Genomic DNA, 72,089 nt, shown 5'->3' with positions numbered 1-72,089 from the left:
CCTGCTACATACAAATTCATCATCATCTTTGATTCAGCTTATGACAGTGGAATAATACCATGCTGGATGACTTGGTTACATTACTGTTGCAAATTTTCACATTCCAAAATCTGCTGCTCAGAGGCCTGAGTGCTGAGCTTGAGATGCAAGCTCCAGATGCAGTTGGCCAGCAGGACTCATCATAGCCAAGCAAGTGGGTAAGTAGGCAAGGATTAGACTGATCATAGAGATAGGATAGTGAGAGAAGCCGAAGATGGAGATTGGTTCCTGAGCTATAGATTATGGATGGCTGAAACTTTGTGAATGGTAGTATGGTGGATAGTAGGTGACTAACAAAGCTCCCTAAAATTCCTGAAGTCAAGACTGAAGTTATAGACAAAAAACTCTCTACAAATGTTTCTTATGGATATCCAGGAAGCAATTTTGAAAATTGGGTTAAGTAAAATTGAGTTGAAGGCAAATACTGAGTTTTATTGTGAGGAGACAAAGGGTAGGGATACTAGTGAGATCACCAAATGACACAGAATGACCAGGACACGTGTTGGCAAGCAACTACTCATTATATTTATAAATGACTTGCAAGAAGGGATAGAATGCCACAGACATAAAGATAAACATTACTATAGGAAAAATAGATGGAAACAATAAATTATGTAAGGATATTGGGCCTGATTTTATCCCCAAAGATAAAGGGAGATGCTGACCGTTGAATTCAATATTCCCATGAAGATCTAATGATCTCCTTAAAACACTTAACGTCTTTCCTTTTGTAAATTGCTATCAAGAATCAGCTGAAGGGAACATGTGACTTTCTGCAACGGTGATGTCATTAGCTAGGAAAGAAGCCAATCACATTAAAGAATTCTCACTGCCCATAAGGCGAGATCTTAAAAAGCATTTTGAAGCATTTCACAGCAAATGAAACTAAGATAAAGCATTAGCAAAGGATTCATAAGCTTAAGGCAGAAGTTGATTCATCACAACCAGTTTAATTCGTTTCATAAAGTGTGGAATTCTGTAATCAGTACCTGAGGAAATGAGAATCCATGTAACTATCTTTAAGCCAGAGATGACGTGCAGCAATAATTATGGTTCAGGGAATAATTAAAAATTCAAATAGATCTCATTCAAATAGGCTGCCAGTTTAATTTATAATGAAAGTTGAAATGTTTTGTTCATTCACAAATTGCCAGTGATTAAAATGGAGAAGGGCAGAACAGTTCACCAAGTGTTGAACCAGTGATTCACTCGTATAAGCTACACACACAGATTGCTAGAGGAACTCAGCAGGTCAGGTAACATCTATGGGGAAGAAAGTACAGTCAACATCTTTTTCCACAGATGCTCCTGACCAGCTGAGTTCCTCCAGCATTTTGTGTGTGTGTTGCCTGGATTTCCAGTATCTGCAGATTTTCTCTCGTTTGTCGCTATTAGAAGCTTTTGGATTTCCTGCGTGCAAGTAAATACTCAGAAGTTACTTCCATAGTTATTTCATTATTACAGTTGGTTCTGAAAGCCTCATTATTCTAGCCATCAGAAATATTCATTGAATTGATCAAGAAAATATCCTACTCCTTTGAATAGAATTATTGTTCTTTTTTTTAAATGTACAGAACAGCTGGAATGTAATGAAACACTGAGAAAATGGGGAGTTGCTAAAGAGATGCAGTTTGTTTACTCCACTGTTTAATTATACTGCACTGAGTCATAGAGGACTACAGCACAAAACAGGCCCATTGGCCCATCTAGTTGGTGCTAACCTGGCTGCCTTCTTGTCCCATTTACCTGCACTCAGACTGTAGCCCTTCATACTCCTCCCATTTCATGTATCAATCCAAACTTCTCTTAAATCTTACAATTAAACCCAGATCTACTACTTCTGCTGACAGTTTGCTCCACACTTGCACCACCCTCTCAATGAAGATCAGCTATGCACAGACCTATACATTTATATCAGTATTTCTCAGCCGTTTTCTTGTTGGAGGCCACTTGGCCAGCTTTCCGTCTGAAATCCATATTTTCTATGATCCCAGCTGTTTTGTCTATTTATTCCTGCTATGTAATCTTGAAATTAATTAGATATACCATACTGAGGTTTAAATAAATTAAATAAACTTTGTCCTTTTTCGAACAATAACAATGAAACACACTTTTCTGTAGAAGTTTAACATTTTAGAAGGAACTTTTGACATGACGTGAGCACAGTCACTTCTTTTTAAAATAAAGTTGAAGGTCCTACCTGCTTGGTAGAGCTGGGGAGATCCCAGATACTAATGCATTATTTTTACAAAGTCATAATTAACGTACACTAACAAGATGAATCCATCCTGTTGTTCTCCATATGTTTGCACATTGCAGATAATTTAAACTTAGAAACATAGAAAACCTACAGCACAATACAGGCTCTTTGGTCCACAAAGTTGTGCCGAACATGTCCCTACCTTAGAAATTACTAGGCTTACCCATAGCCCTCTATTTTTCTAAGCTCCATGTACCTATCCAAAAGTCTCTTAAAAGACCCTATCGTATCCGCCTCCATCACCGTTGCTGGCAGCCCATTCCATGCACTCACCACTCTCTGAGTAAAAAAACTTACCCCTGATATCTCCTCTGTACCTACTCCCGAGCACCTTAAACCTGTGTCCTCTTGTGGCAACCATTTCGGCCCTGGGAAAAAGCCTCTGACTATCCACACCATTATTTAGTAAAAAAATAAATGATTTTTTTTCTATTTATTTCGTTTAAAAAAAAAAATTATTCAGACATCATATCCTAATGAGATTTCTTTGCCTGCCTTTTCAGCACAAGATTTTCAGGATCAGTATCAGGTTTAATATCACTGGTATACATCATGAAATTAGTTGTTTCACAGCAGTAGTACAGTGCAATGCATAATAATTAAAAAGTTATAAATAACTGTAAGAAGTATATATTAAAAAGAAAATTAAATTCAATAAGTAGTGCAAAAAGAGCAGATAAAATAATGTAATGTTCATAGGTTTATTGTCCGTTCAGAAACCTGATGGCAGAGGGAAAGAAGCTGCTCCTGAAGAGAGAGAGAGAGAGAGAGTGTGTGTGTGTGTGTGTGAGAGAGAGAGAGAGAGAGAGTGTGTGTGTGTGAGAGAGAGAGAGAGTGTGAGTGAGTGAGTGAGTGGAGGGGGGGTGGGGGGTGGTCGGTCCTTAATGATGGATGGCATCTTTTTAAGATGTCCTGGTTGCTGGGAAGATGATTGCTCATGGTGGAACAGGCTGAGTTTACGACTTTCTGCAGCTTTGTCCAATCCTGTGCAGTGGTTCCTCCATACCAGACAGCAATGCAACCAGTTAGAATGCTCTCCACGGTCCATCTGTAGGAATTTGCAAGTGTCTTTGGTGACAGACCAAATCTTCTCAAACTGCAAATGAAATATAGCCTGTCGTGCTCTCGTGCCTTATTTGTAATTGCATCGATATGTTGGCCCCAGGATAGATCCTCAGAGATGTTGACACCCAGGAATTTGAAACTGCTCACCCTTTCCACTTCTGATCCCTCGATGAGGACTGGTGTGGGTTCCCTCGACTTCCCCTTCCTGAAGGCCATAATCAATTTTTGATCTTACTGCTGATGAGCGCAAGATTGTTGCTGCGACACCACTCAACCAGCTGATTTATCTTGCTCCAGTACGCCCCCTCATCACCATCTGAAATACTGCCAAAGTCATCAGCAAATTTATAAATGCCGTTTGAGCTATGCCTGACCAGACAGAGTTGGGTGTAGAGAGAGTAGAGAATTGGTCTAAGCACACATCCTTGTGGTGTGCCAGTGTCGATTGTTGTCGAGGAGGAGATGTTATTTCCAATCTGCACAGGTTGTGGTCTCCCAGTGAAGAAATCAAGGATCCAGTTCAATCTAGGAATAATATGAGGCAAACCTACAAGGGACAACTTTTAAATGCTCAGTCTGTTTTCACATTGCATTTTAGTTAGCTTTTGCTAAAAATCCAAATTGCAAAGTTAAGAATGGAACGGTAGTAAGATTTTGATGGCAAATTCAATGAAGTCCAGGTAGTCTGTTTTGAATTTAATCTTGACAGTTAAGGTCATGTTTTAAAATTGTAACTGTGGGCCCGAAACATCTGACAGCTAGAACAACAATTTGTCTAATATTTGCAACAGCAAGACCTACAACTGGGAATGAGTTACAAATCCACTGCTTTCCCTTCTGTGGATCAGAGGCAGAGTGGAAATATTCAAATTCTTAGAGAGTTGATTTTAGATTAGATTATATAATTTCACTTTGGAGGGCAAGGTTGATATCTTTGCAGTCATCAATAGTCAATCGACGTAAAGGTTACAAAGTTGCACAAAAAGTATCGTGCTCAACACATTCAACATCTTTAAGCTCTGATCTTCTCTGCCTTTTTCATATGCACTGGCTACACTTCCCTGCAGAGAGAAATTCAGATGACCAGGGTGATCAATTAATATGCCAGATTTGTAAACCTTGCAGGCCAGAGTTAATTCCAACAGTATTCCACCAAAGGAAATGTTTTTGAGACAGAAAGGCTTCAACCTCTTATCACAATTCATTCTCATTATCATAGGACAATGTTGTGTATTTAATATTTCAGTAACATTTGTGTAATATTGTAAATGTATTGTTTGATTAAGCATTCTTTATTATATAATTAATTGCAGGTTAGATGTAGATGTATATAAATGGCATACGTTATCATACCACCACGTCATTCAGTATGTACGTGCTTCACTAAATTGAAACGCAGTAAAAACTAAAATAAAGAATGAAGTAGACACACATCTTTCGGTTCCCTGTGTTTTTTTAAGATTAGTGTTATGTTTTGGAGTTACAAAACGTAACAGTGGTGACAAGTTAGTTTCAAAACAAAGCTGAGACAACTATCTACCTGTTGAAGCGCAGGGAGATGTTGGATTTAAACAAAACACAGCACGCTTTCTTCGCAAGTGGAGAGAAATGGTCAAGTAATAAACAAGCATGGCACAGGCTTCTTTGGGAGGAGGCAGAGACAGTTGAGTTTAAAAAAAGGCAGAAAATGGATGAAATTCATGGGTTCATAAACAGAAAGTACCAGGTGATAATAATAATAAATTAATAAAAGAGGAAATGGCTGGCTGCATTGGAAAGATGAGGCATTTGACTGCGCAAATGATAACTGGCTACTGTATATGGACCCAATTGAGCAGAATTTTAAAGCAAATGAAATAGCTAGTTTTACCAAGTGCATTGGGTGGAAAGAAATACATTTTGCTTAGGTATTTGACTGCTCCAACTAAACCAGCTGAAATAACTTATGTTAATATGATGAACATAATGCAGGAAAGTTTATTACCAAAACCACTGACAATTGCAGAACGCTTTAGACTTCATAAGTGAAAGCAAAAGGAAGGGGAGTCCATTTCAGCATAGAAGGCAGAATTGAAGAGGCAGTTTGAGCACTGTCAGTTCATTGATGGGCTAAATGATGCACTGAGAGATCATTCATTTTGTAGAATCTTACAAAAAACATTCAAAGAGTGGCTCCTAAATGAAGCACAATTCACATTTAAAAGAGCAGTTGAAATCGCCGTATCAATGGAAACAGCAGACGATATGCAGATGATCTGCAGTCAGAAATGAAAGTTAACTTGAACAAATTGCATCTTCTAAACAGAAATCTGCCTGGCCGAACGAATTGTGTTACCATTGTGGCAATGGCTCAGATATACCAGACCAATGCAGATTTAAAGGCAGAACTTGCAGAAAATGCAAAAAAGTAGGACACATACAAAGAGCATGGTGGACAGACAACATAAATAGACTGCACAGGGAAGAGTAAAGGATTATAAACTCAAGTGACAGTTTCAAAAAGAGCACTAATCTGCATGTTGTTGATGAAAATTCTGATAATGATGAGAATGACACAGGACTAAGCAGCCTTGAGATTTATCATGTGCAAACTAAGCAATATGGCTTACACCAGGAGTTAGTTCAAAAGTTCAAAGTATAATTTGTTATCAGAGTACATACATATTACCACATACAGCCCTGAGATTCTTTTTCTGTGGGCATACTTACCAAAACTATAGAACAGTAACTGGACACAGGATTTATAAACTGTAAACATTAGAAAGATTAAACCAAACACATTGTGCAAATTCAAATAATAAATAAATAATAAGATAAAAGAGCCCTCAAGTGAATGTAATTATCCCTTTTTGTTCAAGAGCCTGATGGTTGAGGGGTAGTAACTGTTCTTGAACCTGATGGTGTGAATCCTGAGGCACCTGTACCTGTTAACTGATGGTAGCAGCGAGAAAAGATCATGTCCTGGGTGGTGAGGAGCTTTGATGATGAACGCTGCTTTTCTATGGCAATGTTTCATGTAGATGTGAGGGCATTTTGTAGCAGTTCTTCACAAGAAATATATCTTTGTGAAAGGCCTTTAAGACCTAGAATGCAGAAACAATAAGCATTACAAAAATCGGTCAAGTCATCTAGATGTATTGCACAATAAACCTTTTCATTCCTTCAATCAACTGAGATTCATATCTGCAAAAATCAGCAATTCTGTGTGAAATTATGTCATTTACAAAGGAATGGCACTAATTTTCTTGCTGGGGGCATCACTCAAGACTGAATGGCAAACATCTACTACCGGAGGTATTATTAATTCACCACCTATTGTTCATGGTGATTTGCATCAGGCTGTGTAATGAGCCGGGAAATATGACTCATTTAACATACTAACAGTTGCCATTATTGCAGTTTGTGTAGCTTTTTCTGAGAGGCCACTGTATCTTACTTCATTGAAAATACTTCACCGACTTTTCTCCAAGTTCAGGTATTTGTCTGAAGGCAATGAATTGTTTTGAAAGATTCTGAAGCGTCAATGTTCAGAATCATGCAACACACAAAGGAGGAGGTGGTTAAGAAATTGGTTTAGGATATTCCTCTATCCCCTTGGAATAAACCCTTGCTTTAGACATGCAACTTTGTTATTTATTGATTGAAATACAGTATGGATTAGGCCCTTAAGAGACTACTAGACAGGTATATGGAGGAATTTAAGGTGAAGGGTTATATGGGGGGGGGGCAGGGTTTAAGGGTCGGCACAACATTGTGGGCTGATGGCCTGTACTGTGCTGTATTGTTCTTTGTTCTTACGGTCTTTTGGGCCAAGCTGCCCAGCAAACCCTAATTTAACCCTAGCCTAATCATAGGACAGTTTACAATGGCCAATTAGCCTGCCTATGCATATTTGGACCGTGGGAGGAAACTGGAGCACCTAGGGGAGAACATACAAATTCCTTACAGGCAGTGGCAAGAATTGAATCTGAGTCACCTGTACTGTAAATTATTGTGCTGACCAATACATTACCACACCGCGCTCTTTCTGTTCAAAGGCCAAATGCCTTCTTGTCTTTCCTTACATTGTTTGTCACATTTTTCATCTTTGTTACAATTCCATGAACTTTTACTAATTCCAATAAAATGATTCAACAGCACCATCTCTGACATGCTGTATGAAACATAGTAAAAATCTCTTTAATTGTTGTTTTGCGTTGTGTATTCTAACTAGCTACATTTTAACTCAGCGCATCACCAACTTGTATGGGGTGCCTACTGCACAGGATTGAGGTAAGCTGTGGAGAGTTGTAAAATTAGTCAGCTCCATCAAGGGTACTAGCCTCTGTAGTATCCAGAACATCTTCTAGGTGTGGAGGCCACCCAGGATAAGCCCTCTTCTGATTGCTACCATCTGGAAGGAGGTTCAGAAGAGTGAAGACACACACTCAATAATTCAGGAACAGCTACTGAACCTCTGCCATCCGATTTCTGAATGAATGCTGAACCAATGAACACTACCTCACTACTTTTTATTTCCTATTTTTTGCACCACTTATTTAATTTAACTATTTAACTTACTGAAATTCAGTTTTTCACTCTATTATTATGCACTGCACTGGACAGCTGTCACAAAGTTAAATTTCACAACATATCAAGCCTGATGCTGATTCTTATTTAATAAATCAATATTTGAAGTATATTGTAAATAAATTAATTGATTAAACATACTTTATTTGCTTACATACTTCATTGTTGGTTACTGTAAAAGTATGTGAATGGCGTATGTCGCCACGCCGCTACAACTCACTAAAGTAAAAACCAAGTACACATGTCTATCCCCAGGTTCCGGTGTTTTTTTTCCTGTGCTTAGTTCTGCCGTTACACTTTGCACTCCTATTAGTTTTATTCAAAAAGTGCAGGCAAATATCATTTTGAACGGAAGATCTGAAGTGATGATTCAATGGATTGGTCTGCAAACTTACCATGAGCAGCTGGGGATCTTACCACTGTTGATCAGTCACTTTGGTTTGTCATCATCAGAATATTTGCTTCTTCCTTCAACTGGTTCTCCAAAGCTTACGGCAGTCATTGAGGCTTAAAGTGGACTGGTTTGTTTCCTGTTGCAGATACAAAGATAAACATTGTGTCCTGTAACACTAAAGTAAGGAACTTTGATTTTTTCTTTTTCATATTTGCTTATGATATATCTAGATATAGTTGTGAAGCTTCCTTGCTCAACCTCACTGTCCAGATTTAAATAACCTGAGCCAATCTTTGCTTATCAATGTTGATCAATTAACATAACCCCCTGCAACCACTGATGTTTCTATTTGTTGATCACTGAATAGTTTATCTGGCTGTGATCTTCAATACAGTGCCTGAATATATTTTAAGTAGACCAAACTTTTCATTGGCAATGCTGAGTTCAATCAAATCAGATTTACATATTCAGAAAGTCATTGAGTTTATAGCACAAAAATTAGCCAATAGATTGAAAGGGAAAATAAATCAGCCATTATCAAATGCTGGAGCAGGCTCGATTGTTTGAATGTCTTATTTCTGCCACTATGTGTTATGGTCTTATGGTCAAGTAGAATCATCATCGTTATGTGCCGTGTTGTATGATGTAGGCAATCATGGTCTTGAGTGTTTCAATCACCCTTGTTGCTTTAATTGGTGAACAATGGAAGCTATAATTGATAAAATGGGGTCAAACACTGGCTCACGTGCCATCCTGAGATCACCGAGGATCTCACTTGGTCTGTACATACCGGCTGTGTGGTAAAAAAGGCATAACAGCTCCTCTTTCACCTCAGATGGTTGAAGAGGTTTGGCATGAGTCCCCAGATCCTAAGGACTTTCCATAGGGGCACAAATGAGAGTATCCTGACTGGCTGTAACTGTATGGGAACTGTACTTCCCTCAATCACAGGGCCCTGCAGAGAGAGGTGTGGACAGCCCAGTGCATCTGTGAATGTGAACTTCCCACTATTCAGGACATTTATAATGACAGGTGTATAAAAAGGACTTGAAGGATCATTAGGGACCCAAGTCACTCCAATCACAAACTGTTCCAGGTGCTACCATCTGGGAAACGGTACCGCAGCATAAAAACCAGGACCAACAGGCACTGGGACAGCTTCTTCCACCAGGCCATCAGACTGATTAATTCACACTGACACAATTGTATTTCTAAGCTATATTGACTGCTCTGTTGTATATTTTACTGTACATACTATTTATTACAAATTACTATCATTTGCACATTGCACATTCAGACAGGGTTGTAACATAAAGATTTTTACTCCTCATATATGTGAAGGATGGAAGAAATAAAGCCAATTCAATTCATTTCCTGTAAGTTTCTCACCACGAGATTTGTTCATGATGCTTCTGTCCCCCGGAATCTCGGAGAATGCAGAGTGCTGAAGCTCCCAAATTATCTCCAAACAGCAAAACATAGTCTCCAACAATTCCAGAATCACACCCAAGATGAGAAACAAATGTGAAAGATATAAAGGAAGTGAAAAGATTGCTCCATGATCTACCCAGAAGATGTTGACCAAAGGAGCATTGTATGCAGGCGCAATCTTGAGAAGAAGGCTCCAATTGATTCAGATTCAGACTCAGAGTTATTTGTTGCATGTACACCGAAACATATAGTGAAATGTGTCATTATGTGTTAACAACCGAGATCACTGGTTGTGGGAACTTCTAAATAGATTACTGTAATTATCTTCTTTTGTTCAAGAGCCTGATGGTTGAGGGGTAGTAACTGTTCTTGAACCGATATATTTATTGAGTATCATCATGATCATCGTTATGTGCTATGTCATATGACATATGCGAGCATAGTCCCATAATCAAGATTGTTCTTGGAAAAATTTTCAACGGTGGTGGTTTGCCATCGCCTTCTTGTGGGCGGAGGCTTTACAAGGCCGCTGACCCCAGCCATTATTAGAGATTGTCTGCCTGACGTCCCCCTGGGAGTGGGGATGGGGGTTGAACAAATGCTACATCTTGCCCAAGGGTGACCTGTAGGCTAGCAGAGGGAAAGAAGTGCCTTACACCTCCTTTGGTAGAGGTGTATCTCCACCCCACCTGTAAACAAGCTGATCTGGTCAGTGAGTGCAAGAAAGTGACGACTCTCTTTCATTCATTGAACAGGTGCCCACATCTCTATCAACTAGGCCTTTCCAGACCCTCCCCTAAATTCTACACCTACCCTACACTAGTAGATATTGTTTTAGATTTCCAACATTTGCATTTTTTGGGGGATTTTGACAGTGTAGATCGGTACTCTTTTCCTCATCAGTTCTGATGAGATGATGGCAAATGACAAAATGTGCGACTTAAGGGGTAAGAGATATCGGATTATGCATTGTCTGTTCAAAGTGTTGCGAACAGTGAGTTTGTGGCACTTGCCCAATCTGGCTAGACTACACAAGAAAAAAACACTGAACCAAAATCATGGCGGACAGAAACGGCTACTTCTCAATGAAACGGCCATTTCTGTCTGCCACGGTAGCGTAGTGGTCAGCACAACGCTTTACAGTATCAGCGCCCTGGGTTCAATTCCCACTGCTGCCTGTAAGGAGTTTGCATGTTCTCCTCACAACCGCGTGGGTTTCCTCTGGGTGCTCTGGTTTCCTCCCACAGATCAAACAATGTACTGGTTATTGGTTAATTGGTTAAATTGGGGCAGTGCAAATTGGAGGGCCAGAAGGCCATATTCCGTGCTGTATCTCAATAAATAAATAAACAAACAAACAAATAAATATACAAACAGAATGTCCACTCCTACGCAATGCCATCTTCACCCAAAAATGGAATAAAGTGAAGAAATGTATGTAAGTAATGTCCAGCAGTCAACAATGTAAAGGAGACGGCATAGACCATCATCTGTCTAAAATTTACTAAAGTAAGCAAGACTGATAGCGAAAGATCCTTGTGGCAAGATGAAAACCAATAATGCCTAAATGCTCTGTCGGTCTTGTTCACTCTGGAAGAAAGATTAAATAGAATAAGCGCAGAATAAAAATGCATACTGGTGCTTTTGAAATTATGGTTACTAGGACGAGAGTGAGATAAAGGAGGAAGCAGTCCGGTAATGTCAGCAATTCAGTTTGGAGTAAGTGTTATAAACCACTCCACAGGAACGTAATTTAAAAATATTTGAGGCTTATTGCTAAATACGATTCAGATGCAAAGCACTCATAAATATTTATTGTAGCAGCTATGATCTGTATGGAAGGCACCAATGTCCATTTTTATTCTGAACTTCTTCTCTGTAATCCTTTCTCCAGAGTGAACAAGACCGACAGAGCATTTAGGCATTATTGGCTTTCATCGTGCTGTTTTGATTTTTTTCCATTAGTCTTGCTTACATCAGTGAATTTTAGACAGATAATGGTTTCCGTGTCATAGGTGTCTCAGAGAAGGCAAGGACTGTTTAAAACAAGAGTCTTGATGGAATAAGTAAAACAAATGATGTGGGGAATTATTTGAAGCAGTTATTACCCTTCAACTGGCATGCACAAAATGCTGGAGGAACTCAGCAGGCCAGACAGCGTCTATGGAAAAGAGTACAGTCGACTTTTCAGGCCGAGACCCTTCACCTGGAGAATAAAGATGATAGGTCAGAGAAAGAAGGTGGGAGAAGGGGAGGAAGAAGTACAAAGTCGTAGGTGATAGGTGAAACTGCGAGAGAGGCAGGGCTAAAGAAAAGAGCTAGAGGTTGATTGGTGAAAGAGATGCAGGGCTAGAGAAGGGGGAATCTGATAGGAGAGGACAGAAGGCTATGGAAAAAAGGGAAAGGTGAGGAGCACCAGTGGGTGGTGGTGGGCAGGTAAAGAGATAGAGATGAGATGAGAGATGGAAATGGGAATGGGGAATAGTAAAGGGGGGGGAGGGGGTTGAGATTGCCGAAAGTTTGAGAAATCGATGTTCATACCATCGTGCTGGAGGCTACCCAGATGGAATATAAGACGTTGCTCCTCCAAGCTGAGGATGGCTTTATCGCGACAGTAGAGGAAGCCATGGACAGACATATCGGAATGAGAATGGGAAGTGGAATTAAAATGGGTGGCCACCAGGAGATCCCGCTTCTTCCGGTGGAGAGAACGTAGGTGCTCAGCGGTCTCCCAATCTATGTCAGGTCTCACCAATATGCAGAAGGCAACCCTTCTGTCTATTAATCTTCAACCCTCGGACTCCTGACAAGCGTTGATAACATTACTGACCTCAACTAAATTGATTCCACAACCTATGAACTCATTTCCAAGGACTCTACAACTCATGGTCTCAGTATTAGTCATTTACTTATTTATTATTTTTTCTTGTATTTGCGAAGTTTGTCTTCTTTTGCACATTGGTTGTTTGTCAGTATTCGTTTGTAGTTTTTCATTGATTCTGTGGTATTTCTTTGTTCTTCTGTGAATGCCTGCGAGAAAATGAATCTCAGGTTAGTAGGTGCCATGTACTATATTGATAGTAAACTCACTTTGAACTTTCAACTTTAAGACACTGGGGGAGCATAAAGTAAATGTAAGCGAACGAAAGACTTGATAAAATACAAATCAGACTGATAGCCTTCTACATCAGTAAGATTTCATTATGCCTGCTTCTATAATACAAATCAGCCAGGGGTGTTGTTGGCATCACAGGCCAAAGAAGAGCTTGCAGATGTGAAAATGTAGAATAATTACTTTACAGTAATATAATTGCACTCTATAATGCTTGACACATTGATAATTGCATAAAGGTCTGTTTTATGCAGTGAGTGAAGCAAAATAAAACATCTAGGAAGAGACCCTATAAACTATAAAATCATTCATATCCTTCGCGCCACTCTTGGGATCACCACAATAACTGTGTTCACTTCATTTGCTTTTGCATTTCATGTAAGTTATAATTTTCCTCCTCAGTGGCCTTTATGGAACGGTTGTGCAGAAAGATATTTTCATTAACAACCAGCACACCCAAGGATGTGCTGGCTTTTTTATTCTGGCGTCTTTCTCCTTCCTTTTCAGTCCTGAAGAAGGGTCTTGGCCCGATACGTTGACTGCTTGTTCATTTCCATAGACGTTGTTTGATCTGCTGAGTTCCTCCAGCATTTCGATTGTGTTGCTTTAGATAATTTATTGCCAATTTTACATAGTAATCTCTCCAGCTATAGACTAGTAGCACTCTGTCACCGCAGTGATTAAGGTTGGTAATGGATCATAATTGCAAGTATGCATCTCACTTACTTATGGAAAATGGCGTTTAATAATTTAATCAAATAGTTGCTGTGATACATTTATAATATACTGTAGGATATATGTATTACCTGTTAATGTAATAAGTAAGAAAAATATAATCCAAATATGACATACTTTAATGCACCAGTCAAGGAAAGAGTTAGTGGCCCAAATGATCATTAACAACCAATATACCGAAGGATGTGCTGGGAGAGGCCTGTGATTGTCGCCACGCATTCCAGCACCAACGTAGCAGTGTTACACAGAACAACACAAGCAGCAGCAGCAGCAACAACAACAATCAGTAGCCCCTTTCCCACCAACTCACCCACACACCCACACAGACAGGTCTCTAACCCCTAGGCCAAGGCACCTCCAGGCCTCCAGTCCTCGGCCCTGGACTCTCAGACGTCAGCTCTCGAACTTCCAGTCTCGGACCTAGACATGCAGACTCTCAGACATCAGGCATCTGACCTCCAGACAAGCCAAATGATGCCTTCGACCTCCAGCCTCTACCTCTCCACTCACTGACTTTGACCTTTGGTCTTCAGGCTTCTACTGCAGGCTTGCTGATCTCTGGACTATAGATCCTAGGATTGGCTGAATATGGGTTTGACCTTCAGCCCTTGACTTTTGGACTTAAATGGACCTTCACCCCCAGTCAGGGAGTTGGGGGGGGGGGTGTCACTGGCCCTCATGAGTCATACCTGTATGATCTCTGACTTCCAGGGCTTGTTGACATGGAAACCATTGACCTCTTCTGCACCTGCCGACCCAACCTCTGGGATCAGACCTTCACCTGCAGAGTTCTCCAACATGGACTCTGAACACCTGCCCCTGATTCTTCATTGACTGCCCCACACCTCTAATTCTCCCTCATCCCTGTCTCTAAATCTAACCTGGCTCCTAACTCTCAATGCTACCTAAAATGCTTTGTTTTCATTCATCTGTTGAAAAAATCTTACTAGTGACAGAACCTGAATTGTAACAATGGTTTTATTTAGAGTGAGAAAATACCTGGCAAACTGTCTCTACAAAGATATTATTTTGAAGACCTTAATAAACTTTGGATTCTACAGAGGCTGTTAAATTCATTCCAAAGAGCTGAAGGCAACGCTTGTCCTCTAGGTGATTAATTCCACGTTCGTATGTTATCAGTTTTATTTTCTCCCGTGTGAAGTGACAGTCTACCATATTCAAAGTTCAAAGTCATTATTATTTATTATTAAAGTTTGTTCAACAAACAGAAGCCAGAGCCCCACCAAACAACACAGTGCAAGACCCCACAGAAATGTTGACAGACGGAAGTAGTGCACTCTCAACAGAGCGAGAGCGGGAGTTTGTAGGACGGGAGACAATATGGTGAACTGGGGTTTAAAGGCCAGCGAATCCTGTGAGTGTGGCGAAAGGGTGCAGAACATTGAACACGTTCTGCGCAACTGCCCACTCTCACCTGACTTAGCTGACACTGACCTGCTCAATGTCAACCAAACAACACTAGAGTGGCTGGCTGTCTGGTGTGACAAGCTATGATGATTATTAAAGTACGTGTATGTCATGAGATTCAGTTTCTTGCAGGCATACTGAATAACCAGGAGGTGGGACGGAGATAGGTCCCTACCAAAGGAGGTGTAAGGTGCTCCTTCCCTCTACTAGCCTGTAGGCCACTCTTGGGCAAGGTGTAGCACCTGCTTATCCCCCCATTCAGGGTCACGTGAAGCCATGGCAGCTGATGGTAGATGGTCATATGAGCAGCTGGTGTATATCACAAGTCCTGGTTATGCAACCACTGACACTGTGTAGACAATCTCGGAAGAGTATTGATAATGGCTAGGATCACCCGGCTTGTAAAGTCACCAGCCAGAAGACGGCAATGACAACTGCTTCTGTAGAAAAAATTGTCAAAAATAATCGTGGTCATGTATAGACCATTATCGCCTACATCATATGACACGGCACATAATGATGATGATGATGCCAGCTTGTCCCCTCAGCCACACTGGTTCCACCCTATTAGAAACATTTCTAATACTGAGGGCAACACTTCCTTGTTCAAATAAAAGTCATTTGCCTCACCTTCCTGTTTTTCATTTCACAACCACTTTGTATCCATGATGCTCTTGATTCTTTTATCACAAGGGCTTAAGTTTTTCATACAGGTCTAATATCTCCATACGTAATAATTAATACTGTCATCCATTCTCTCTTTTACCCTAGCAAAAGTTCAATTTAGGTAAACACAAATTGTCTTTAGAAGGTCTGTGTTTTCCTTTGCCAGCTCATGTTTGAAACCCACCCATCCCACTCTATCCTGCTTCCCTCTCTCTGCCACAGTCTTTAACTTTCTAATCATTATATTTCTAACGTGTGCACTAGGGCAAGGAGGTGTGTCAAGCTTGGTGTACCAAAAAGTAAAAGTTGTTCCCAAACTATGCCGTTGTCCAACGATAATTTGCAAATTCCTACAGATGTACCGTAGACAGCATTCTAACTGGCTGCCTCTCCATCTGGTGAGGGGGTTCTACTGCGCAGGACCGAAGTAGGCTGCAGAGAGTTGTAAACTTAGTCAGCTCCATCACGGGCACCAGACTCCATAATATCCAAGACACCTTCAAGGAGCGATGCCTTAAAAAGGTGGCATTCATCATTAAGGACCCCCATCATTCAGGTCATGCCTTGTTCTCATTGCTATCTTCAGGAAGGAGGTACAGAAGCTTAAAGACGCACACTCAATGACTCAGGAACTGCTTCTTCCCCTTTACCATCTGATTTCTGAATGGACATCAAATCCATGAACACTACCTCATTACTTTTTTATTTCTATTTTTGCACTACTTATTTAACTATTTAATATATATACACTTACTGTAATTCAAGAAGTTTTTTCCCTCTATTATCATGTATTGTGCTGCCACAATGTCAACTTTGCCAGTGATAATAAACTTGATTCTGGTTCTGACACAATAATACGGGTTCTTAAAGTGGAGATGCCCAAGGACATCCTTGCCACAATTCTTTATGTGACCTTCTTATAATCGTTCTTTCTGTACCAGTACTTGCCATTAACGTACTGAATAGCACAAGCTGTCGTGAGGCACTCATCTGAAGCCTCCTGGGAACCTGCAGGAATAGAACACATTTAATAGTGTTTGCAGAAAGATACACCTTGAAACATAGCCTGACTTCACAAGGGACTACAGCAAGTTAAGCTAAATGTATGGTTATTTGTAGGGGAATTAATAAGGAAATAATGGAATGAAAATCATAGGATACTGACTGTTTCAGGATTTTTACTAAATTAACCTAGTAGGGATTGGATGAGTCATTTATATTATGATGATTCTACAAAGCTAAACCTGGTTCACTAATCAGAGCCATTAGTAAAATTGAAGTCCCACCATCTTCTTGTATCTTTAAATACATTTTGGAATGTTCTCTATGTTACAGATGTTATACAAAGGTTATTAGGGGTCAAATGGCTTCTGTTCATCGACATATCAAGATTATGGCCTAAGTAGGCTACTTAGCTCTTTAAAATTAAGAAGAAATCAAATAGTTTCTACTCTAGCGTTATGGATACTGCCAACTTCCAAAACAGCCAGCCTTCTCTGAATGCCCTCTAAATTAGCCATATTAAATAGGTAGTTTTTCCTTGTGCCTGTCTCAAGTCATTATTTTACCCTTTGTTCCAGAAGCTTTAAAACAGAACTGTATTCTTTTAAGAGATGATGATATCCTAAAATCTGTCTCTTAACCTTACGGCAACCACTGCCTGTCACACACCAACTGGTGGAAGCGGTATGTATTTATTATAATAGACTTGCCTCACATTATTGTACAAGGTCATGGGAGATGCACCACTGGCATGCACAAACAGTGAAGAATAATATTCCCCATGCATCTATCCCAAGATCACATTATTAATATAATGTCCCTTTCACTGGTCTGTGCTTATCCATGTCCCAATCTCCTCATTGTCACATTGCCTTTTCAATGTTTGCACAGCTTTATTGAAGAGCCTAGGACTACGCTGACCTTGACTGGATTTACCGTGTTTTTCTCGCACCTCCAATAACTGTTTGAATCACGTTGCAAATTACTGCCCTAATGTCAGAATCTTAGCAGAATTTATGTTATGTGAATGCAATTACAGAATAAATCATAGAGTGACCAAATTACAGACTGCATTTTAGCACTGTTTGACTAGTCATAGTTCAGAACATAACTAACAAATTAAAACACACAATTACACTTGCTTAAGTTGTAATAATCAGCGTGCAGAAACTTGCCATGTGGGGTTAGAGAAACAACAGCGCATATATACTCTGCTTTTGTCAAGCTAATGTTTACTTCACAAACAAAATGCTGGAAACAGACAGCAGTTCAGGCAGCATGAAAGAAAGAGAAATCATATTTTGGGACAAAGACTCTTCATTGTAACTAGAAGAATGAGAAACCGAGTTGGTTTTAAATTGCATGACGGATGGTGGGGTGGGGCTGTAATTGGGACAAAGGGAATATCTCTGATAGGGTGGAGTCGGGAAGTCCAGGTGATTCCAGTGCTTAGGGAGTTGTCAGGTTACTAGATTAATGGATAGATAGATAGATATAGAGAGAGAGAGATGCTAAAACTGTGAAGCCATAATTAAAGCCCGTAACAAAGTGAGAATGTTGGAAGGACTCAGTCGAACAACTGAGTTAATATCACAGATTGTTGAATTTACAGCAGAACTAATCAGTTCTGATACAAACAGGAAAGGCAAGTTAATCATGTTCTTGATTTAAGATGATAAAATACTAACCTATCTGCGATTGCAGCAAAGATCATGTTGTTATATATTTTCTATTGATGCAAGGGAAAGATTTCCTCTGAGTACAATGCTTAATGATATCATAAATCTACGAGAACCTCATCCAATATATTCTGCCAGCATTTTCTTCAGAAATATTGGGGTCAAGATTGGTCCACATTACACAACTTTTCAAAGTCATATGCGCAAATTACAAATGCAAGCATTTAGTACGAGATGCTTGCTACTTTTTGGATTTCTAGCATCTGCAGAATCTCCTGTGTTTACAATGTTTTAAGGTTCAGAAAATTTCAAACATGGTTTGAACTAATTATCAATTAATTGAATGTTAAATGCAGAATGAATAATAGGGTAGTTGGTTGAAGAAAGATGCTAAGCTTAAGTAGTGGAGATTCAGGAAAATTATGTTCTTTGGGCAATACTTTGGCTGAGTCAACATTTTAAAAAACCGACTCGAACCTTCAGCCAAAGCTGGATATTGGAGTTCAGAAAGGAAAATAAAACAAGCAGGACTTACTAGAAGAAGGAATATCAAGAGGTGCAGAAACAAATTTAGCTGGAGAATGTTCAGGATCACTTCTCTTATCTTCATCTGTGAGATGAGTGATAGAACCATACAGTGCCTCTATTCCCCAATGCCTAAGAAAAACCTGCAGAAATAGTGGATACAGCCCAGTCCATCACAGGCAAAGCTCTCCTCTCCATTGAGGACATACAAAGAGCATAGCCACAAGAAAGTAGTATCCATCGTCGAGGACCTCCACCATTCAAGCTGTGCTCTGTTCTCGCTGCTGGCATTGGGAAGGAAGTACAGGAGCCTTATGCCCCACACCATCAGGTTCAGGAACAGTGATTACCTCTCAATCATCAGGCTCTTGAACCAGGGTGGATAACTTCACTCACCTCAACACTGAACGAATTCCACAGACTATAGATTCACTTTCAAGGACTCTACAACTCACATGCTCAGTTTTATTTATTTATTATTTTTTATTTTATTGGCACAGTTTATCTTCTTTAGCATGTTGATTGTTTGTTAGTCTTTGTCTGTGTGTAGGTTTCCATTGATTCTATTGTGTTTCTTTGTTCCTGTGAATGCCTGCAAGAAAATGAATCTCAGGGTGTCACATATGTACTTTAATAATTAATTTACTTTGAACTTTGAGGAGTAATAGAACATGGAAACAGGCCCCTTGCTCCAACTTGTCCATGCTGACCATAGGGCTCACCAAGCTAGTTAGCTTATATCCCTCCTAAACCCCTTCTATCCATGTATTTCCCCAAGTGCCTATTGAATGTTGTTACTTAAATGTTGCAGAAGGCTCTCCTTCTAGAAGGAGTGATTACTGGTTGCTTGTTCAGGATCAGGACTGTCTTCTTGTTGGCAGCCAGTTCCGATGACCATGGTGTTGTTTCCCCTGGGCTCCTCCCAGGCTGCTGATGGGAACTCTTGCAAGATTTCATCATCTGTTGACATCACATCAGCTGGGAGATCACTCATCTCAGCCCTTCTTCCTCAGGGCTGAATTCATCTTCTCTCTCTAGAAAGTGGAATAGGCAGCAACCTCAAGAGGATTTGCCTTGGCTGTCTGAGTAACAGAGCCATAGATGGATACAACTTCCAAGAGGACCACAGCCTTGCCATGGTTTGGAGGCTTGCATGCCTCAATGACTGGGAGAGTAACGTTGGCTGGAGTCAGGGCTTTATGCTTAGCTGAGGCCAGGCTAAGAGTGGTGCACCAGTCCTTCAGGTCTGGGAGTTCAGCTCAGGGCTAACAACCCTTATCAGTTAAAGAATATTTTTATGGAAATAACAATGAAGAATCCTTCTACATCTGAGTGTGATGGAATTCCTGAGTCTCCCCCAGGACTTGCATGACTGACAGTAGTGAAAACCAAGAGGAAGCTACTGACACGATGAAGGAAGCCCTGAATACTGCCAGAAACCGAGAACCTTCATTGCTGCCCTAAACACCAGTGGTGTAACAGGCACTTAATAGACAGATATAACACAGAAACAGGTTCTACAGCCCATGTCCTCATAATCTATCAACCACCCATTGTACACAAGTTCTACATTAATCCGCTTTTTAAAAATTCTCTCCACGTTCTTTTCAACTCCCCCCAGTTGACCTACACACTATTCACCTACACACTGGGGGAGGTTTGCAGTGGCCAATTACCTTACCAGCCCAAATGTCTTTTGGATATGGGACTAGGCTGGAGCACCTGGCATCTTGCTCATACACGTACCCAAACCATGCTCCACACACATCCCACACCTCCTGCACTGCAGCATAACAGTGCTTATTCATGCTACCCAAGCATGCAGACAGTTACCACTAATAATACCACTGCTAAGAAGCCAGCTTCTCACCACATTATTTAGGAAATGTTGTACTTAACATTACCTAGAGCATAGAAGGGCGGTTGAGTTGTAGATGTATAAAACATTGATTAGATCACATTTTGAGTACTGTGTGGAGTTCCAGTCACCTTAATATAGGAAGAATGTGCAGAACCTCTAGATGCAACTATTTTCTGCTTGATCAGTGCAGGGCATCATCAGAGTCCTACTTTACTCCATCACCTATGATATCAGAGCTGGAGGAGTAGAGGGAGATTGGAACTAGAGGACAAGGGGCATTACAAGATGATGCAGAAAGAGTTTCATTGGATCTAACTGCCCAAAACACCAACCCAGAGACTGGAACTGCCACAGTTTGAATGGAATCATGGCATAATAGAGAATACTACATTCAACCTATCATATGCACTGACTGAAAAAGGGCTACCAAACCTAACTCCACTTTCCATCACTTGTATTAGGGCATATTCTGGAGTTATGGTGTATAGCGAAATATTAATTTCAGCAGCAAGCAGTCTTTAGACCTGAATGTGGATTGTAGATTGAGTTTAAAATGCAGTTCAGAACAACAGTGTTCTTGGAGCTGCAGACTGGGTTTGATTGCAAACCAAGAAACTTGCCATTGACCTGAGATGTCTGCATTTGCATGAATGCAGCTCAGAATCAGTGGTGATTAATATTCATTTTGGGTATCTGGAGTGTTGGTGTGAAGGTCTGGGTTTTTGAAAATTATATGTAATTCAATGGAAGCATTGTAGATGCATTGTAATTTTTGAGTTGTCCTGTTGTTACCTTTGATCTTCAGCGTATAAAAATGTCATGTAATTTTGGGTCAGGAGGCTTCTTCTTCCAAGAAATAGAGTCATAGAAAGCTACAGGGCAGAAACAGGCCCTTTGGCCCATCCAGTCCATGCCAAACCATTTAAACTGCCTTGTCCCATCAACCTGCACCCGGACCATAGCCGTCCATCTCTCCCATCCATGTACCTCCAGCTTTGTTGAATATAGACTTCTATATCCACCAGCTTCATTGTAACTCCAGTGACTTTGTTAGCAGTCACAACAACTGTATCGCAGCAGTTCACAGCACTTCAGATACTTTTAAATGTGCTGAGAGTTTCTGCCTTAATGATTGGTAAACTGATAAACTGGTTTACTATTGTCGCATGTACCAATGTATGATGAAAAACCTGCTGTGCATACTGTTCATACAGATCAGTTCCTTACAATAGGGCATTGAGACAGTACATTGTAAAACAACAGAATGGAAAATAAAGTTACCATTAACGAGAAAGTACAGTTCAGATAGACAATAAGTTGCAAGGGCATAATGAGGTAGATTATAAGGTTAAGAATCTATTGTACTAGGGAACTGTTTAATAGTCCTATAGCAATGGGACAGGATCTGTCCTTGAGCATCGTGGTACGTGCTTTCCAGCTTTAGAGAGAATATTTGGGGCGGATGGAGTCTTTGATTATGCTGGCTGCTTTACTGAGGCAGTGAAAAGTGTAGAGAGAATCTACGGAGGGGAGGCAGTTTTCAATGATGTACTGAGATGTATCCACAATTCTGTACAGCTTCTTGTGGTCATGGGAAGACCAGTTCCTATATCAAGTTGTTTGCATCCAAATAGGATGCTTTCTATGGTCCACCTATAAAAATATGTGAGATTCAAAGTAGTCATGCCAAATTTCCTTAGCCTGGTGTGGAAGTAAAGGTGCTGATGAGTTTTGTTGGCCATGGTGTCAACCTAGTAGGACCTGGATAGGCTATTGGTGTTGTTTATTCCTAGCAATCTGAAGCTCCCAACCCTCTTGACCTCAGCACTGTTGATGTAATCAGGTTCTTTGGTCCTTTCAGACAGTGAGTTTCTGCCATGTACCATTCTGAAGATGGGAAGGTTACTCACAAAGTACACTGCAGATGCTGTGGTCAAATCAACACATACAAACAAGCTGGATCAACTCAGCAGGTTGGGTAGCATCTGTTGAAATGAGCAGTCAACATTTCGGGCTGAGACCCTTCGTCAGAACAGAGCCTGTGTCCTGACGAAGGGTCTCGGCCCGAAACGTTGACTACTCATTTTAACAGATGCTGCCTGACCTGCTGAGCTCATCCAGCTTGTTTGTACGGGAAGGTTACTCGTCACCTCCCTTTCTAATTTTTCATATATCCCCTGGTTTTGACTTCTCTGCTAAAGCCAACAAGCTTCTCATGGCAGAGTATGTTATTGGGACACAGATTATAGAGAGTTACATCAAGACCTCAGAATCAGGTTGATTACACTGACATATGTCATGAAATCTGTTGTTTTGTGCCTGTAGCACAGTGCTATGCATAAAATATACTATAAACTACAATAAGAAAAAAGATAAATTCATAGTGTAAAAAGAGAGCTGAAGTAGTGAGGTGCTCATTGAATGCTAACTGAGCACTGCAGAGTCATTCATGAATAGATTTCTACTCTCACTGGACAAAGTAATTCTCTGTATGAGCAGGTAACATTTCCTTAAACAGAGATACTGCACTTGAACAGAAAGCTTTTCTGCAGAGCAGGCATATGCCAAACAAGAGCTGATTACTCTCTCACAGAAGCAGAGAAACAGTGCACAGGAATGGTTCCCTTTCCTGCAGGGAAATCTCTGTCTAAATGTGTAATGTGCAGTTTATAGTAATTTATAATAAATATTAGGCTCAACAGGATAGACAATATAACATAGAAATACAGTTGTGTCGGCATGAATTAATCAGTCTGATGGCCTGGTGGAAGAAGCTGCCCTGGAGCCTGTTGGTCCTGGCTTTTATGCTGCGGTACCATTTCCTGGATGGTAGCAGCTGGAAAGAGTTTGTGGTTGGGGTGACTCGGGTCCCCAATGATCCTTCGAGTCCTTTTTTACACACCCGTCACTGTAAATGTCCTGAACAGTGGGAAGTTCACATCTACAGATGCGCTGGGCTGTCCGCATCACTCTCTGCAGAGTCCTGCGATTGAGGGAAGTACAATTGTGCCCCTATAGAAGGTTCTTAGAATTCCTTTTTTCTTCTTTGACGTCTTCTTTCTTATTTCAGGTGTGGTTCTGCTACTGTCGGAGCCTGTTATCTACGTTCTGGCGGTGTGTTTTCGGACCAAACAGGTGATCCAGCGCTTCCCCGTTTCCAAGAGAGTTCCAGGAAGCTGCAAGTAAAGTGTGTGGATGGAGGCCAGGAAGCCAGGAGATGGGGCGCAGGCCCGCGATCGACTCCATCTCTCACCTATTTCACCAATTAAAGCACCGAGGGAGATTGAAATCATCGAGGCAGGTGCGAAGAGCGAATAAGTGCTCAGTGCTGTCTACCAGCCTCTCGCTCGTTGCTGTTTTATATTTTGTGTTTCTGACTCATTTTCTTTGTTGCTGTTTATGCATTTTTTTTGTGCATGAGGAGAGAGGGACAATTTCATGCTTTTCTTCGAATGGGTTGGTTTAAGAGTTCTTTGTTTTGTGGCTGTCTATGGGGAAGACGAATATCAGGGCTGTACGCTGCATACATACTTTGATAAATAAAAGTACCTTGAATCTTTGAATCTCTCACTCTCTCCATCAAGAATAGAGTAGATAGGATTATCACTTTGTGTGGTGAGTTGACAGAGAGTCTGACACCTCAAAACACAGCCTCAGAGACTGACACTGGACAGAATTATGGAATATTAGAAATGTGACAACTGAGAAGGAGCCGTTCAGCCTATTGCATGTACTGTTTGACAAAAAGCTTGCTAACCTAATCCCACTTTCCTGGACTTGGTCTAGGCTCTTCAGTTCACGGGACTTCAAGTATATACTGAGTGGGCACTTTATCAGGTACCTCCCACACACCTGCTTGATAATGCAAATATTTAATCAGCCAATCTTGTGGCGACAACTCAATGCGTAAAAACATGCAGATGTGGGCAAGAGATTCGGTTGTTCAGAGCGAACATCAGAATGGGGAAGAAGTGTGATCTAAATGAGTATGACTGTGGGATGATTGCTGGTGCCACACGACGCGGTTTGAGCATCTTACAAGCTGTGAATCTCCTGCTGTTTTCGCACACCACAGTCTCTAGAGTTTACCGGGAATGATGTGAAAAACAGCCAATAAAATAATCTCCCAGCGAGTGGTAGTTCTGTGGGTGAAACTGCCTTGCTAAGGAGAGAGGTCAGAGGAGAATGGCCAGACTGGTTCAAGAAGGTGACAGTAACACAAATAGCCATGCAGTACAATGGTGGTGTGCAGAAGAGCATCTCTGTATGGACAACATGTCGAACCTTGAAGTGGATGGGTTACAGCAGCAGAAGACCATGAATATGCACTCAGTGACCTCTTTATTAGGTGCAGGAGGTATCGAATAAAGCTGCCACTGAGTATATATCTAAGTAGTGTGAAGAGCAGGGTGCAGGTACCTATGATGTAGGTTCTGTTGCCGTCCATATCTAGAGGTCAAAATTTCCTAGTGTAGCTGTTTTCCAAGTTCCACCTTGTAGCCCTTCAGGGACCCTAGCTCCTGATCTTGATTGGCAAGTTTGTGTAGCTTTCAGCTGATGACAATCAGTCCTTGGTGTGTATCGTGTTGTTGCAGGTAATGAAATCTTATTCTTGGGGGACTTATGGTGTTTTTCACTGCAGCTCTGGGACTTGAACTTTTTAAAATTAAATCCGTGTTCAACAACTCTGGTTGGGGTACACAGTGGTGTCAACGGGCAGGGAAAGGAGATACATCCCTTGACCCAGAATCCATCTTTTTCCAGGTAACGAAACCTGGAAAACCTGCTGAAAACTCTAGCAGAGTGGAGTCCATTGGCATGAATGAATTACATGGTCATCTGGCATGGAAATGCAGAAGATCCTTTGGTCCATTCTACTGGTTATACCACTTCCAGTTTCCAATACTTGGCCTGTGAGTTCTCGTTAAGTACTTAAGTGTTGTGTGGGTCCTTGTATTTTCCAACCCTTCAAGTTGAGCTCCAGATTTTAAGCACCATCTAGGCAAAGCAAATTATTTCACAGATCCACTCTAAATCTCCTACCTTACATCAAACCCAAACCTAGAAGAAATGTTTGGCTTTATCTGTCTTATCTGTATCCCACATGTTTTTGTATACCTCCCTCATAAGCGTGACAAGTGAAGTTTAATGCAGGGAGATGTGAGGGGAATTATTTTAGTAGGAAAACTGAGGAAAGGCATGAGAAAATAAAGGGTACTACTCTAAAAGGGGCTCAAGAGCAGATGGCATCAGGATATGTATGCATACCTCATTAGAGAGGTAGAGCGGTTTAAAACAGTTGTTAATTATGCAAACACAATTCTGGGCTTTATCAATAGACACAGTTGGAACCAAACTAACAGATTTTTCATACCATTGAATTTTACTCCAGCATGTTTATTTCTTTTTTTTTTTTGCATTCTATATCAAGTGTTCTGTGAACATTTTAAGTTTAAAGGGAGTCCAGTTTGCGTTTATCAAGATAGTGCTCTTGACCATGGTCTGGGCACAAACTTACCTCTCTTCCTGATTCCTTCTCCAGATCCAGCCGCACATCGTTCACATGGCAACCACACAAGCATACGGGCAATGCATCTGCAGATAACCATGTACTAATGAATGAGACAGATGCTGAATCATTGCAGTTTTCAAATGACTGGGTACAAGATCATCAGAGTTTTACTACAGTGTATGCTCTGATAGAAGGCCAGGGTAGACACGATGGGCCAAATGGCCTGATACTCTACGGCGAATCATACACTCTATGACTTTTATGTGGATTGGATCTGGAAGATCTCAAAATGGCTTTGCAATTGACCTGATTTTCTTGGCACAACCTTCTTCAGGTTGGAATGCAACTGGGTTACATTGCTCTTAAAAGATGCTGCATAGACCAGTTTCTGAGTCTAGTAGCACCGCAATGTCTGTTCACCTATTGGGAATCTATGAGAAACCTTTACTTCTCCTCCTCTCTTGAGGTGGACACATCTGTTTCCTTGCTTCAAAGGAATAAATCGCAGTATGCTAGGCTGAGACATGGAATGTAGGCTTGTTATAAAGAACACTGTCAGAACTCCGCCAGCCAGCAGCATCTGCGGAACCGTTTATGTTTCGGGTCAGGGAGCCTTTCTCTTTCGGGTCAGGATAAACGTTAACCGTTTTTTCTTTTCACAGATGTTGCTTGTCGGGCTTGATTTCTTTTGGTATCTTTTGATTGCAGCATCCGCATCTTTATTTACTCATCATCAAGGGCGCCACCATTCAGGCCATGCTCTCTTCTCACTGCTGCCATTGGTAGGGAAGAAGGTACAGGAGCCTCAGGAATCACGGCACCCGGTTCAGGATCAGTTCAATGACCGGACCCTATGGACTCACTTTCAAGGCTTTAACAACTCTTGTTCTCGATTTATTTCTTAACCAGTCTTCTTTTGCATATTTGTGTGTAGTTTATCTTTGATTGTATTGTGTTTCTTTCAGCTACCGTGAATGCCCGCAAAATTAATCTCAGGTGACATATACATACTTCGATAATAAATTTACTTTAAACTTTGGACCAGTGCTAATGGTATGCGAGCCCGCCAACGCATCCATGCCCATTGCTTTGTGCAGGGGGAAGAGACTAGCGGCACACTGGGATGATGGTGTGAGATGGTGTGGAGACCAAGGAGATGGTGGTGGACTTTAGGAGATCTAGGCCTCATATGGAGCCAGTGATCATTAATGGAGAATGTGTGGAGCAGGTTAAGACCTACAAGTATCTGGGAGTGCAGTTAGACGAGAAGCTAGACTGGACTGCCAACACAGATGCCTTGTGCAGGAAGGCACAGAGTCGACTGTACTTCCTTAGAAGGTTGGCGTCATTCAATGTCTGTAGTGAGATGCTGAAGATGTTCTATAGGTCAGTTGTGGAGAGCGCCCTCTTCTTTGTGGTGGCGTATTGGGGAGGCAACATTAAGAAGAGGGATGCCTCACGTCTTAATAAGCTGGTAAGGAAGGCGGGCTCTGTCGTGGGCACAGAACTGGAGAGTATGACATCGGTAGCAGAGCGAAGGGCACTGAGTAGGCTACGGTCAATCATGGAAAAACCTGAACATCCACTGCATAGCACCATCCAGAGACAGAGAAGCAACTTCAGCAGCAGGTTGCTATCGATGCAATGCTCCTCAGACAGGGTGAAGAGATCAATACTCCCCAATGCCATTCGGCTTTACAATTCAACCGCCAGGGGAAAGATATGTTAAAGTGCCGGGGTTATGACTGAGCTTAAGTTACCATTCAATGTATTTTAGTAAACTATTTAAGAACTTTTTAAAAGCTATTTATTAATGCTTTTTTTGAGAGGGTGATTTTAGATGCATATCATATTTATACTGAGTTAAGTATTGTATGTAATTAGTTTTTGATACAATAAGTGTATGGGACATTGGAAAAATGTTGAATTTCCCCATGGGGATGAATAAGGTATCTTTCTATCTATCTATAGAGGGAATCGGACATTGACCGTCCAGTTCCTTCCATAAATGCTGCCTGCCCCGTGAGTTCCTCTAGCGCTTTGTACGTTGCTTCAGCATCACACAAAGCGTCTCTTCGGGGAAGATGTGTCACTTGGTCTGGATGCCGTGTAAAAAGAATCAACACAATCACTATTTAATTGTGGGACCTCCCGGCGAACTGCATCTGGTCCATCGGCAGGTGCGCCGCTTTAAATGCCAGCCAGAGCTTCACAGGACCTGCTCAAACCCTGGCACCATCTGGCAGCCCTCGCACTGTGATTGGCCAGTTTGTCGTCCGGTTTGCAAATCTGATTGGATGCTCCCTGCCGCTCGTCCTCCTGTCCACTCCCCGCTCGACTTCGCATCGGCTCTCGCTGTGATAGGACGCCTCCGACGCCAATCAACGCCTCGCTCTCCCTTCGCCCGGCTCAGCGTGGAGCCAAGATGTCGGCCGTGAGCAGGGCCTTAACTCCGCCCAGTCTATCTCGCTTCTGTGGCGCTATGGCCGGGGCGTTGCTGGGGGACTGTATCGGTGGGGAGTTCGAGGGCAAGGAACTGGTCAGAATGCAGGATGTGATTGACATCGTTCAAGCCTTAGAGGAGGAAAGGCATGAAGAAGGTAAAGGCCATGGTTGTTGGGCATTGCAAACGGAGCACCGACAACCCGGCGGCACGCCGAAAGCTCGCCGTTTTGCAGCCAACTACGTTTTCAGCATTCATTTTTTATCACTTTCCTAAAACTGCTATCTTTGAGAAGCTCTATCATACTTAATTTTGCGTCCTTCCACCCTCCAGTGTGTTTCTTGTTGGCGTGCAAAGCCCAACAGCTGTAATGTTGTCACAGTTATTACCTGATGGGTTTTGTGTCATGTTTCATTCAGATTATCAACCATTTATTTGGATTCCTTGCTTTTCTTTGAAAGGTGTGTGAGGAAAATGTCTTAAATTGGAAACAGTTTGCATATTTTAAGAAATGCAGTGTTGTATGTTCACTTGAATTTGTTTTCGTTTTGTGATAAGTATTGAATCTTCAGTAAACATCAGAATTCCATTTGGTCTAACCGTATCCTTTTGTGGCTTGGAAAAGGCAAAAAAAAAATCAAGTGGTAACAAATAATTCACCCAACTAATGTGCAAAACTTTGGCAGGTAAAAGTAATGTAAACTTATACTCAGTACCTAACACACTCTTGTACCTAATAGTGTCCACCTGGTGTGGTCTTCTGCTGTGGTACCCATCCACTTCAAGGTTTGGTGTGTCATGTGTTCAGAGATGCTCTTCTGCACCCCACTGTTGTAAAGTGTGGTTATTTGAGTTACTGTGGCCTTCCTGTCAACATGAACCAGTCTGGCCATTCTCCTCTGACCTCTCATTAACAAGGCATATTCACCTTGTTTTCCACAGCTTTCTCTGTAAACTATTGAGTCTTGTCATATGTGAAAATCCCAGGTGATCAGCATTTTCTGGGTTGCTCAAATCACCCTGCCTGGTACCAGCAATTATTGCATGGTTAAAGTCACTATGGTTACATTCCCCCCCCCCCCCCCCATTCTGATGTATGGTCTGATCAACTGAACCTCTTGACCATGCCTGTATGCTTTTGTGCATTGAGTTGCTGCCACGCGATTGGCTGATTAGATATTTGTACTAACAGGTGTACCTAATACAGTGGCCACTGACTGAAAATGTCAATATATGAGTTTGCAATTTATGAAGGGACGCAAGAATTACTTAAAATTTTTATACAACATTCTTACAGCAAAATCTTTCAGTTACAATTTGTGTAATTATTGATTAAAATCAAAGTATTACTAACAGTGACTCTAGTCAGTAACAACTGACTTCACAAAGATATCACCTGATTAAGGCCCAATATAAATTTGATGCAGCTTATCAACGTGTTCACAGCCAGGCTTGTAGCATGCACACAGCTTAATGAAATTTTTAATAACCTTGAGAAATGGTGGCAGCTTAAAAATAAGGGGTAACCTTTTTAAGATAGATAGATACTTTATTCATCCCCATGGGGAAATTCAACATTTTTTTCCAATGTCCCATACACTTGTTGTAGCAAAACTAATTACATACAATACTTAACTCAGTAAAAATATGATGTGCATCTAAATCACTCTCTCAAAAAGCATTAATAATTGCTTTTAAAAAGTTCTTAAGTAGTTTACTTAAATACATTAAATACAATCAACCCCGGCACTTTATTTAGAAGGATGAGGTAGCTTTTATTTTTCCCTCAAAGCGTGTCAGTTTTTAGAGCTCACTTTTTAAGTAAGCGATGGAAGTACGGTAGTCTTTAAATGCTATTTTAAGTAGATAATTGTTATGCACAGGATGAAAGGTTATTATGGGTGGACAGGAATGTGCAGGTTAATTAGATGAGCTGTTTCGAGGGGTTGAGGCCTGCTTCTGTTCTTGATGTTGTATATTTGTGTTGACCTGAGGTAACAATGTTTTCAAGGTAAGGGAGGCCTCATATCCTTCATTTCAAAGAAATTTGTTTGCCCTATCAATTAGGCATGGAGTTAGTGGCAAGAAAATGCTTCTTGTCTACAAATTCAAAAGCAGCTCAATGAAATCTGCCAATCTGTGTTATGGATTGCGTTTTCTTTTCTCTTTCCTCACTCAATGACGGGCTGAAATAAATTATCAGAATTTTTTTTTTAAATCCCTGGCGCTTGATGAGTTGCATCACACAAGAAATGATTAAGGCATGAATTTCAAAATTCCACGGATTGGTTTGGCTGTTTGGAAGGTGTCAAATGTAATCCTATTATTTAAGAAAGAAAGAGGAGAGAAAATCAGAAACTACAGACCATTTAGAGCAGAGGTTCCCACCTTTTTATGCCATACACCCCTACCGCTACCCGAGGGGCTCAGTGGGCCCCAGATTGGGAAAGATTGAGTTCTCTTAACGCTGCGATTATAGTTAGCATAGTAATTCACTTGGGCTTTCAGCAGACTTTTTAGTAGTGGGCCAGCACGGTAAGGTAGTGGTTAGCACATCGCTTCACAGTAACAGAAACCCAGGTTCAATTCCCACAGGTGCCTGTAAGGAGTTTGTACGTTCTCTCCATGACCGTGGGTTTCCTCTGTGTACTCTGCTTTCCTCCCACAATGCAGAGGTTGGTAGGTTAATTGGTTATTGTAAAATTATCCCATGATTGGGCTAGGGTTAAATTGGGGGATCGCTGGGCGGTGCGTATCAAAGGGACAGAAGAGCTGGTACTGTGCTGTAAGCGGGGGTGTAATATGATTAAAGTGCGCTTAACAGATAGAAAGTTAAGTTGGAATAAGCAGGTCATTTTTGAAGTGGGATTGATTGAGTGCCATTCACAATATTTATCAATAACTTGGATGAAATATCCAAATTTACTGATGATGCAAAAAGCTAGATTACAGTAGAGTTTGTGAGGAGGATTCAGAGAATATGTGGGGGGTGGGACCATGAGGGAAGACCGGCTCAGTGAATAATTGATAATGCAATGGCACATAATGTGGGAAATATGATGCCACGTAGAGTGGAGAAAAAAAAGAAAAATTAGGATATATTTTAGGCATTGGAATTCAGAAGGACATGAATGGTTCTGAAAGTTTATGTGCAAACAATTAAAGAGCCAGATGGTGTGTTGGGCTTTAATACTGGGAGATATGAGTACGAGAAAGCAGGGATGTCTTGCCCCAAGAATGAACTGTTCAGGTTTAGGGTCTAATTGCCATTGAGATGGTGAAACAAAAAAATCATTCTAAGATAGTGTGCTGTCATATATGGAGAGAGTGAGTACCCAATCCTGAGGATAGAGATGAAACATTTCATCACTCAGTGAAGAGAGAATCTTTGAAATTCTTCACATAGAGCAAGCAGGGGTTCTCAGATGTTGAATATATTCAAAATGGGTTGTTAAATATTAATAGAATCAAGAGATAGTTGGTTAGGGCAGGCATTTGTTATTTATTTAGAGGTACAGCACAGAGCAGGCCTGTTGAGCCATGCCTTGTAGCAACCCAGCTATTTAACCCTAGCCTAATCATGGGACAATTTACAATGACCAACTAACCTACTAACTGGTACGTCTTTTGGCTGTGGGACGAAGCCCATGTGGTCATGGGGGAACGTAGAAACTGCTTACAGATGGTGCTGGAGTTGAACTCTGGCACCCCGAGCTGTAACAGCTTCACAGTAACTCCCGTGGTGCCCATGTTCTTCTCATGACTACGTAGTTTTCCTCCAGATGCTCCAGTTACCTCCCACGTTCCAAAGGTGTGTACATTAGGATTAGGAAGTTGTGAGCATGCAGTGTTGACGATGGAAGAATGACACTTGCCTTCAGCACATCCTCTTGCTGTTGGTTGTTGAAGCAAACACTTGAACTGTTTTAAATGTGATCTTGTGCAAATAAAGTTAGTAAATGCATGATTTAACAGAAGTTTAAAATATTGTTTCATATTTATTAGAGCAAATTTCAAACTCTTATTACCTGAAATTAATTTTTAAATTAGATTTAATGAACCATTTAAAATTTTGTTTCTTGCAGTATGGCATAATGGCTTGAAGATGTTTAATGTAAGACTATGCATATATAAAATTCATCAGGAAGGTACAGGCAGATCCTGGAAATTTGAAATATAAACAAATGCTCCATGGGTCAGGTAGCAGCTCCGTTTCAAAATGATGACCTATTGTTCAAACTAGCGGTCTTAAATCAGAATTAAACACGTAAGTTGCTGAAGACGCAAAGGGATTGTGAAGGTTAAATCACTAGATCACTGGGGATGTTTAAAGAGAAAGTAAATCTGATTTTGACAGGTCACTGAATTGAGTGCTGTGGAAACTGGCACAGATGAGAGATGCCTGCAGCACACTCACCATGATATTGAATGGTGGGGCAGAAGATGTAGCAAGAAAGATTCCCATCTGTCAATGACCATTTGCGTAATGGCTTCTTCCAAAGGCATTGCTGACATTTTAAAATCTTATTCATATTCTAATGGGTGTTCAAACTCTGCACGGTACTGTAGTAATTTTATGTATTGCACTGTACTGTTGCAAAAAACCCCCAAATAACGAGAGTGATAATAAACCTGATTCTGATATGGGTCTCTACTGTGGACTGAGTGGGAAGGGGGCGGGGGAGGGGAATCATGGTTGAGAAAAGGGATATATGTGTATATTTCACAAGAGTTCCCAAATCTGCAACCTCTATCGCTGAGAAGAAAAACAGTTGCCAGTCCCTGCAACTACTGCTTCCAAGTCCCTTCCTAGCCAGATATATCATTGAAATCGATGAAGTGGCCCATCACCATCTCAAACAATGACTAGAATTAATTTTTCAGGACAATTGAATTGATTTTTTTTTGCATGATTAAGCTTTCGTGAGAAATCTTGCCTTTGTACAAAGGTCACAGCACCTGTGTATAGAGATTAATGTAGCTGATGTGCTTAATCATCTTGTAATTTTGGGAGTTAAGTGTCCAATAGCAAAAATAAATGATAGAAATAATTGCTACAGGCAACTTTATAATAAATAAAAGAATAAAAAGAACTACATAATTAACCTGCAGTAAATTGATGAAAGAGGCCACTTCAATATTTTCCAGATTCGTTTACTAGCAAATATGTTTTGGAAGCCAAGCGTTGAGATTTTTATTTTAGTAAGTGTCCAATAAGCTGTCAGTGTTTGTAATAATACAACTTGCTCACTTGATGCCCCATTACCGCTACTTGCTCAGTCTTTTCTGCATAGGGTTTGCCTTGGAGCATCATGGTTGACATTTAACTGCCCTCTGAATTAATCTAGTAAGACACATGTTTCTACCAAACAGTTCAATACTTTCCTTTAGAGGTGGGAAATAAGAGGTCACTTTGCCAGACAACTTTGTCCCAAGAATGGGGGAAATACCTTAGCCATCTTTTTTCACGTGGTCAAGTAGGTAAGTTTATACGTGACCGTATGTTAAATGCTTGTACATTTCTGGAAGCCAATCTCATAATTTGCTCATGGAATTTGGTTATTAATATCATTGCTGCTTCTCAGACAGAATTAACTGTTTTGAGAGTTGGCGATTTTTAGGTGGGCTTTGAGTGCTACAAACGTCTGACTGCATGATTTTACTGTTTAGAACTAATTGGATTCAGGAGATGCATTAAGAAAGCTGTGGTTTCAAAAACACAACTTGTTAGAAGTGCTCTGATTGTAGAGAGCAGACCAGTTAATGTTTTGGGCGTAGGCCTTCTTGATTTCTAGTGCTGATTAGACATGTCCTTTTGTAATACAATGGCTTCTGATTAATTAGTCCATTGGTTAGTCAGGGCAGCTGTTTATTTGGGACAACTCTTGAAGAACAAAATCTAATTGAGAAAATAGTCAGGACTCCCTTCGTTTACATGAGGTACTATGCTACTTAATTGAGAGAGGAGACTATTGCCAAGCAGTTTCTAACTAGCATCAGACGCGTGCAGTTGTGTGCCTGTTGAACACTACACCACAGTTGGAGAGAACAGTTTTTAAATAGCATCAGTTGCATGCCCTTGTGTTCAAAAAGCAGTGATTTTTGTCACTGATAGTGAGAAATAAGCAGTAAGACACTTCAGAACTGTTTTACTCACTGAGGTTTCAACTATTCAGCTTGGAGATGCCAGAAAGAGTCAGGAGTGACAATGAAATTATTTCACTACTTCAACAACTGTGAAGAATTTGAAGGTATCGACAATCATCTTGAATGTTGCAATGATAATGAAGATTTGGAAGATGCAGTCATTGATAGCATTGTATGAAGGCGGTCCATTATCTACACTAGGTGTCTGCATTGATTTTGTTCATTCAAAAGAACATGTTCACTGGAATGATTCCTCTTTTGATAACTATTCGGAACGAATACTCAGTTTTATAGTATTGTGACATACACACAAAACGCTGGAGGAACTCAGCAGGTTAGGCAGCATCTATGGAAAAGAGTAAACAGTCAACGTTTTGGGCCGAGAGAGAGGGGTGAGATGCCTGAATTAAAAAAAGTTGGGGTTGGGTGGTGGACCAGGCTATCTGGATACATATAAGTGGCTTAAGAGCTATACTTGTCCATTCACCACCTCCTTCATCTGCATTTAGGGCCCGAAACAGTCCTTCCAGGTGAGGCATCACGTCAAACTATGAATCTGTTGGGGTTGTCTATCATGTACAGTGCTCCTGATGCGGTCTCCTCCACATTGCTGAGGCCCATCATAAACTGGGGAACTACTTTGTCTAGCACCTCCACACCATCTGCCACAATTGGGACTTCCCGATGGCCAACCTACTTTAATTCCAATCCCCGTTCATCTTGTGCCAAGATGAGGCCACCCTCAGGGTGGAGGAGCAACACCTTATATTCCGTCTGGGTAGCCTCCAACCTGATGGCATGAATAAAGATTTCTCCTGCCGGTGAACAAAAATTCCACACCCCCCCCCTCTATTCCCATCTCTGGCTTTTACTACTTCTCACTTGCCTATTACTTCCCCTTGAGTCTCCTCCTTCCCTTTCTCCTATTGTCTACTCTCCCCTCCTATCGAATCTTTCTTCTCCAGCCCTTGACCCTTCTGACTCACCTGGCTTCACTTATCATCTTTCAGCTAGCCTCTTTCCCTCCCCCCCCCCCCCCCCCCCACATTTTAATTTAAGCATCTTGCCCCTTCCCCCTCAGTTCTGAAGAAGAAGGGCCTTGGGCCAAAATGTTGATTGTTTACTCTTTTCCATAGATGCTGCCTGACCTACTGAGTTCCTCCAGCATTTTGTGTGTTTATAATATTGTAGTAGTATTGATAGTGTTCTAATTTGTTCTGTATTTCATTTAAATACAGTACATAATTTTTTTTCTCAGTTAAATATCTTGCCCTTTTTATTCCTTAACTATTTCTATGAAACTGGCTAATTGGGGCAGCCACTTAATTGGGCCAAAAGGTACTGGTCACGATGTGTCCCAGTTAATCAGAACCCACTGTATACAGATATAATTAATTGCTGTGAAGCTTTGCTGGGTTGGTTTATTATAATAGCTCACAATATTCAATTGACTGGACCTCAGGCTCTGCCTGTTTTTAGTGAATTTTTGATTTCCTTCCTTTTGCTTTTGTTCAGTGACCATTCCATTAGATTAAGTGGAGGTGCACCCAGACTCAGCTGCTTAGCTTCTTTATATTGTGGACATTGAGACTCAATTCTCCATTCAGTATACGAAGGCCTCCACCTTTTATCCTCAGTCCCACCTCCATTCTCCTCTGGCTTGCATGCGTATAACAGGGAAAGTGCGCATGTCTGCTAAATACTTACGGAGCCCAAATGAACACAACTCAGCATCATCCATGTGCCTATCTAAGAGCTTCTTAAACGTCTATGATGTATCTGCCTCTACCACCACCCTCACCCTGGACAGTACGTTCCACACACCTACTAGTCTGTGTAAAATAAAAAGAAAAATCTGCCTTTGATGTCTGCCAATCACCTCAAAATTATGCCCCCCTGGTATTAGCTGTTTCTGTCCTGGGAGGAAAGTCTCTGGCTGTCCACTTAATCTATGCCTCTATCATCTTGCACGCCTTCATAAAACCACATCTCATCTTCCTTTACTGCAAGGAGAGATCCTGTAGTTCACTCAACCTATCCTTGAAAGACTTGTTCGCCAATTCAGGCAGCATGCTGGTAAACTTCCTGTGAAGTTTCCACATCCTTCCTGTAATGAGGTGACCAGAACTGAACAAAGTACTAATTTGTGGAGGCAAGAGTTACTATCTTGAATCAGTGACATTTCTGCTACATCTCTGGCATTCCATCTTCGATGCTAGTATATCAAAGAAGACATCCAGCGATAGCTTTTAGGTAATAGTATGTCTTCTATTTCCGTGAATGCGTATATTTATAGTGGACATTTTGACTTGTATCAATATACTGCTGTTGTTATTATATCTGTTTTCAGTTGGGCTCTCACAGCTGATTCCTTAATACAATGTATTTTATTTTCAGGTTCATTAGCATATTCAGATGATACGGCAATGACCAGGTGTGTGGCACAGTCACTGATCAGTAAGCAAGATTTTGATGAAGTGGATATGGCTAAGAGGTAATGTTTTACTGAAATTAAGAGATTTAAGTTAAACTTCGATTTTGTTAAATTCTCCTGTTTATTCTATCATGCCACACCAATTGTAAATATGGTAATCATATAACTTCCCATAATGTTTCTTATCTATCACCGCTCTTGAAATAGTGTGAATTCACTTATCTGTAGTTGTGTTGAAAACCTGTGAGTAACAGATAATGTTTTTAAGTTCTCCTATTTGCAGTGTGTGCTTGACACAGTACAGTTCTCAACATTTTGTTAACGTGTCTATTTAGAACATAGCACAGCACAGAGCAAGCAGACCCTTCGGCCCACAATATTGTGCTGAACCAGCTAAAAATTAAATCAAAAAAACACCAAAACTAAACCCTCCTACCTCCAAAATGTCCATATCCCTCCACCTTTCTTGTATTCATGTGTCTATCTAAACGTCTCTCATAAGCATCTAATGTATTTGCCTCTACCACCATACTAGGCAGTGCATTCTGGGCATCCACCACTCTCTGAGTAAACCCCTCACATCCTCCTTGAACCTATGCCCTCTCACCTTCAGTGTATGCCCTCTGGTATTAGACATTTCTATCCTGAGGAAAAGATGCTCTCTGTCCACTCAATCAGATCACCCCTCATCCTTCAATGCTCCAGAGAAAAATTTAGTAAGGTCTTCCTCTTAATAAAAATATTTTACCTTTATGAATACCCATTGAATTGAAGCAAAGCTCTTTAATTCTTCCTGTATTTAATGTGTGCTGAATACAAACAAGCCAACATGTTTTCCTGTCTCAGGAAGTCAATCTGACAAATGTTCACTAAGCTACTTTGAGGATCTGGGTTAGCTCCTTTAGTTTGTTGGCTCTCCAGAGTCTGCTATTTCAATATAATAACATACAAAGGAGCAAACAATGGAGCCAAATAGTTCCTCAAGCTTGCAGATCCTTTCATCGCAATAGTGGCTGATCTGTGAGATCATTTCATAAACTCCTTTTGTCCCATGTCCCTTGTTATATTTAAGTCTGTCAATTTCAGATTCAGTTTCAGTGGACTCTAAAAGATTCTAATAGTTTTTTAATGCATCACAACTTCATTTCTGATATATCTGGCAAAAGGTTTCCAGATACGTTCCCCAGGTCTAAAGTTTCCCTATCGGGGAGGAATTTCTGGTTATCTGCCGTCAGTTTCTGAAAACATCTTGAGGTTCTAGTTGAGTCGTCCAATAATTTTACAGACTCCAAAGTATATAGTTACATAACCTCTCCTCATAATTTAATAAATGGAGTTCAGGCATCATTTTGATAAATTCATGTTTTGTCACAAACACAAGAAAATAAGCAGAAGCTGGAAATCCAAAGCAACACACACACAATGATGGAGGAGCCAGATGGAAATATAAAGGCAGTCTCCAACTTGATGGCATAAACATCGATTTCTTGAACTTCCAGTAATTATCTCCCCTCCCCTCCTCTCCTCTGTTCCCCTTTGTGTTTCCCTCTTACACCTTCTCTTCTTACCTGCCCATCACCTCCCTCTGGTGTTCCTCCCCCTTCCCTTTCTTCCATGGTCTTGTGTCTTCTCCTGTCAGATTCCCCCATCTCCACCACTTACCTCTTCCATCAATCAACTTCCTAGCTCTTTACTTCACTCCCTCTCCTGCCATGTTGTACTACTTCCTGTCCCCCACCCAGCCTTCTTATTCTGACTTCTTCCCCTTCCTTTCCAGTCCCGATGAAGGGTCTCGGGCGGAAACGTCAACTGCTTATTCATTTACATAGATGCTGCCTGACCTGCTGAGTTCCTCCAGAGTTTTGTGTGTGAATCTTTTATGTTTTTTCTTGCAAGTTTTGTTTCCTGCAAAGCCCCTTATTGGACTTGGTGGCCATATTGGCTGCCATATTTGTGTAGGCTAACCAGTGCTTTGTATGGCTATAGTATAAACTTTACTCCATGGTCCTTCAAACAGCCAACTTCATATCGAAAGATTCCACTTCTATTAGCTTTTATTAATTTTCCATACTTTGATATTTTTATGATCCATTACATTGGACACCTGCATTTTGTTGCATCTCTCAGCTCTTCTAGCTTTTTATCATTTTGAACACACACTGCTTTAGATCTTGAATGGATGACCTATCACTTATCTGCAGTGAAATCCATTTTCCAAATTTGTCCTGTTGCCTTCATCAGAGCTTTATTCCCCCTTGAATTAACTAGTCTTTAGATACTTTTCCCAACTTTTTCTATTACTATATTTGGAAGTGGATTTATATTTGGAATATGTATTTAGAATGAAAATTCACCAGTGTTAAATCAGTATTTGCACCTTTTTTTTAAGGTCTCAGTGCTACGCAGAGAAATGACGGGTTCAATACAGATAAATAACAGGTCTCTGAGGACTTTATAGGAGATCCCTGGTCATAGCCTACTTTTTAAAACTAGGTTCTAGTATTCTTAGTTAGGCAGTGATTAAGTATTGTACATGGGGCATTCTGCTTAGGAGACAGATGGTGATTTATATTACACAAGCAAAGGTAACCTAATAACTGCCTTAGAGGTCATTTTGCGTGAATTGGAAGAATGTTCTGAATTTGTTTTAATGATTCTTTTGCTTAGTTACTCAGACTAAATTGTTATCTAAATTAACAACACATGATGTATTCTTCCTTTTCTCAAGCTTCCATTGAAGTACTCAAATTGTTTGACCTTGACGCATGATACAAGTTGTTATCTTTATTGAAGGATCTTTTTCCTGTTCTGTCAGTCTTTGGGCCAAGTTATTTCTCATGCTGGTTAACCCCCCATATTTCATCTGAATTGTCCCAGCTCCCCTGAAATCTGTGTGTCTGTCTATAAGTTTTGTTGAACTAGTCAAATACTTTCTACCTCAGTTCTGGCAAACTCCCGACTTTGATCTTTCAGTTAGGCACATGACTTATCAGTAATTAGATTGTGCTTTACTGTGTGTCGTACTCAGCCAATCTACCGATTATTCCAGGATCAGCTGGAAGATTGGAGACAATCACATATTCTTATCCAACCCTAAATTCCTCAATTTCCACCCCACAAAACTCTTGTTCTTCACCCCTGTGCTTGCTGGCACCTTCAATTTTCCACATTTCATACATGCTGGATGCCGTCCCCTTAAAATAGCTTTTGATAAACAGAAAATAATATGCCCTTGACCCAGCTTTCCCCCCCCTCCCCGTGCTTCTTATCAGTTTAGTTTTGTTCCATGGCTCAAGTGATGTTGACTGTTTCCTTAAGTCATGACTTTTATTGAAGTTGACCTGCTTTGCCTAATAAATTACATTAGTGAAATCAGAAAAAATGTTGCCTGTTTGAAAACATGCTTTTGCAAAGAATTAGCTACAACCTTTGTTTACAAAATGTCTTGTATTATTATAACATTTGTTTGAATAGTTTGCAGACAAGAATAAAGCTAGTGGTTAATGTAGTTTAGTATCATTACCAAGTGTGTATCAGTTAGCTTTAATATTTATGAGGGATAGTACAATGTTTTCTTCCTGCCCACACCTCCAGAACCTCTTTTTTGAGTGGATGATTCATCATCATCATTTTGAGCCATGTTGTATGACTTGGGGGATCATGGTCTTGTATGATTGTTCTTGGCAAATTTTTCTATAGAAATGATTTGCCATTGCCTACTGGGTAGTGAATTTACAAGACAGGAGGCCCCAGCTATTATCAATACTCTTCAGAGATTGTCTAGTGTCACTGGTCGCATAACTAGGACTTGTGATATGGACCAGTTGCTCACACAGCCATCCACCACCTGCTCCCATGGCTTCATGTTACCCCGATCAGGAGGCTGAGCAGGTACTATACCTTGACCAAGGGTGACCTGCAGGCTATTGGAGGGATGGAGTGTCGTGCACCTCCTTTGGTAGAGAGGTATCTACACCCTGCCACCCAGTTGAGTGGACGAGCTACAAAAGTGCCATATAAATCTAATTTGTGCAAGATTCACTTGGGTTATATAAAATACTACTCCGTGTTATAGAGCACCTAATTAGGCACATGAGTGTATGACCCATTGTTATTATTTAATATTTTCCATAATATAAAATATTTATTGCTAAACATGAATCATGAGTATTATATGGATTTGGGTAATAGTGGAATGCAGTAAACACAGACACCATTGATATCTGCAGTATTTCAGAAATGAGGAGGATGCTTCCCTGTAATGAGGGATTTACAGTTGGGATGGCACAGTTTCAAAATAAAGGCCATTCAGGATCAAGATGAAGAGAAATTCTTTCAAAGGACAGTGAAACTTTGGAATTTAACCCAGAGAGCTGTGAAGGCTTGGTATTTGATTTTATTTGAAACTGAGATGGATAGGTTTTGAGCAATTAAGGAATTATAGGTATTTAGAATACAGCTATGATTTATTAGAGTAGAAAACAGATTAACATGAAAAACTAAATGTAGGTATGCAACTTTTTAACAGATCTGCTCTGATATTGCTCAAGATTTATCTTCAAAGGGGGGGAAGAAGAGTTCAGAGAGCACTGTCAATTAGTGCTGTACTGTTATTAGGGTAAAATTTAGATATAATATGCAGGGCTTTTAACAGTTCTGTTAAATTCTTTTCATAAGTATACACAAAAAAGTCATCTTAAGGAAGAAAGCTACACTTCAATGAATAACGGGTAAAAACCAAGATTCATTTTAAAACAAGAAGGTGGGGAAATAGGGCACAAATAGGAAAGCAATGAAAGGAATAGAAAAATATCTTAAAGTATGAAGCAAACTGGCAAAATTACCTTGTGACTCCTGCGAAATGAATTCATTAATCAAAAAATGGTTAAAAAAATTAGTAAGTATTTGAAGTCATGAAAGATAACAATATTGGAAGAAAATTGAATCCTGAAGTAGCTGAAAAGGATGATGAGTAATCTGTGATAAATAGAGAAAATTTTTAGATCCATGTCTGTGAGGAAGAAATGACTCAGCATTTACCAGCCATTTTATAGTCTGTTTATTCTATATTTAAGGTTAAATAATTAGAAGTGGCCTGAATTTCAGAAAGTATAATCATTCTTGGAAAAATCTTAAGTTTGAATTAGTGGACATTATATGCAAAATCATGTAATTTGCTTAACAGAGTAGTTGAGATAGAAATTCTCTTTTTCACACAAGTCGACAAATTAATTTTGTTCATATTTAACATAATATTGTGGTAGCTGAAAGAAAACAATTTTATTCACTTCATAGGATAGAAAAGCAGATGTTTTTTCGCAAGTATGGAAAAAATATTGCTGAAAAGTAGCTCTAGAAGTTCTTACACGAGGAAATCTGCAGTTGCTGGAAATTCAAACAACAACACACACAAAATGCTGGTGGAACACAGCAGGCCAGGCAGCATCTATAGGGAGAAGCGCTGTCGACGTTTCGGGCCGAGACCCTTCGTCAGGACTAAATCTTTCCTCTCGGTTAGTCCTGACGAAGGGTCTCGGCCCGAAATGTCGACAGCGCTTCTCCCTATAGATGCTGCCTGGCCTGCTGTGTTCTAGAAGTTCTTCCTTTTTTTGGGGGAATTTTAATTTCTGGATGCATCTTTATTGGCTTTTTATAAAGTTGGCTTTTTACAAGTCCCCAGGTCAGTAATGGATGAAAAAATTACTTTGAAACACAGTTTATTTCATTATATTATTCAACCTAATTACTTAAAGTAAAGTTGAATAAACTATGAACAAACTTGAAAGTACAACATCAATGAGTGGTGTTTTGAAAAAGTAAATTCTGCACACGCACACACTCACACACATTACATCAACTATTTAGGACTAAAATTTCTTGGGTTGTAAAAGTTTGGAATTGTGTGTTTTGTAACGTTCTGATGCCCAGTCACTGACTGTTTAAGCCGAGATCAAAAGAATTTTGCCACTAAGAAGACATGGAAATCAAACATCAGGAAGGATTTGAGACACAAGATCAGTCATTGGTCCAGTGAAAAGGTGGCGCAGGCTGGAATGGCCTTATGAACAAGAAGTCTGAATGGAATTACCTGTTCACATAATGGGTAAATGCTGCTTTTTGCTGAATAGCTTCAGACTGAGTCAAGGATGCTAAGCAGTCAAAAATGCACATGATTTTAGAACAGGTTCTGATATTTAAAGTACAGATGTTCTGTTGTATGGACTTTAGGCAACCCTTTGACATGATATACACAATATAGTCATGAGAGTTCGATGAAGTAAAACAATATGAAGATCAGTTTCTGAGTGGTTGAGAATGGTTATCAATGAATTCTGGGGCAAATGATGTCCTTCATCAATTTGGATAATAGTTTGGAAAAAATACCAAAATTTGCATATGTCAACTTGGGAGACATAACTAATTTACTTTGGAACATTAATGGAAGCTGTACAGAATTATTGGTGTGATGGTGAACTGAAGTCAACAGTAGCAAAAATAGAACAAATTGATATGTGGGGTTACATTTCTAAATGCAAGATTATTTGATCAAGCTGAGAGGATTTCATGCCCATCTCATAATTGGATGAAATGCATATAATGACTTAATGTATAACAAAATTGTCTTTGGCAATGAGTTTGACACCAGTAAAACTTTTTTTCTGTGTTCTTCAACTTCTTAGGTTTGCTGAAGAATATAAAGTACAGCCACACCGTGGGTATGGAAGTGGTGTCGTTCGTGTATTCAAGAAACTTCTTAGCCCAAACTGTAATGATGTTTTTAAACCAGCAAGGGAGCAGTTCAAGGGAAAGGGCTCCTATGGAAATGGAGGTGCCATGAGGATAGCTCCTATTGCACTGGCGTATCCTGACATTCACGATGTTATAAAGGTCAGATTGATAGATCTTAGATTGTTTACTTTTAAGTAACACAACATTATTTTTGATTCTTCTTCCTTTTTTCCACTTTCAATTCTTCATATCCTCTAGCCCTGTAGAATAATTCCTTGTGTGTATTTTGTGATTATTATTCTCTACCAACATTTGCCCTTCTTTCACAGTTATAACCATATAACAATCACAGCACGGAAACAGGCCATTCCGGCCCTCCTAGTCCGTGCCGAACTCTTAATCTCACCTAGTCCCACCTACCCGCACTCAGCCCATAACCCTCCACTCCTTTCCTGTCCATATACCTATCCAATTTTACCTTAAATGACACAACTGAACTGGCCTCTACTACTTCTACAGGAAGCTCATTCCACACAGCTATCACTCTCTGAGTAAAGAAATACCCCCTCGTGTTTCCCTTAAACTTTTACCCCCTAACTCTCAAATCATGTCCTCTCATTTGAATCTCCCCTACTCTCAATGGAAACAGCCTATTCACGTCAACTCTATCTATCCCTCTCAACATTTTAAGTACCTCGATCAAATCCCCCCTCAACCTTCTACGCTCCAATGAATAGAGACCTAACTTGTTCAACCTTTCTCTGTAACTTAAGTGCTGAAACCCAGGTAACATCCTAGTAAATCGTCTCTGCACTCTCTCTAATTTATTGATATCTTTCCCATAATTCGGTGACCAGAACTGTACACAATATTCCAAATTTGGCCTTACCAATGCCTTGTACAATTTTAACATTACATCCCAACTTCTGTACTCAATGCTCTGATTTATAAAGGCCAGCGTTCCAAAAGCCTTCTTCACCACCCTATCTACATGAGACTCCACCTTCAGGGAACTATGCACTGTTATTCCTAGATCTCTCTGTTCCACTGCATTCCTCAATGCCCTACCATTTACCCTGTATGTTCTATTTGGATTATTCCTGCCAAAATGTAGAACCTCACACTTCTCAGCATTAAACTCCATCTGCCAACGTTCAGCCCATTCTTCTAACCGGCATAAATCTCCCTGCAAGCTTTGAAAACCCACCTCATTATCCACAACACCTCCTACCTTAGTATCATCAGCATACTTACTAATCCAATTTATCACCCCATCATCCAGATCATTTATGTATATTACAAACAACATTGGGCCCAAAACAGATCCCTGAGGCACCCCGCTAGTCACCGGCCTCCATCCCGATAAACAATTATCCACCACTACTCTCTGGCATCTCCCATCTAGCCACTGTTGAATCCATTTTATTACTCCAGCATTAATACCTAACGACTGAACCTTCTTAACTAACCTTCCATGTGGAACTTTGTCAAAGGCCTTGCTGAAGTCCATATAGACTACATCCACTGCCTTACCCTCGTCAACATTCCTCGTAACTTCTTCAAAAAATTCAATAAGGTTTGTCAGACATGACCTTCCACGCACAAATCCATGCTGGCTACTCCTAATCAGATCCTGTCTATCCAGATAATTATAAATACTATCTCTAAGAGTACTTTCCATTAATTTACCCACCATTGATGTCAAACTGACAGGTCTATAATTGCCAGGCTTACTTCTAGAACCCTTTTTAAACAATGGAACCACATGAGCAATACGCCAATCCTCCGGCACAATCCCCGTTTCTAATGACATCTGAAAGATCTCCGTCAGAGCTCCTGCTATCTCTACACAAACTTCCCTCAAGGTTCTGGGGAATATCCTGTCAGGACCCGGAGATTTATCCACTTTTAAATTTCTTAAAAGCGCCAGTACTTCCACCTGTTTAATTGTCATAGGTTCATAGTTGTTCAGACTAAAACTGTGTTTACTATAGTGTACTTCTTTTGAGCTTATTGACCACGTAAGTTTACCAATCAGCCCACTAGGAAAATGAAATATATCCTGTAGCATCAGTAATTGAAGCAGCTCCTTCGGCTGGTGTTTTAAAAATGATTTTGTGCTAATTATATGCTTGTTTTTGATGTGTCAGCATTAATCTGTATTTGTAAATTTCTGGGGCATTTCTTATGGTAAGTTGGATGGTACTTACATGTTTGAAGTGTCCAAAATATGCTTCTAAGATGGAGCTTTCACATTATGGGTCTAATAGCAGTCAAGTTAGCACTGTGCCAGAACAAGTGAGCCATTCCTTCAAAATGTCTTTATTGCCAAAACATTTTTGAAATGTAACTTCTCAGTTACATTTTTAAAATTTAAGTTGGTTTGCATTATTTACTACATATGGCATTTGTATCAGATGTGAGCCTAGAAATTATTTGTATGACTGAATTTCCTGGATAATTGCTGTGGATGGGAATGTGTTGTTGGGAGGCTGCAAAATACTTGAGAGGAAAGCTTCTTAGTGTGTTGTAAATCTCTTCACAAATAGTGAAGTGTTAGTGTTATATTGCTTCTTGGAAAATAAAGTGTAAGTACTTTCTTCATTAATTTGTTGTTTTGATCAAAGTAAATAGATACCTGAAACTACTGCAGTAAGGCACAAAAATAAGTTCAGGTTCTAGTTTAATCGTCATTGAACCATACATGAATACCCATGGATACAGGCAAATGAAACAGCATTCCTTCAAGGCCAAGGTGCAAGACACAGTACCAGCAGTCCTATGCAGCACAAGGCACATGTAGCACATGTAAGACGGCATTGAACATGCAGTCACACAAAAATGATAGTCCAAACCCCTTAGTGTCATGTCCTGTAGATTGATGATACATGGGATGTCGGTAAGAACATGCTCGCAGCAGTCTAGGTACTATTACTCTGGAGATCCTGCTTTTTAGCTTTCTATTTGGCTCACTTTATTCTCTCATCAGGACCTTCTCCCTTTTCCTATCTACATTGTCATCGGTACCAATATGTTCCTGCTGTTCACCTTTTCCCTTTAGAATGCTGTGGACCCTATCTGAGACATCCCTGACCCTGGCACCTGGCAGGTAACATACCATCTGGGTATCTCTTTAATATCTGCAGAATCTGCTGTCTGTTCTTATTATGGAATTCCTTATTACCACTGCACTCCTCGTCTCCCTTCCCTCTGAGCCAGAGAAACCGACTCCGTTCCAGTGATAAGGTCACTACAGCTTTCACCTGGTCGATCATCTCCAGCCCCCCGACCCAATAGTATCCAAAGTGGTACACTTATTATTGAGGGGAATGGCCACAGGGTTACTCTGCATTGGCTACTTATTCCCTTACCCTCTTCTGACAGTCACTCATTTACCTGTCTCCTGCAACTTAAGGGTAACCACTTCCCTGTAGTTTATATCTCTCACCTCCTCATTTTCCCATACCAGGCTCTGGTCCGCGCTACAGTTGAGGCCTCATGGTTCTGCCATCATTGGTCTCACCACTGAATTGAAATTTCATTATTCCACATTACCAATATCCAACAAGGTCTAAGACAATTACTCGCACCATTTTTCAGATGACGCACCGCCTCTACCACCTTCTTCCCTGTGTGTAGTGAGTCCAGCTCTGCCATTATCAAATCACCTTGCTGGTAGAGTAGACCTGCAGAACTTAACGTTCTTGATAACCAGCAGTGTCTTCCTATGGTAAAAAATATATAAAGGACAAACAATTACACCTTTGGTTAGACCCAGAGAGGCCACTGCATCCGAGCACAGAAACATTTGACTCAAAGTAAGATAGCATAGATGATGAATATTGAGGTTGTTTTCATGGACTCTTCAGAAATCTGATGGCAGAGAGGAAGAAGCTGTCCTCAAAATATTTGAGTGTGAGTCTTCAAGCTCCTGTACCACCTCCCCAGTGAAATTTGTAATTTCAAACAATATATTCCAAAGTAGAATGTTTCTACTTTGAAATTACAAATTGATAATTTTAGTATATCCCATAAAATCCTTGTGTCTGACATTCATTTTTACTTTTCAGGAAAAGATAAAAGTGAAAAGTTTTTATCTTGTCTTTAAGATTTAGTCTTTATCAATTAAGGGTCATCTTCTACAATAATATTTTGTTTTGTTATGGGATAGTTTGCAAAGAAAAATGCAGAAGTTACACATGCATCCTCACTGGGCTACAATGGAGCTATTCTGCAGGCCCTTGCTGTCCATCATGCCTTGCAGGGGGAGTTGAAGGAGGACAAGTACTTAGATCATCTCATTGGGGAAATGCAGTTGATCGAGGATGATGAGAAATCTCGTTCAGATGCAAAAGAGTAAGTACTGATCTAGGGTGGCCCCTTGTGGCACCACTTCATTTCTCTGGTAGTGTCATATAAGAATTTCTAATAATCTTGTGCATATAAAACTAGTGTTTGCCTTGTGAGTAGATGATAGAAGAACAATGCTTAAAAAATTAAAATATTCAGTTTTGTTTTGTCACAAAAGTGTCTCTGATTTGTGGCAGAAATCGATCAGCTGTCAAAAACTGGAATTAACTGTAGTAAAAGTTAACTTCCAGTTCTCTGTCAGTTTACAAATTTGAACTTTCAGGATGAATCATATAAGCATCTAACTTGTAATAGTTTTAGGTTTTTGCTCTGTTTCTGTTTTCTTTGTGTTCTGAGTCCTCTGCTACCATGTTCTCAATTTTAAGTCCAAGTTTTGAACTGGGTATTAGAATAAAAAAGGAAAGTGTGTATATGTGTGTGTGTGTGTCCTTCTGTTTCCAACTATACTTACCACACTGTAGAAAAGTTTACTAATGTCATCGTCAGCCTATTCTGGAAGACTTTTGTCAGTTGCAGTGGCACTGCCTTGCCTTGCAATAGGAGAGGCCCAGCTTTGCATGAAGAATGAACGAAACCTTAGAATATAAATCTAAGTATCTAGCATCATTATGGAATTACTCTTTTAAACTCCTAATGTTTTAATCGGAAGTCTATCATTTAGGAAGATTGGACCCACCATCACCAAAAAGAAACTGCAGTTAAGAATGCCCTGAATGTTATTAAAATGGCTAATTTTAATCAAGACACTTAAAAGAAATCTGACAATGTTTTATTTAAACAACTGATGCATATTTCATTTTTTTTTTTGTCTTCATCAGGCTTGCTTTATCCATTGATTTCACCCCCCCACCGCTCCCCCACATTGAGCAAATTGTCTTAGCTAGTTTCATGCCAATTTGGGGGGGGGGGGGGATATTAAGAATTGCACATAATGTGTGTAACGCCCTAGGTGAGAATTTTACTCCTATGCTGTAGGTATTTCATCTTAGCAGTACTGTAAGAGCAGGCTCTTCTGCTTTTAGCATGTTTGGGTTACAGCTAAAGATAAGGGGCTATGTTGTTCAACTTAGAAATGTGTGTCAGCCAATCGGGATGGCGGAGTTTGGAGAAGGTTATAGAGAAAGCTGAGCGGAGAGGTTTTTGTGACAGATGCTGGTGTGGGTCCAGGTCTTTTTTTTGGCAGGAGCTAGGAGAAGACAGGAGGGAAGATGTCTGAGGATGCTGTCCCTGTTGCACAGGGTGTTTTGTGCAGATGAATGGCTTCAAGGAGGAAGGACGAATACTTCCGTGGCAGAGTCCGTTTTGATTGAGATATACTTCGAGCGATACCTGGAAGGTGGTTTGGGCTTTCACGCAGACAGTGGGTCCTGCGTGTGAGTTAAAGTCAACTTCAAGATGAGCTCCAGCTCGTGCGTACTTGTTGTTTAATTTGTTTTATATTGATTTTAGTGTTTTTGTTTAATTCATGAGGAATTTGTATTGAGGTTACTTATTATTAATGTGGTGGCTGCCTTTTAACCAAGCTGTCTAGGAGCAGGGTTTCTCAACCGGGGTTCCGCAAGAGATCGTGTTTTTTTAAAAAAGCATAGTTTGAACTTCACGCGATGTGCAGTGTTGGCGCTCTCAGTGGTGAGCAGTGAGAGACGGACTACAGCATCTAGGCAGCCCTGTTATCAATCTTGTTAGATGTTTCTCAGCTGAGTATGGCAGTGCGCAGTAGAAACAAGTTTATTTGGTTGAGGCAATTCTCCGTTTTTGATGCGAGATGAGGCAGGCTATTGATAATTGGTGAGCACTGTATGCGCTGAGAGAAGGACTGTAGGCTGATGAACGTGAAGTGTGTTTTCCGAGCATTGAATGAACTTGCCCAACTTGGGCTGTGATGTCAGCCTCTCCCTCCTGAATTACCTCCCCCAACTTCTCCTTGCGCGTCACCAACTGACTCATGGGAGTGAACGAACTGATCATGTCACTCAGTAAGAAAAAACTGTTTCAAAGTCTTGTATAGAATTGTGTCTTAGGCTATATTTTTATTCATGTTGCTTTGGCTTATGATTTTTAGTAAATTTATTATCCAATAAATTTGTCAATAAGTTTTCATGTTGTAAATAGCATTAGTTAAAATCAATTTACAACCTTTATTTAAATTGAATCCACCGAGCTTACTTTTAGAAAAATTAAATCCCATTTTGGCTTAAGCTTGTTATTCAACAGAAATTTATGATGTTTGCCATATGAGTTTTTGAAAATTATGAAAGGGAAAGAAAAACCTTATTTTCAAGAAAGGTAAGCCAAGCTTAAGTAACTGTTTTTAAGAAAGGTTGATGAAAAAAAATTCTCTACTCAAAAGAGAATTGATAATTATTTTTGGATTATTTTATCTACAGCTTAACTGATCACACTCATGTACTGTGAACTATAGATGTAATAATTTTTATGCAGGGGTTCCTTAAGATCTGAAAATTATTTCACGGGTTCCTCCAGGGCAAAAAGGTTGAAAGGCTGGTCTCGCAGCATGATAATAAGCTTGAGGTTATCAAAAATAAATGTTAAAGCAAACCGTTAAGTCATAGTTGCTGAGTGTAGTAATTGACTTCTAGGCCCAAGTTTCTATGTGCTTGGTAACTGTGATGGCACTGGTTGTATTTACTGGTGACCAGAAGGAATATTTTGGTTTTGTATGAATTCTACCGCTTCCATGCTGTAGTCGGTCTCTTAATTCTTCTATATGTAACTGGATAAATTGCAAATTGCTTTCAGCACTGTATATACTCTTCTTGGAGACCTGTGCAATCTGCTATTAAAAGGAACACACACAAAATGCTGATGGGACGCAGCAGGCCAGGCAGCATCTATAGGTAGAAGTACAGTCGATGTTTTGGGCCGAGACCCTTCGTCAGGACTAACTGAAAGAAGAGATAGTAAGAGATTTGAAAGTGGGAGGGGGAGATCCAAAATGATAGGAGAAGACAGGAGAGGGAGAGATGAAGCTAAGAGCTGGAAAGTTGATTGGCAAAAGGGACACAGAGCTGGAGAAGGAGGAGGATCATGGAACGGGAGGCCTAGGGAGAAAGAAAGGGGGAGGGGAGCACCAGAGGAAGATGGAGAGCAGGCAAGGAGTGATTGTGAGAGGGACAGAGAGAGGAAAGGGGGGGGAATAGATAGACAAATAAGTGATGGGGTAAGAAGGGGAGGAAGGGCATTAATGGAAGTTAGAGAAATCAGTGTTCATGCCATCAGATTGGAGGCTACGCAGACGGAATACAAGGTGTTGTTCCTCCAACCTGAGTGTGACTTCATCTTGACAGTAGAGAAGGCCATGGATTGACATATCAGAATGGGAATGGGACGTGGAATTAAAATGTGTGGCCACTGGGAGATCCTGCTTTCTCTGGCGGACAGAGCGTAGGTGTTCAGCGAAATGGTCTCCCATTCTGCGTCGGGTCTCACCAATATATAGAAGGCCACACTGGGAGCACCGGTTGCAGTACACCAGCCGACTCACAGGTGAAGTGTTGCCTCACCTGGAAGGACTGTCTGGGGCCCTGAATGGTGGTGAGGGAAGAAGTGTAAGGGCAGGTATAGCACTTGTTCCGCTTCCAAGGATAAATGCCGGGACGGAGATCGGTGGGAAGGAATGGGGGAGACGAATGGACAAGGGAGTCGTGTAAGGAGCGATCTCTGTGGAAAGCAGAAGGGGGGGAGGGAAAGATGTGCTTGGTGGTGGGATCCCATTGGAGGTTCATATTAAAAGAAATTTGTTGAGAAGACCATCATTCTGTCCAGTAGTATGGAGCTGGCAACCTATTAAATTTACATAGAAATCAGAAATGGAGTTATGTAGGTGGGTTCTTATAGGCAGTAATTCAGAACATGTATAATTTGAATGCAAGCCTTTTTAAATTGCTATTCATGCCACAAATTCCAATGGTTTAATTTAATTTATTAACTTTTAATTAGTTGTTTGCTGAATATGATTTGCTCAGTTTGAAAAGGTGTAATAATGTTGCTCCTCTGGGGATGGGAGTGTAAATTATGCTTCAAGGAAAAAGTTCTAATCATTCTTGAACTTAGGCCATAATGTTAAAAAAAAATTCCTATTTTTACTGCCAACCCAACTTGATTTATTTGCTGCTTCTCCAGTACATGACAAAGTTGGTGCTGAAAGAATTTCGAGGAAAAGAATAATTATGTTTACTTTGTGGTCACTTGTTTAATTCTTTTAATCTATTGGATTAAAACTGGTTTTCGGTGTATATGAAATCTTTGCTTTCTCAGGCTGACGATAGAACTGAACCTCATAACTTGTTTTTCAGCATTCAAGGTGTAATGTGAATGCTATCACAATCCATTGTGAATTTCACTGCAAATTCCAGTTCTCACAATTAAAACATAGAAAACCTACAGCACAATACAGGCCCTTCGGCCCACAAAGTTGTGCAGAACATGTCCCTCCCTTAGAAACTACTAGGGTTACCCATAGCCCTCTATTTTTCTAAGCTCCATGTACCTATCCAGAAGGCTCTTAAAAGACCCTATTATAACCGCCTTCACCACCGTTGTCGGCAGCCGATTCCACGCACTCACCACTCTCTGCATAAAAAAACTTACCCCTGACATCTCCTCTGTACCTACTCTCCAGCACCTTAAACCTGTGTCCTCTTGTGGCAACCATTTCAGCCCTGGGGAAAAAGCCTCTGACTATCCAGGCGATCAGTGCTTCTCATCATCTTATACACCTCTATTAGGTCACCTCTCATCCTCTGTCGCTCCAAGGAGAAAAGGGCGAGTTCACTCAACCTGTTTTCATAAGGCATGGTCCCCAGTCCAGGCAACATCCTTGAAAATCTCCTCTGCACCCTTTCTGTGGTTTCCACATCCTTCCTGTAGTGAGGTGAGCAGAACTAAGCACAGCACTCCCAAGTGGGGTCTGTCCATGGTCCTATATAGCTGCAACTATATTATTTATTTTAATAGAATAGATAGCTTTTAAAACCAGCTATCTTTAAAAGCTTAGTAGGAACAATATTGCTTTGTTCAAATATTTTTCCAAGATGAGATCTCCAAACCATGTATTTAAATGAATGTTTCTAATGTAATCCAGGGGATTATGAAATCTAAATGACAAGATTATTGGGTGAGGACAACAAAGCAAGAGAAATTTTCACAATTTGGATAGTGAAGGATTGTCTCCAATTGGGCGTTTAAACAGAGATAGCGGCAGGGATTCTGTGCACATAATTTGTGATTATTTTCATTTAAGAAAATAGTTCTTTAGAAATTCCTTAGTGAAATTACTTGTAGTGACCTTTAAAATAATTAAAGCTGTGAATCACAGAAATTCAGCTTTGAAATAAGCAATGTTTAGAATAGAATGTACTGTAATTACTTTTATGTTCCAGGGTTGAGGTTCTGAAGTAACCTTGGAGTAATTTCTGAAAACATCCTGTTTATATTTTCTTCTATGAAAATATATTTTTTTGTTTGGAATGAAGAGAAAGAAATCTCTGTTTACGCAGTGCAGTGTCAACAATGGATCTTAATGTGATAATCTGTTGTTTTAATCGCTTCTTTGGGGGGGGGGAAGAACCTATGAATTCCTGCAAAAGAAAATATTGTATAGTGAATATATTCTATTAAAAGTTGAGTTTTAATACAAAGAATCTGATGGACAGCTTTTCTGGACTTTTGGGCCCACAGGCCATTGAAATTTATCTTTTACTGAGAGCAAATATTGGCTCTGGTGGTCTGAGACCACTATAATCTTGTATGTCTAACTAGTGTCAGCCACATGCATGGCTGTTATATACAACACCGTGCTTAGAGCAATCTGCTTTTAAATAGCATCAGTTGCGTGTGTTTGTCTTTTAAAAAGCCAATAGTTGGTGAAAAATTAGCAATACGACAATTCAGAACTGTTTTGCTCACCACGGTTTCAAGCATTCAGGCTTGGAGATGCCAGAAACAGCCGGGAGTGAAAACGAGACAATTTCATTACTTCAAGTTATGAACTATGAGGAATTTGAAGGTATCTCAATTGTTACAATGAAAATGGAATTTTGGAGGATGTAATTGTCTAAAGTAGTGTATGAACGTAGTCTATTATTTGTGCTGTGTCTGCACTGATTTTGTTCATTTACACTCATAAGAAAATTGCACATGAATTCCTCAGCCGATAGCTATTAGGGACTAATACACAATGTTTAGTACTGTAGAGGTTATGGGTGTGTTCTAATTTGTGCTGTGTTTCATTTAAATACATAATTTGTTATTCAGTTTTTAACTATTTCTGTGAAACAGGTTAATTGGGTCAAAGTGTACGGTTCCTGAGGTGCCCCAATTAACTGTATTTGAGATGGCCACAGTTGTTTCTGTGTAAGTGCAATGTAGCACTTCAGAATAGCTGATCTAAAAAAAACTAATAAAAGGTATTCCCCCCTGCAGATTTTCTCTTGTTTGTATTTGTCCTGTTTGGATCCCTCACTTTATTCCCATTTTTCCCTCAGGTTTCAAGACTTTCCCTTTTGCAGTAGACTGAGGAAAATGAAGGAATTTTTGTCACGAACAAATGTTTCAAAGGAAGAGGTCATTAGAGAATTGGGTAAGAGTGCTATTTCTGTAATCTACAAATATGTGTGCTTAGCTCTAGTTTTATTAATTTTCTAATTATTAACTTAAAAGTATATTTTATCTTTGCTTATTGGAAGGAAAGGGAATCAGTAATAATCTGAAGTGAAAAAAATCAGCTGCTCCCTGCCGATCTGCGTTTTGACTTTTCTTTTGGCTCTATTTTAATGCTTTGAGACTTGTAATTATTGTCCAGCTTTTATTTTCTACATGTTGTCTTGAAAGCAGTGAGTCATCTTCATGACATTCTGATTCAGAGTTATTCCTGTTTACTCAAGAAATGCCATGATTTAGATTTGTGTGGTCCTTATCAGCAGCAGTTGTTCAACCTCTGTTTAATTGGTTTATTTCATTTTCTGTCAATTTTAAGGATCTTTTTGTACAATAAAATATTCACATGGAAACCTTTCTTTGAGAGGCTACTGTTCACAATTATTTTTATATTGATGAGATACTGGGCAAGCCTTGCCATATTTTTCCCAAAATATATGCTGGAGCTTTCACCTTGCTCTGTGAAGGTGGAGTAGGGGATCATGCAGGGTATTGGTGTCACTTTAACCTTTAAATTGTAATGCAATATCCTTTGGGTATCTGCAATTCTATTGACATCTTTAAAATGATTTGCCCTTCACTGAGCATTAAAATATAGCTAAAAGCACTTTTTTTCTTGTCTGCACATAATAATCTTTTTTCCTTCCTTCATCAGGCCACATGAGAATTTTTGCTTTGCCTGAATTTTCAGGCTCGAAGCCAGGCGTTCCAGCAGAGTCTTGTGTTGTCTCTGCAGTAGATCTCAAGCCAGTGCAGCACTTGAATATTCTGCAGTGCATTGTACCTTTTATAGATACCGTTTGTGAGCCTGTGTAACTTTTTTGTTTTCAGGAAATGGAATTGCAGCTTTTGAATCGGTGCCAACGGCAATTTATTCCTTCCTGAGGTGCATCAATCCTGATCCAGAAATTCCAGAAAAGTACAACGGGCTTGAAAGGACAATAATCTACAGCATATCACTGGGTGGTGACACTGATACGATTGCCACAATGGCAGGGGCAATTGCCGGGGCTTATTATGGCAAAGATCACATTCAACAGTCTTGGCAGAGAAGCTGTGAAGCATATAAGGAGGCAGATTATTTTGGGGAAAAACTGTGTGAGATTTATTGCAGTCGCTTAGCCTCCTCCTTAAAGACTAATGGATAAAATTAATTTTAAGATGTGTTGTCAGCAAAAACAAAAACACAAAATCTCAAATGAAAAATGTAGGCTTGAGGAGATAAGTCATTTCTGAATCCAGCTGATTATTTTCTCATTTGAGCAATCAAAGTTGTTTATGTAACATTTGAGTGGTTAATTTGGCTTTAATAATTGGGTTTTTCAAAGATGCTTCAATTGTAATTATCATTTGCTTTCTATACAGACCCAAGCCTGAGATTAGGAGTTATGAATAGCAGGTTTAGTTTTATCTAAATTAGTTAGTTTATTGCTTTATCAAATAAAGGGATGTATTGCACTGTTTGGTGCCTCAGTCATAGAGAATATTGCTACTTCTTCCAAGACAGTAGTTTTGCGAATCCTTCACTGCTTAAGTGTTCTCTTTAAATTTTCAGTCATGTGTTTGCTACCTAAACACAACAGAATGCCTCACTGTTGACATTAACTACTATGCTACCAAATTTACATATTGGATTTTTCTCATTAATGGTAATTTGGGATTTAGAGATTGCCTGCCCTCTCTGTGATGGAGAGTTGCAAGCTGCATGTACTCGGTACCTAAAACCAGCACAGTTTTGCATTAGTTAGGCCACGTGAATGACAACCGGGCATAGGCTGCTTTTCCTTTCAGCAATCTTGTTGTTTGGACCATGCTTCCGCTATTGCTTCTGGTAGGGCATCCCATGTCCTAAACAACCAGCATGTCTGGTGTAATTTTAATAATATGAACTAGTGTAAGCGTCCTTACGTTTTATGGAATTAACTCTCACTGTTGGGAACCCAGTTAGTGTGTGATGTCCTGTCTCCATTCTAACTGAAAAATCAGTTTTCCTTACCTTTTTTGTCAAAGCATCTCCTCCCATTGATACCAATGCCCAAAACTAAATGCTGTGTTTAACGGCAGCCTAAACAAGGTGCATTTAAATATGATACGTGTTTAGATCTTATTTGGAAGGCTTTTAGTAATTTTTAGGTTCTTGGCTGATTAACTTTATTGACTGACTCTGTATTGTATGTTGAAAGATTTAGCTGTTAATTTGGTGAATAAATGTGTATAGCCTAGTTCATCATATATTTGTCAGTATTTCAGTAAACTTTAATAATCCACTGTCCAACCAATCAGTAATCTTAATGGTTGGGTATCTGTCTCATCCTAGGTAATGCTTGCACTTTCTGCTAGACTGAGTCCCAAACCCCCTGCCCCCAATAGTTGACTGATATGTTACTATTTTATAAAAGGAAAAATATATTGGAAGTTATTGAGGGATTAATTAAAAAAAATAGATTGTGAAAGTCAAGAAAATCTGGTCTCACACCACAAGACCTGAACATATCAGATTTATGAAGTTTTATTGCATTAAGGTAAAATTATTTATGCAGATAGAAAGTAGTTTATTGAAAGAACGGAAGTATTATGTTTGCCCAGTATTCACCACGTAGAAGGATTCGCATTCGTACTTGACTAAGAAATCGAAGATGATACTCCAGGAAAGAGAGAATTCATTCCACTGTTGAGGCAATTATTGAGGCCACGTGAGGTGAAAAGGAAGGGGCTCATGGTTGCATCAGGAGACAAGAAGTTCTCATTTTTTCCCCTGCAGCACCACTAAAACAGAGTACATTGACATTATCTTGTAGCAGTTTCTGGGACCTTGCTCTGTACAAATTATAGTAAATATGCTCCAAAAGGACTTCACTTGATTGTAAGCACTACAGCATGTCCTGAGGTCAAGAGAATGGACAAACTTGTTTTTCTTGATTTGTAAATAATTTAAAAGTTTAATGCTTTCCCAAAGCATGATTGATGGAATTAACTATTTGTAAAGTTTAAAAGTAATAGGAAGAAGGGAATGCATGTCATTCATGACTGATTTTGTGTTAAATTCTAGAGGAATAGAAATGTGTGCAATTCTATTTGCTTCAACAACTAAATAACCAGGAAATGTTTTTTGTGTTAATTGCATAATGTAGATATTTGTTTTGTTTAAAAATACACTGTAAATTTATATATATTCTATATATTAGCCCCCCCATTCTATGACACTTTAACTTTGAAATGTTTCAAGATAATAAAAATGATTGTTTTTAAATGTCTTATCTTGATTTAAGTGTTGCTGACTTTACTATATCAGGTCTGTTAGCTGTGTGCTGCTAACATTGCCTGCTGAAGTTTTATGGTTCAAAATTCACAAGTTATTTCACCTTGGATTTGGGAGTTTGGTTAACATGCTTTGAAGAAATTGTTTTTCAGTGTTTATTCTTACTGTTTGCTGATGAGTAACACAATGCATTTATTATGTACCTGAGCCAATATCGCCACCGTGGGCCAAGCTCACTGTAGTTGAAGTTTGGGTCTAACTGGTACAGAACAAATTGCTTCCTGTATATAATTAAAGGTTTGTTTTTACAGGGATATCGCGTGAGCTACACAATGTGTTGAGTTGGCTGTGGGTTGGGAATCAACTCTTCATTCATCAGATAAATGTGAAACGTACAACAAAGAATATCTGTATAATGGGGCAACACAGTAGTGTAGAGGTTATCATGTCACTTTACAGTACAGGTGACACAGGTTCAATTCTGCCCGCAAGGAGTTTGTACATTCTCCCCGTGACTGCATGTGTTACCTCTGGGTGCTCTGGTTTCCTCCTACAGTCTAAAAAGGTACTGGTTGATAGGTTAGTTGGTCATTGTCAATTGTCCTATGAATAGGCTAGGATTAACTCAGAGGTTGCTGAGCGGTGTAGTTTGAAGAACCAGAAGGGCAGATTCCACTCTGTATCTCAATGAGTAAATGCATAATTAGATAAATATGAAACATGTAGAATGGGGAATCGTTGAAGAGAAGCTGGATACTGTCCTATCCCAATCTGGCATTAATCAGCCACTGTCCCTAAGGATACATGGTTAGGGGAAAATTGTGTATTGATGTTTCCTTTTAAACTATGCACAGTAAATTAATTGAACTGCATGACGTGCACTTATCACCCCAAGTCTTTAACAATTGCTGCAATTTTTTTTCCTTCCACTAGTTTCTAAAGATTTTAGACTAATTATTTCCAGTACTGCATGGTGCAGCAGTTTCTGATATTATAAGTACATGACTATCTTAATCAGTTTTGTACTGTTCAATTGTGAGCCAAGCAGGTCTACTTGGTAGCAAAGATAAATCAAGTAAGTTTCCTCAAACGTCAATTGCAGTTGTTGCTTTGTACTACTTAATTTCCTGTAGGTATTTGACCGTTATCTTTAGATTCACTAAAAAAAGTGAATTATCTTGGGCTTCCAATAAATTGGGGTGCCATGGTAGCGCAATGGTTAACACAACACTATTACAGCTCAGGGTGTCTTAGGTCAATTCCAGTGTCCTCTGTAAGGAGGTTGTACATTCTCCCTGTAACTCCTTGGGTTTCCTATGCATGCTCCAGTTTCCTCCCACATTCTAAAGACTTAACAGTTAATTGGTCATTGTAAATTGTCCTCTGATTGGTTAGACAGGTGGGTTGCTGGGTGATGTGGCTAGCTGACACGAAAGGGCCTGTTCCATACTGTATCTCTAAATAAAAAAAATAAAAATTCAGTTATTTGATAGTGTGCGCTCAACAGGCTGGGTTCTCCATTAAACAAGTTATGTAATTAATGGAGGAAAAATTCTTGAGTGAATTGCACAATGTATTTAGTAATTTGGAAGACAATTTAGCATGTTCTGGATTTTTTTTGCTCTTAAACCCATTCCCAGTTTACAGTGGTTTCATTTATTTTGTATCCCCCATTGTGAACGAGGAGGAGGATATTTGATATAAAGTTGTTCAGATCTGTAATGGTAGGCTGTATGGTAATTGGTGTTTATTACATATTGCATGTGTGGGTTTTCATGGCAACTCTTCTGCTAAACCTCATTTTGCCAGATTTGAATAAACAGGTGGGCTGGTTACCACTTCATGCACGGTGTTGAATATTTTAACAGGCATCTTTCATGCAGCATGGTCTTTGCCAGTAATAGAACACAGAATAGTACAGCATATTACAGGCCCTTCGGCCTACAATGTTGTGCCGACCCTCAAACCCTGCCTCCCATATAACCCCCCACCTTAAATTCACCCATATACTTGTCTAGTAGTCTCTTAAACTTCACTAGTGTGTCTGCCTCCACCACTGACTCAGGCAGTGCGTTCCACGCACCAACCACTCTCTGAGTGAAAAACCTTCCTCTAATATCCCCCTTGAACTTCCCTCCCCTTAACTTAAAGCCATGTCCTCTTGTACTGAGTAATGCTGCCCTGGGGAAGAGGCGTTGGCTGTCCACTCTGTCTATTCCTCTTAATATCTTGTACACCTCTATCATGTCTCCCCTCATCCTCCTTCTCTCCAAAGAGTAAAGCCCTAGCTCCCTTAATCTCTGATCATAATCCATACTCTCTAAACCAGGCAGCATCCTGGTAAATCTCCTCTGTACCCTTTCCAATGCTTCCACATCCTTCCTATAGTGAGGCGACCAGAACTGGACACAGTACTCCCAAGTGTGGCCTAACTAGAGTTTTATAGAGCTGCATCATTACATCGCGTCTCTTAAACTCTATCCCTCGACTTATGAAAGCTAACACCCCATAAGCTTTCTTAACTACCCTATCTATCTGTGAGGCAACTTCCAGGGATCCGTGGACATGTACCCCCAGATCCCTCTGCTCCTCCACACTACCAAGTATCCTGCCTTTTACTTTGTATTCTGCCTTGGAGTTTGTCCTTCCAAAGTGTACCACCTCACACTTCTCTGGGTTGAACTCTATCTGCCACTGCTCAGCGCACTTCTGCATCTTATCAATGTCTCTCTGCAATCTTCGACAATCCTCTACACTATCTACAACACCACCAATCTTTGTGTTGTCTGCAAACTTGACAACCCACCCTTCTACCCCCACATCCAGGTTGTTAATAAAAATCACGAAAAGTAGAGGTCCCAGAACAGATCCTTGTAAGACACCACTAGTCACAACCCTCCAATCTGAATGTACTCCCTCCACCACAACCTTCTGCCTTCTGCAGGCAAGCCAATTCTGAATCCACCTGGTCAAACTTCCCTGGATCCCATGCCTTCTGACTTTCTGAATAAGCCTACCATGTGGAATCTTGTCAAATGCCTTACTAAAATCCATGTAGATCACATCCACTGCACTACCCACATCTATATGCCTGGTCACCTCCTCAAAGAACTCTATCAGGCTTGTTAGGCATGATCTGCCCTTCACAAAGCCATGCTGACTGTCCCTGATCAGACCATGATTCTCTAAATGCCCATAGGTCCTATCTCTAAGAATCTTTTCCAACAGCTTTCCCACTACAGATGTAAGGCTTACTGGTCTATAATTACCCGGACTATCCCTACTACCTTCTTTGAGCAAGGGGACAACATTCGCCTCCCTCCAATCCTCCAGTACCATTCCTGTGGACAACGAGGACATAAAGATCCTAGCCAGAGGCTCAGCAATCTCATCCCTCGCCTCGTGGAGCAGCCTGGGGAATATTCCGTCAGGCCCCAGGGACTTATCCGTCCTAATGTAATTTAACAACTCCAACACCTCCTCTCCCTTAGTATCAACATGCTCCAGAACATCAACCTCACTCATATTGTCCTCACCATCATCAAGTTCCCTCTCATTGGTGAATACTGAAGAGAAGTATTCATTGAGGACCTCGCTCACTTCCACAGCCTCCAGGCACATCTTCCCATTTTTATCTCTAATCGGTCCTACCTTTACTCCTGTCATCCTTTTGTTCTTCACATAATTGAAGAATGCCTTGGGGTTTTCCTTTACCCTACTCGCCAAGGCCTTCTCATGACCCTTTCTTGCTCTTCTCAGCCCTTTCTTAAGCTCCTTTCTTGCTACCCTATATTCTTCAATAGACCCATCTGATCCTTGCTTCCTAAACCTCATGTATGCTGTCTTCTTCCACTTGACTAGATTTTCCACTTCACTTGTCACCCATGGTTCCTTCACCCTACCATTCAAACATCGACCACATGTCCATAGTACATTTCCCTGCAAAAACATCATTCCAATTCACACCTGCAAGTTCTAGCCTTATAGCCTCATAATTTGCCCTTCCCCAATTAAAAATTTTCCTGTCCTCTCTGATTCTATCCTTTTCCATGATAATGCTAAAGGTCAGGAAGCAGTGATCACTGTCCCCCAGATGCTCACCCACTGACAGATCTGTGACCTGACCTGGTTCGTTACCTAATACTAGATCTAGTATGGCATTCCCCCTAGATGGCCTGTCAACATACTGTGACAGGAATCCATCCTGGACACACTTAACAAATTCAGCCCCATCTAAACCCTTGGCACTAATCAAGTGCCAATCAATATTAGGGAAGTTAAAGTCACCCATGATAACAACCCTGTTATTTTGGCACCTTTCCAAAATCTGCCTCCCAATCTGCTCGGTATCTCTGCTGCTACCAGGGGGCCTATAGAATACCCCCAGTAGAGTAACTGCTCCCTTCCTGTTCCTGACTTCCACCCATACTGACTCAAAAGAGGATCCTGCTACATTACCCATCCTTTCTGCAGCTGTAATAGTATCCCTGACCAGTAATGCCACACCTCCTCCCCTCCCCCCCATCCCTTTTAAAGCACTGAAATCCAGGAATATTGAGAATCCATTCCTGCCCTGGTGCCAGCCAAGTCTCTGTAATGGTCACTACATCATAATTCCATGTGTGTATCCAAGCTCTCAGTTCATCACCTTTGTTCCTGATGCTTCTTGCATTGAAGTACACACACTTTAGCCCTTCTACCTTACTACCTTTATACCCTTTATTCTGCAGCTCTTTCATCAAAGCCTCTCTATATGTTAGATCTGGCTTTACTCCATGCACTTATTTCACTGCTGTATCGCTCTGGGTCCCATCCCCCTTGCAAATTAGTTTAATCCCTCCTGAACCATGCTGGCAAACCTACCTGCAAGGATATTGCTCCCCCTCGAGTTCATGTGCAACCCATCCAATCTGTACAGGTTCCACCTTCCCCAGAAGAGATCCCAATGGTCCAAAAATCTAAAACCCTGCCCCCTGCACCAACTCCTCAGCCATGCATTCAACTGCCATCTCCTCCAGTTCTTACCATCACTATCACGTAGCACTGGCAGCAATCCTGAGAATGCCACCCTTGAGGTCCTGTTCTTCAGCCTTCTGCCTAGTTCCCAAAACTCACACTTCAGGACCTCATCCCTCTTCCTGCCTATGTCGTTGGTCCCAACATGTATCACGACTTCTGGTTGCTTTCTCTCTCGTACCAGGATGTCATGCACCCGGTCAGAGACATCCCGGATCCTGGCACCTGGGAGGCAACAAACCATGTGGGTTTCCTTCTCACGTCCACAAAATCTTCTGTCTGCTCCCCTGACTATATAGTCTCCAATGACGACAGCTCTCCTCTTCTCCATCCCATCCTTCTGCACCACAGGGTCAGACTCAGTGCCAGAGGCCCTGCCACCGTGGCTCACACCTGGTCTGTCACCCTCGCCAACAGCATCCAGGACGGTAAACTTATTATTCAGGGGAATGACTACAGGGGTGCGCTGCACTACCTATCTACTCTCCTTCACTTTCCCTCCTCGGACTGTCACCCAACGACCTGCTTCCAGCAGCCTAGGTGTGACTACCTCCCTGTAGCACTCATCGATGACTGCCTCATTCTCCCTTATGAGTTGAAGGTCATCCAGCTGCTGCTCCAGATTCCTCACACGGTCTTCCAGATCACCCAGCCGCAAGCACTTCGGGCAGATGTGACTCTGCGGGAGAGGGGGGCTCCCCCAAGACTGCTGCATCGCACAGGAGAGGCACATCACCATTTCAGGAGGCATTGCAAAGACTAACTGGGAACAAACTCGTCCTCTGCCTCTTCCCGTCGAAGCCTCTCGAGTCAAAGCCTCAAATCTCCACTCCTTCACTGGCCCACTTACTCACTGGCTGCTTTCCACTGGAGTTTTGTTAATGTGTCATTGCGAACACTTGAACAAGCACACTATTTATTATAACCAAAATTTTTCTGATCTACTTTTGCAGTAAAGTTTTAAAATTTTAAATTAAAAAAAAAGCAAGCAACTGGTTGAACTTAGCAAGTCGGACGGCATCTGCAGAGGCAAATGACTAGTCTTATGTTTTAGGCTGGAGACCCTGCATCAGTCCTGATCTGAAAATTGGCCATCCCTCTTTCTCGACAGATGCTACCTGACCTGCTGAGTTCCTCCAGCAGTTTGCTCTTTGGAGCTTGGCTCCAGTTTGCAGAATCTACAATCTCTTGTATTTTCAACTTCTCAAAATTCTTTGAAGTTTTAGAGGCATACTTCAAGATACTGTTTTCCCAGAACAATATTGGGCTTGGCAAAGTTCCTACAGTCTACTAACAATGTCCATCATTTAAGAAACAGTTTTAACAACTAATCTCTAACATCATTGTATCCTTTTGGCTGTACCAAAAATGCCCCCTCAACTCTTCACTATTTTGACTTCTGTGCAAGGTAAGTTAGTCTTTTTAACTTAAACATGCATGAAAAGTAACATCCAATTTTAAACGACTTTTAAAGACACATTGAATAATGGCATGTATCAAGGAAAGATGAAGTCCTCAAAAATTAATATCATTTTGCAAATTCATCAATAAATGTACTTGGTTCACTGCACAATTGAAATTGAAAGATAAGTTGTTCAAATCATTTGGGAGCAATTGTATTTAGTTCGAGGTAGTTGTAAAGTTTTACAGCACAGACTAATGTTGCATTTTAAATGTTCTTGGAGCATAGAATATACAGTAAGCGTCGGACACATACTCTGGGCGTGTTTGGTGTAGAACGAAGACAGATGTGTGTATTTTTAAAGTGTAAAACTTCAAATGATGGCATAACAAAGAAAAAAATTGGATTCCTGCCCTCAATAGTTTAAAGTCCTTATTAAGAAGAGGTTTAACCAAACAGAATCATGTCATCACCCCCCTCCCCACCCCGCTGTGTTATATCTCTGCTGCAATATACAGTTGGATTTTCATGCCTGATGGATTGAGGTAAAAACAACCATGTTTACTTATTTAACAAGTGTACTATGCAAACACTGGGGAAGTATGCCTTCCCTGAATTGCACCACAACTTGGAAAAGAGAAAATAAACTACTTGCCGGTAGCTTCAAGGAATAATATCCTTACACCTATATGACCACCTATTTTAGCTGATTGATCATCCCTCCCAAGCCTGCCTTCTTCCCATAACCTTTGACATCCTTACTAATCAAGAACCTGTCAACCTTTAAATATACCCAGTGACTGGGCTTCCACAGCTGTCTGTGGCAATAAATTTCACAGATTCACCACCCTCTGGCTAAATTCCTCCTTAAATCTGTTCTAAAGGGACGCCCTTCTATTCTGATGCTGTGGACTCTGGTCCTAGATTATCCCACTATAAGAATCCTCACCACGTCCACTCTATCTAGGCCTTTTAATAGTTGGTTGATTTCAATAAGATCCCCGAATTCTTACAAGCATAACTTGCAACCTTCGGCATGTCATCGTCCCATGAATCAACTCAGAATGTTTTCATGATTTTTCAACATTTGTGCTGTACTTAACCCTAAATTTTACATGTGACCACCTCTAACTGTTCTTTATGGGAACAGAAATTGCTCCAGCTCTAGTTCAAGCAAAAGGAGGAGGAATGGTATACTCTGACATTGGTTTGTCTTCTGATTTCCCATTCTAAATCTAACTACTCTCATGGTGGGAGATCCACAATGAGTTGGTAAATTGGCTTGGTCATTTCAGACAGAGGGTAATGATAGAGGGATATTATTCTGACTGGAGGTCTGTAACCAGTGAACCAGTGGTGTTCTTCATGAATCAGTTCTGAGACCTTTCACATATGTACATGGTCTGGATGAGAATGTTGGTGGGCTCAGTAAGTTTAAAGATGACACAAACTGGTGGGTTTGTGGATTGTGAGGAAGGATGCCAGGAAGGTATCAATCAATTGGAAAATTGGGTGGAGAAATGGGAGATGAAGTTTAATCCAGGTGAATGTGAGGGTTTACATTTTGGGAAGCCAAATGTAAGAAGGAAGTATTCTTAGGAGCAGTGATGCACAGAAGCATCCAGAGCACCTTGACAGTAGGGTAGGGTGGTAGAGAAGACGTGTGCATGTTTGCCATCATCAGTTGGGGCACTGAGTGTTAAAAGTTGGCAAGCTTACCTGTATAAAACGTAAGCTGCGATTTGAGTATTTTGTGCACTTCTGATCACTATGCTACAGGAAGGATATGGAGGCATTAGAGAGGATGCAGAAGAGGTTCACCAGATCGTTGCCTATATTGGAGACTTTTGGCTATTAGGAGAGATTGAGCAAACTTAGATTTTAATGTATCATATCAGAGGCTTATTAAAACCATGTAAAATTGTGAGTGGTGTAGGTAGGGACGACTTTTTTTTCTCCCCAGGGTGGAAATGTCAAATACCAGACGGTGTTGCTTTATGGAGAAAGTTTAAGGAAAAGTTGTGAGGCATTTTTTTTTTTTGGCCAGAGTTGCAGATGCTCAGAAAGTGCTGCCGGAGAGGCGGCAAAAGCAGATGCAACTTAGACAAACGTATGAACAAGCACAGAACAAAGCGATCATGCACATGCAGTAAGGTTAGTTAAATTGGCATGGTGAGTGCAGATCTGTTGGCCTGAATGGTCTGTTCTTGGGCTGTACTGTTAAATATTTTATTGACAGATTAATAGGACAGCTATAACCAGGGTAGATTGGAATGTGTTGACATTTTTTTTGCAATAATCTTAATTGTAGATTGTCAGAATGTAGATTTGCATTTCTTGTTCAGCATTTGGTTCTCTTTATGGTTCTTATGAAGGAAATTTGGTCTCCATCACAATTTATAATTGTTACTCTGTGATTTAGGAACAGTTTGAATCTGTTTTGTTGAGAACACAATGTTCATTAGGTGTCTTCTTGGAGCTTCAAAACATTTCTTGAAAGACCTTGGTCATAGTTTGACTTCATTAATGAGTCTTGCACAAAGAAAATGCAAAACAAAAATTAACTCTCAACCAGCATAACTGCATTTCATTTGGAAGATATTTTTATATGGAGCCATTTCCTGCTTAGTAGACAAACTACCTGTGATTTTTTTTTCCCTCTTGTCAAGATCTTGTCTCAGAAGAATGCAGTCTGAAGACAGATCTAACAGATCTAAAAGACAGGTGTTGGTGGTAAATGCTTGCCAACATTTCTGCATAGCTTTTAATTCCTCAGACATTTTTGTGTAATTGCTGGTTGCAGTATTTTACAGATTATGTTGACAAATTAGTTACTGGAATAGCAGGCAGAGTGTGGGGTCATTGAACTTGAGAAAAGAGCTGAAATCCCTCAATAATAGACGGGGAATTGAAAAGGAATTAAATTCAGTAATAGTCACCATGAAGCTACCAGTTTGTTGTGAAGCTTTGGCTGATCCACATCCTTTTAAAAAGAAATTCTGACATCATACCTGATCTGTGGTCCAAGTTCAGGGACAATGGTGGGGTGGGAGGAAGAAGAGTAAACACCAGTGACATTCACAGCCTGTGAATTATTTTAAACCAAAACACTTTAGTTTCCTTTTAAAAACATTAAGAATTCCCGCCACTGTCTGTAAGAAGTTTGTACATTCTCCCCATGTTCATGTGGGTTTCTTCTGGGTGCTCTGGTTTCCTACCACATTCTAAAGACCTATCAGTTGGTAGATTAATTGGTTATTGTAAATTGTCCCATGATTAGGCTAGGGTTAAATTGAAGATTGTTGGGCAGTGCAGTGAAGGGCCTATTCCACATTGTATCTCAATAAATTAACAAACAATATATGTTCCATCTTTGGAGAAATCCCACTCCACATTTTCATGTTACATCTTTCCCCCCTCAGTAATTCTCTTCAAAATTTGCTCAGAATTCAAGGTAATTTTCATGTTATTTCTGGAAAAATGAATGGAATAATATACTGTATCTTTGTGAAGTTTCATTAAAATGCACAAGTAGAATTCTTACACCTTACTGTAAGTTATCTAACTTGACATGTTGAGCTACTGTCCACCTTATTACACCAGTGAGAAAGATGACATAGTGCAGTAAGCTGTATATACATGCATTCCTGCCCAATGCTATAACATCACTCCATACCAAAGTTCCTGTTAAATATCCTTTACAATGATGTTATTTTACATCAAGAAATTATGCCACCTATACCTTTGCTTTATGTGGTGGTGTGGACCCACGCCACCACATTCACCACAGTTACTACCCCTCAGCCATCAGGTTCTTGAACCAGAGGGGTTAACTTCTCAACTTCACTTGCCCCATCACTGAACTGTTCCCACATCCTGTGGACTCTTCAACTCACGTTCTCAATATTTATTGCTGATTTATTATTCTTTTTTATTTCAACAGTTCATTATCCTTTGCATGTTGGGTTGTCCATTCTATTGAGTACAGCCTTTCATTAATTATATTGTTTCTTGGATTTACTGTGTTTACCTGCAAGAAAATGAATCTTAAGGTTGTATATGGTGACATATATGTACTTCGCTAATAAATTTACCTTGAACTTTGAAGTTATATTCTATTAATACTTTTGAGAATGTTTTTATTAAATTATTTACCAGGTGTCATTTTAGATTAAAGGATTTACATCCACGTAAAGAACTCAAGAGGAATAATTTGGCCGTTGGTATTTATTTTCCATTTTACCAAGCGGCAGTGAAAAAAAACAGTTCTGATATAATCCATGTGGAATCTGTGTTGCTTCAATCTGACAATAACTTTCAAAATAAGCACAACTCAACTTTATTAAATGAATTCTTCAGTTGGAAGGACAAATTATTCTTGTGCCAAGACTTGCATGAGCGAATTGACCAGCCAAGCCAATGCAAAAGAAACAGGAAATGAAACATCAGCTACTCCAGCAGCATAAATTGAAAGAACATAAAAAGACAACAGCTTTTGCTCTCATGTATAGAATTTAAAGCCAGCAGAAAATGTATGTAATTGTCACTGTAGCCAAACATTTAAAGTTGTTCCTTATCAGTGTTAACTTGGAAATTGTGCAGCTCAGGTGGTCAGGGGTTGGGTTGAGTTGCTCTTTGATCTTGGCAATCCGTTTGCCAACATTTCGTCACTCTATGAGGAGACCTCAACAGTGCGCTGTTCACTTGTGTGTCATCGAATGCTTGGCTTTCACATACTTGCCAATCGGTTGATAGGTTGTCACTAACAGAAACTCCATCACGATATCATTGCTCATTGGTTGTGTGGTGAACTCTGTGCGCTGTCTGAAAACCTGGGTGGGCTTAAAAATGGGTTCTTGCAGCACAGGCAAGGTGGGTCGGATTCCATGTATAGAATGAAGCAGAGAAGATGGTTCGGTTGTGGGAGCACGGTTCTGAAGAAGGGGCTCAGACCTAATACTTTAATTTTCTCTTACTTTCTACCAATATTTCCTTGCTGAATGCTTCCAGCATTTTCTGGTTTTATTCCAATGACTCCACGTACACTAGTCTGACACTAATATTTTAATTCTCCCTACATTCCAATGAATACCCCCCCTAGAAAAAAAATGATTTTTGTTTGTATTAATGTCTACTATAGGTTACACATATTACTTTCTGGCCAAGGCTTTTTTTCTCTATCAACTGCCCGTAAGGGTTCACAATCAAATATATTTTTATCAGGATTTTAAAAAAGTAAGTGGAGAAAGTTATTTTGCATATTACACTGCTAGCATTTAGGGCAGCAATGAAGGTCCCCCACCCCTCCCTTTCTGGTGGCATTCATGGCTTCCTTCATCGTGTCTGTGGTCTCCTCTCGGTTTTCAGTTATACAAGTCCCGTGTGGAGACTCAGGAATACCACCACACTCAGATGTAGAAGGATTCTTCATTGCTGTTTCTGTAACGGTTCTGTTTGACCAGTCAGGGTTGTTAGCCCTGAACTGAACCCCAAACCTGGAGGAGCAGTGGACCACTCTTAGTCTGGCCTCTACCCTTTGACCTGTTTGTCATGGGTGACCCTACTAAGAGCCAGAGCACAAAGCCCTGACTCCAGCAAGCATAGCTCTCTGGGTTATTCAGGAATGCAAGCCTCTAAACCATGACAAGGCTGTGGCCCTCTAAAGACAGAAAAAATTATTACCAGTCAAAGATGATGCTAGAGGTAAATATCCAGTCTTACTGTGTCCCCTTAAAGTTTAACTTTCTCTCTTGGATGTTGCATTCACATGAGAACTAATGAATGGTGTCATCACTGGTGTGCTTAACCCCTGCTTAACATCACTTTTAGTCTTGTGGCTAGGCTAATTTGTGGGAGGTGGATCTGAGATTCCTGGAAAATAGCTGCTCTTGCATTCGATGGGAAAAAAAAAGGGCAGATCCAGTTCAAGTGGGGTTTTCAAAGTGCCTGTCACTAACCATTAAGTACAAATGAGAGAAAATCTGCAAGTGCTGGAAATCTGAGCAATACACACTAAATGCTAGAGGAACTCAGTAGGCCAGGCAGCATCTCTGGGGGAAAAAAACACAATTGACGTTTTGGGCCGAGACCCTTCGGTAGGCCTGGAGGAAAAAATTGCTGAAGAGCAGATTTAAAAAGGTGGGGTGGGGGGGGGGGGTGAAAGAAACAAGGTGATAGGTGAAACCTGAAGGGGGGTGATGAAGTAAAGAGCTGGGAAGTTGATTGGTGAAAGACACAGAAGGCCACGGAAGAAAAGAGGGGAGGAGCACCATGGTCACTAACCATTGATAGGCATCCATTAGTCGCGTGAGACCACGGATTTGTGCCTTGGAAGGTTTCCAGGGCGCAGGCCTGGGCAGGGTTGTATGGGAGACCGGCAGTTGCCCAAGCTGCAAGCCAAGCAGCCTGGGTCGCAGAGCAATGTGTGGTTAAGTGCCTTGCTCAGGGACACAACACGCTGCCTCAGCTGAGGCTCGAATCAGTGACCTTCAGATCACTAGACCAATGCTTTATCCACTAGGCCACGCGCCAACACAACACTAACCATTAAGTCTCTGAATTTGACTAGTGGCACATTATGGAAAGCAGCTGCTCTTTTTGTGCTCAGGAGGTTGTTTGTAAAAACAAGTACGTTATCATTATGAGATCTATGTGGTATTGAAACTGTATTTTATATCTTTTTGACCATCAAAGCTTCAATGGGACTTTTACTGAGTCAATAGAGACCATAGAATTCTGAATCACAGAAGTAAATCAGCTTTTTGTACATTTTAAGAAGTGAGTTCCAGATTATTGGCAAGTATCAGATGCTCTCCTTTCAATATTCAAGCACAAGATTAATTGGAAAACATGAAATAAATCTATCCATAGGATTCAGACTGAAAAAATGTCAATCTATTTGAATTTTAGATCTACAATTAATTGGAGGACAAACAACACAGATCAACACCTTGCTGTCTTGCAGCCTTGTCAAAAGGCAACAGGAGGGTAAAGACACAAGCTAACCATGGCAAAAGGAGTTTGGCGCGTTAGCAATCTTCTTGTGATCTGCCATTTTTAAAATAAATACGGTATCTGCAGAATCGTGTGTTTTTAAAAAAAAAATACAGTGTTTTATTACTAGCTTATCCGTCATGTCTGCTTCCATCTTTTTCCTCGACTTCCCTCCATCTGGTCTGCATCATTATTATACAGTTTGGTTCCAGGTCTTCAAGGAGAGAATGCCAAGGAATAATTTAATGTTTAGATGTATTTACATTTTAAGAATGCAGTAAGTTTGTCACTTTAAATACTAAATCAAAGTTGATTGCCCAAATTTTCTGTATGACAACT

At 40.4% G+C, this 72,089-nt stretch overlaps 1 protein-coding gene across 1 annotated transcript; it reads left to right on the top strand.

Moving 5' to 3' along the window:
* The first annotated feature begins 28,663 nt into the window (after positions 1-28,663).
* adprs (ADP-ribosylserine hydrolase) lies at positions 28,664-58,330 on the top strand. Its single transcript, XM_073034550.1, has 6 exons — positions 28,664-28,878; positions 37,266-37,362; positions 43,983-44,190; positions 48,203-48,387; positions 54,909-55,003; positions 55,912-58,330. Exons 1-6 carry the CDS (start codon positions 28,704-28,706, stop codon positions 56,226-56,228), a joined length of 1,077 nt encoding a protein of 358 aa, XP_072890651.1. The 5' UTR covers positions 28,664-28,703; the 3' UTR covers positions 56,229-58,330.
* The last annotated feature ends 13,759 nt before the right edge of the window (positions 58,331-72,089 follow it).

The sequence above is a fragment of the Hemitrygon akajei genome, chromosome 32 (assembly GCF_048418815.1).
Source record: "Hemitrygon akajei chromosome 32, sHemAka1.3, whole genome shotgun sequence".
In the NCBI taxonomy this organism is placed as follows: domain Eukaryota; kingdom Metazoa; phylum Chordata; class Chondrichthyes; order Myliobatiformes; family Dasyatidae; genus Hemitrygon; species Hemitrygon akajei.
The sequence above is the reverse complement of the archived record's forward strand: the minus strand, read 5'-3'. Positions and strand labels throughout refer to the sequence as shown.

What these genes read in the sequence shown, in the direction of transcription:
- adprs (XM_073034550.1), top strand. Translation starts at nt 28,704, where the DNA reads ATGTCGGCCGTGAGCAGGGCCTTAACTCCGCCCAGTCTATCTCGCTTC. An exon ending in ACATTCACGATGTTATAAAG is followed by an intron (nt 44,191 to 48,202) that starts GTCAGATTGATA and finishes GTTATGGGATAG; the next exon opens with TTTGCAAAGAAAAATGCAGA. An exon ending in AGAGGTCATTAGAGAATTGG is followed by an intron (nt 55,004 to 55,911) that starts GTAAGAGTGCTA and finishes TTTTGTTTTCAG; the next exon opens with GAAATGGAATTGCAGCTTTT.